The 67,006-nt window shown below is 54.3% G+C and overlaps 3 protein-coding genes across 8 annotated transcripts; 1 reads left to right on the top strand and 2 right to left on the bottom strand.

The window, feature by feature from the left end:
- Positions 1-1,193: 1,193 nt before the first annotated feature.
- SAT1 (spermidine/spermine N1-acetyltransferase 1) lies at positions 1,194-6,248 on the bottom strand. The gene is made up of 6 exons (XM_029080039.2): positions 5,982-6,248; positions 3,959-4,010; positions 3,778-3,861; positions 1,937-2,038; positions 1,800-1,840; positions 1,194-1,710 (listed from the first exon to the last, which is right to left on the bottom strand). The coding sequence occupies exons 1-6, from the start codon at positions 6,045-6,047 to the stop codon at positions 1,540-1,542; spliced, it is 516 nt and encodes a 171-aa protein (XP_028935872.1). The 5' UTR covers positions 6,048-6,248; the 3' UTR covers positions 1,194-1,539.
- Positions 6,249-25,260: 19,012 nt separating this feature from the next.
- ACOT9 (acyl-CoA thioesterase 9) lies at positions 25,261-40,093 on the top strand. 4 transcript variants are annotated; one of them, XM_029080041.2, is made up of 17 exons: positions 25,261-25,346; positions 27,977-28,068; positions 29,457-29,483; positions 30,431-30,476; positions 30,766-30,936; positions 31,042-31,079; positions 31,607-31,690; positions 32,288-32,391; positions 33,591-33,664; positions 34,612-34,679; positions 35,921-36,032; positions 37,094-37,184; positions 37,951-38,036; positions 38,573-38,660; positions 38,804-38,954; positions 39,579-39,688; positions 39,935-40,093. In XM_029080041.2, the coding sequence occupies exons 2-16, from the start codon at positions 27,984-27,986 to the stop codon at positions 39,668-39,670; spliced, it is 1,317 nt and encodes a 438-aa protein (XP_028935874.1). In that variant the 5' UTR covers positions 25,261-25,346; positions 27,977-27,983; the 3' UTR covers positions 39,671-39,688; positions 39,935-40,093. The 4 variants fall into 4 exon arrangements, with proteins under 4 accessions (XP_028935874.1, XP_039770160.1, XP_007661732.1 ...); XM_039914226.1 differs by lacking the exon at positions 29,457-29,483; XM_007663542.3 differs by lacking the exon at positions 25,261-25,346 and having other exon boundaries at positions 27,983-28,068; positions 29,457-29,490.
- A 2,815-nt stretch (positions 40,094-42,908) lies between these two features.
- Positions 42,909-59,088, bottom strand: PRDX4 (peroxiredoxin 4). Of its 3 annotated transcripts, XM_029079772.1 has the most exons (8): positions 58,737-59,088; positions 53,249-53,366; positions 51,414-51,530; positions 49,216-49,338; positions 47,951-48,081; positions 44,571-44,605; positions 43,366-43,412; positions 42,909-43,017 (listed from the first exon to the last, which is right to left on the bottom strand). In XM_029079772.1, exons 1-8 carry the CDS (start codon positions 58,948-58,950, stop codon positions 43,014-43,016), a joined length of 789 nt encoding a protein of 262 aa, XP_028935605.1. In that variant the 5' UTR covers positions 58,951-59,088; the 3' UTR covers positions 42,909-43,013. The 3 variants fall into 3 exon arrangements, with proteins under 3 accessions (XP_028935605.1, XP_028935604.1, XP_028935603.1); XM_029079771.1 differs by lacking the exon at positions 43,366-43,412; XM_029079770.2 differs by lacking the exons at positions 42,909-43,017; positions 43,366-43,412 and adding an exon at positions 43,431-44,058.
- Positions 59,089-67,006: the final 7,918 nt, after the last annotated feature.

The following is a 67,006-nucleotide window of genomic DNA, read 5'->3' on the forward strand; positions in this document are numbered from 1 at the left end:
ACCTCCCTAGCCCAGAGCGCTGTACTCGGCCTTTGGGAGAGCATTCAGTTGTCGTTCAGTGGAACGGTTTGGAGACTAGAAATCTCTCCTCTGGATCTCCATTCCCATTTTGCCAACATCAAGAGAATGATTTATCACTAAGAGAAAATTTTCAGCCCCCCCCAGGATTTCAGGTTGTTTGTTCCTTTGGGATGCAGGGTAGTCTTGTTTTTGTTTTACGTCTGGCACATTGAGGAGCACCGTTCAATGTAAATTTGATTTAAGTATATTTACCCGACGTGATTGCTGCCTGAATTCACCTCTCTGTAGTACAGAGACTTATTATAGTTATTTCTGGGGTCACATTTTCTGTTTACATGTTTCTAGTGTCACATTTTCTGGTAACAACTGGTTATCTTGTGTGCACGTTTAAAGATTCTCCGGGGCGGGAACTGGGCTTTTTACTATATAGTACTCTCCACTGAATTCAGTGTCGGTCACCCAGGAGCTGTTCAATAAAACAGCGTAATGTGAGTGAAAGTGTCAACGTTCTGCTAGCCCGTCTTCTCGTTCTCCTTTGTGATTTAGTTTAACCCTGGGAACAAAATGTTTTAGTCATTCTGCCTTCAGTCATTTTCACGTGAGCTATGTGCTTTCAGATTTCCCTTCTCCCTTATTTTGAAGAAAATCTAGTCCTCTGTTTTGGTGAGATTGCTGTGACCAAGGACCCAACACTGAATTGAGCTTTTTTGAAAAACAAACAAAAAAACCCAGCGAACCACACAATAAAAACGGCTTATGATTCTCCCAAAGGAGGTGTAGACCGGAGTGGACTCTGCCCTCTAGACTGTAAACTCACTGTGCACAGGGAGTGTTGTACTCTCCCAAGCGCTTAGTACGGTGCCTAGCACACAGTAAGCGCTCAGTAAATATGATGGGAGTAAAGAAAGCTTCAAAACCTGAGCGGTGGGCCAACTACCCGTCGCCTCAACTGTCTCAGCAGCTTTCTTCCCACATTCTCTTTACTCTTCTTTGCCCCAGATACCACGTTCTAAAACTAATCTCACCCCTCGACTTATCCTTTAGCTCATACTGGTGAAATTGGTGCAAAGATCCCCAGAAGTGTTGGAAATTTCAAAAAAAAAAACCACCCACAAATGTGCCCCAAAGAAGTCCTGCTGCGTGAAAGATGCACCCTCAAACCAATGCAGCTATTAAAGTGAAAGGCCAGTTTATTAAAACAAAAAAAATAATCAAACTCCATATACCAGTGTGTACACTGTACACATTTAAAATGACTCACGAGAATGAAGCTTTTATTTCCTCCGCACGTAAAGACGGCACACCTTCTTGGAAACGTTTAAGGAAAAACAAGTTAGCGAGACCGACCTTTCTTCCGACACCCGAACGCAGCCGCTATCAGGTTTCGATCCCACGGGCGACAGAGCTTCCGAACGAGAGCCCGCGCCAAGACTCCCTCAGACGACAGGATAGAAAGCAAGAGAAGAATATATTCGCCGCAGAGCGGGCCGGGACTCGGACGTCGCCCCGTGGCACGCCTCACTCCTCGGACGCCATCTTCAGCAGGTACTCCTTGTCGATCTTGAAGAGCCTCCACCCCTCCTCTCTGGACAGATCGGCGGCGCCCCGTCTCTTGTAGAACTCGATGGAGGGCTCGTTCCACTCGGCCACCAGGAAATGCATGCTGCTGCAGCGGCAGTCGACGGCGACCTGTGCCGAGAGACGACGGAAGATGTCACTCCGCTCCCCGTCGAGCCGCGCCCCGCCCGCCGCTGGAGAAATCGAGACCGGGGCCCTACCTGACTCAGGTTCTTCAGAATTTCGGACCCGATGCCAAAACCTAGGAGACGGAGAGGAGGAAGGAGCCGGTCATCCTCCCGGTCATCACGTCCCCACACCCGTCGCGCGTTCCTCTTTGGAGTTTTCGCCTCCCTACCTCTGAAATCCTTCATCACAAAGAAGTCTTCGAGATACAGCAACTTTCCGATCCACGGGTCGTACGTGAAGTAGTACATGGCAAACCCGACGATGCCGTATCCTGGAGAGGGAAAGACGGCCTGAGTTCTCACTTTTTACATCTTTATTATAATTTACGGTATTCGTTAAACCCCACGTACCTGGCGCTGCACCGAGCGCCGGGCCAGATACAAGCTGATACACGGTCACCGTCCCCCGTGAGGCTCGCGGCCTTAATCCCCGTTTGCCCGACGAGGGGACCGGGGCACGGAGAGGTGGAGCGACTTGCCCAGGGTCGCGGGGCTCGACAGAGGCGGAGCCGGGATCGGAACCCAGGTCCCTTCCCACTCCCGGGCCGGGGCTCCCACCACTAGGCCACTGAGGAAATTCCACCGGACTTGCCGTCGGAAAACCGAGGGTGGCCTGAGACTGAAAATTTACGTGTACGAACGCAGAGCCGGAGCAGTCGGTGATTCGCACCTCGACCCCTTCCGCATGCAGTTACAAAGGAGCTGTGCGGCTGACAGTGCTCACCCAGTGTCTTCAAAAGAGAAGTTTTGCAAAAAGCACCATCGGGCCCGCAGGAATGCTGTCATCGTGAATCACAACCCCGTGCAACGCCGACCCCGCGGCCGCCCCCCCGGATGGCTCCCGCGGCCTCGAAGGCCCCCCGGGGCCGAGGGCCACGGCCGTCGGCTCTACGCGCACGTCACTCGCAACCCGTCGACTCATCGGAACGTCCACTCGGAGATGCCAGTCAGGGTCACACGGCAGTTCAGAACAATAAGGGCAAAGGAGCGCAAGACTCTGCTCCCCTGAGATCCGAATAGGGTCCGGCTCCACGGACAATCTGCCTCCCCTTTCGGTTTTCCCATTTACGGAAATTTGGCCCCGTTTATCTTTTTTTAGACACGAGACCCGGGTGCTTAGAAAGCACCCGAGACCCACTCCCCCCTCCCCCCCCTCCCCAGCGAGGAAGAGTAACCGACGGCTGCGGGGGGCGGTGGGATCTTTTGCCGACGGTTCCGGACGGGAGCAACGGGGCCTCCCACGCAGCCCCCCTTCGGAGTTTCGGCCGCCGCCTCCCCGCCCCCGTCGGCCAAGGGGAACGACCAGAAACGGCTCCAACCGGCTGACATTCTTTGAACCCTTGCCCCCGCCCACCCCCTCCCCGCCCACCCGCCGCCTGGAACGCCAAGGCCGAATAACAGCTTTCGGGATATTTTCCTCTGTCTGGAAAACACAGGCAGGAAGAGAGTGCCAACGGGGAGTTTCTGATCTACCGTGTTCTTTTTGGGGGGGGGGTTTGTTTGGTCTGTTTTTTTTTTTTTTAAAGCGTACGGGGAAATCCCTCTTAGCCTTACCTCGGATCACATGATCATCTACTTTATTGTGTAACGGATCTTTTAGTTACCTCCCCGCCCATCCATGTACACGGAAGGGCCATGTACATGGCGAAGCTAGAGACTGTAACCTGAAGATTGGGACAAATTAAAGAAAAAATGTGATTCGACACGATTACAAAAGGTCACGTCAGGGTCAAACAAGAACCATTTTATGACACTCAATCACATCCAAATGACATCCTCCCCGGCCGTGATCTGAACACACGGCCTGCCCCCGCCTCATCGCTACAGACCGCCTCAGACTCCGTCTCCGAGTCGTAAATCCGGGTACGGACGGCACCCACGCCCCAGCCTTTCCTACGTGACAGCCGCTCGACGGCGGTAACTCCCCGCTCTTTCCGATCGGTCTTTTTCCGGGTTGTCGTTGCGGAAGAGAGAGGACCACGCGAGGGGGAAAAAACCCCCAAGAAGTTACCTTCCTCCGTCCAGTGCTCCTCCGGCACTTCCGCAACCAGGCAGTGGTATAAAGGGCGCTCGCCGAAGCCGTCTTCGAGCAGATCTGCAAGAGCGCACAGAGGAAGGGGGGAGAGGGGCCCCTGGATGAAGGGGAAGCGGGAAGAGGCTCCGCGGCGGGGCTCCGGACGGGCCCGGCTTACCTTTCTCCGTCAACATGACCTGCGCCTCCATGTCTTCGTATTTAGCCAGTTCCTGGAGGGGAGAGAAGGACGGGCTGTAGCAGACGGGCACCGGTCGGTCCGTCGGCGGGATCCGGGCGGTGCGTGCCCCGGGCGGAGCGCTCGGGAGACCACCGCAGTCGGCAGGCACGACGCGCTGACGGTCTAGGGGGAGGCGGGGGTCGCCTCCCCAGATGTCGCCCCCACCCCCCCGTTCGGAGCCGAGGAGTCGGGAACAGGGCTGGGAGGGGACGACGAGGAAGGGCGGACGCCGACGGCCCGGCGCCGGGGGCGAAATCGGACCCGAGTTCTAGTCCCTGCCGCTTATCGGGGCGTGACCCCGGGCCGGTCACCGCTCTGAGCCTCGGGCGCCTCGCCCGTAAAACGGGGATTGAGACCGTGAGCCCCCCCACCCGGGACAGGGACCGTGTCCGACCCGCTCGGCTTCTATCGAGGACGGCGCCCGACGGTCCTTAAGCGCCGGTTAATTGTTAAGCGCTTAGTACGTGCCAACACCCGTGCTGAATGCCGGGGCGGATCCCAGTTCATCGGTTCCGCCACGGGGCTTGCCAAGTGGGAGGGAGAAGACGGATGGGATTTTTCAGCAGCAGAAACCGAGGCGGAGAAGTCAAGTGACTCGCCCGAGGTGACGCAGCACACGAGTAACGGGGATGGCATTATCGATAATAGTAATGATATCTGTTAAGCGCTTACTACGTGCCAAGCACTGTTCCAAGCGCTGGGATAGATCCAAGGTCATCCGGGTGTCCCACTTGGGGCTCACAGTCCTCATCCCCATTTTCCAGGTGAGGTCACCGAGGCCCAGACAAGCGAGGTGACTTGCCCAAAGTCCCAGGGCGGATAAGCGAAGGAGCCGAGATTAGAACCCACGACCTCTGACTCCCCAGCCCGGCCTCTTTCCACCGAGCCGACCCCGGCCCTCTGGCGACCTGTTCTGTTCCCCGGGCACGGTCCCCAGCGCTTAGTCCAGTGCTCTGCACCCACTCAACAAAGATCACCGATTGCAGAACCCTCGGGGCCAGAGAAGGCGTCGCTGTCCTGTCGCTCGGTCCATCCCGTCGCCTAGTACAGCTCCCTCGTCCCTACAATGGGGGATTGAGGCCCGCAGGCGGCAGGGATCGGGTCCAACCCGAGGAGCGGGCTTGTCTCCACCCCAGCGCTTACTACAGCGCCTGGCACGTAGCTCGTCTCCACCCCGGCCTTTGGTACAGCGCCTGACACGTAGGAGCTCGTCTCCACCCTGACGCTCAGCACGGTGCCCGGCACCCAGGAGCTCATCTCCTCCCTCGCGCTTGGCACAGTGCCTGGCACCTAGTGGCTCGTCTCCACCTCGACGCTTAGCCCAGCGCCCGGCACTAGTAGCCGGTCTCCACCCCGGCGCTTGGCACCTAGTAGCTCGTCTCCACCTCGACGCTCAGCACAGTGCCTGGCACTAGTAGCTGGTCTCCACCTCGATGCTTAGCAGTGCCTGGCACTAGCAGCTCGTCTCCACTCCGGCGCTTGGCACCTAGTAGCTCGTCTCCACCTCGACGCTCAGCCCAGTGCCTGGCACTAGCAGCTGGTCTCCACCCCGGCGCTTGGCACCTAGTAGCTGGTCTCCACCTCGACGCTCAGCCCAGTGCCTGGCACTAGCAGCTCGTCTCCACCCCGGTGCTTGGCACCTAGTAGCTGGTCTCCACCTGGACGCTCAGCACAGTGCCTGGCACTAGCAGCTCGTCTCCACTTCGACGCTCAGCCCAGTGCCTGGCACTAGCAGCTCGTCTCCACCTCGACGCTCAGCACAGTGCCTGGCACTAGCAGCTCGTCTCCACCCCGGCGACTGGCACCTAGTAGCTGGTCTCCACCTCGACGCTCAGCCCAGTGCCTGGCACCTAGGAGACGGTCTCCACCCTGACGCTCAGCCCAGTGCGTGGCCCCTAGGAGCTGGCCTCCACCCCGGCGCTGAGCGCCGTGGCCGGGCGTTGTAGTGAGCGCCTCCGGGTACCTTGATGAGCCTGAGGATATGCGGGCAGTCTGCGGGCCCGGCGGGGCGGATGAGGAAGTTGGCCATTTTCGCCTTTTGCCCTTCTTCCCTTTGCGCACCAGGCCCCGGTACTTGAAGAGCCGGAGGAGGTGGTTCCTCATTCGTCTCCCGCGCGCGGCCTGCCCTCGCACCCGCTCAGGCCGCCGCCACCATCACCGGCCGGGCCCCGGGACCGGACTGGACTGGACGCCCGGCGGGACCGCGCTGGACGACTCCCCGGCCGCTCTGCCCGCCGCCCGCCGCCAGGGGCCGCTATATAGCGCCCTGACGCCCCGGCCCCGCCCCTCCCTGTGACGCAACGCGCCTCTCCGCCAATCAGCGCCACGGAGCCGGCGAGCGACCCCGGCGGGGGGGGGGCCGGCGGGGGGCGGGGGAGGGGGGCGCTGAGGGAAGGCGCGCCTGCGCCGTGGGGACCCCGGAGAAGGACGGGGGCGGGGCCAGCATTCATTCATTCATTCGTCCCTCCCTCCCTTCATTCATTCAGTCGTATTTATGGAATACGACTCAGAAGACAGAGAAGCAGCCTGGCTCAGTGGAAAGAGCGTGGGCTTTGGAGTCAGGGGTCATGAGTTCGAATCCCAGCCCTGCCACTTGTCAGCTGTGTGACTGTGGGCGAGTCACTTCACTTCTCGGGGGCCTCGGTTCCCTCGTCTGTAAAATGGGGATGAAGACTGGGAGCCCCACGTGGAACAACCTGATTCCCCTGTGTCTGCCCCAGTGCTTAGAACAGTGCTGTGCACATAGTAGCGTGGCTCAGTGGAAAGAGCCCGGGCTTTGGAGTCAGAGGTCCTGAGTTCAAATCCCAGCTCTGCCACTTGCCAGCTGTGTGACTGTGGGCAAGTCGCTTCACTTCTCTGTGCCTCAGTGACCTCATCTGTAAAATGGGGATGAAGTCTGTGAGCCCCACGTGGGACAACCTGATTCCCCTGTGTCTACCCCAGCGCTTAGAACAGTGCTCTGCACATAGTAAGCGCTTAACAAAAACCATCATTATTATTATTATTATAGTAAGCGCTTAACAAATACCAACATTATTATTATGGAAGCCTCATTCAGTCATTCAGTTGGGTTTATTGAAGGCTCCTTCATCTATCCATCCATCCATCCATCCATCCATCCATCCATCCATCCATCCATCCATCCATTCATTCATTCATTCATTCAGATTTATGGAAAGCTTATTCAGTCATTCAGTTGGGTTTATTGAAGGCTCCTTCATCCATCCATCCATCCATCCATCCATCCATCCATCCATCCATCCATCCATCCATCCATCCATTCATTCATATTTATGGAAAGCTTATTCAGTCATTCAGTCATTCAATCGTATTTATTGAAGGCTCCTTCCTTCCTTCCTTCATTCATTCATCTTTTCATCCATTCAATATTCATTCATTCATTCGTTCGTTTGTTCATTCGTTCATCCATCCATTCAAACGTATTTATGGAAATCTTATTCATTCATACACTCACTCACTCACTCACTCACTCACTCACTCACTCACTCACTCATATTTATTGAAGGCTCCTTCATTCATTCATTCATTCATCCATTCATTCATTCATATTTATGGAAAGCTGATTCATTCATTCAATTGTATTTATGGAAAGCTTATTCAGTCATTCAATCATATTTATTGAAGGCTCTTTCATTCGTTCATTCATTCATTCATTCATATTTATGGAAAGCTGATTCATTCATTCAATTGTATTTATGGAAAGCTTATTCAGTCATTCAATCATATTTATTGAAGGCTCTTTCATTCGTTCATTCATTCATCCATCCATCCATCCATCCATTCAGTCGTATTTATGGAAAGTTTATTCATTCACTCACTCACTCACTCACTCACTCACTCACTCACTCACTCACTCAATCAATCATATTTATTGAAGGCTCCTTCATTCATCCATCCATCCATCCATCCATCCATCCATCCATCCATCCATCCATCCATCCATCCATCCATCCATCCATCCATCCGTATTTATGGAAAGCTCATTCATTCATCCATTCAATCGTATTTATTGAAGGCTCCTTCATTCAATGGTATTTACTGAGCACTAATGATAATGATTGTATTTATTCCTTCAATTATTCAATCGTATTTATTGAAGGCTCATTCAGTCATTCAGTCATTCATTCATTCAACCGTATGTATTGGAAGCTTATTCATTCATTCAATCATATTTATTGAGCGCTACTAATAATAATAATGATTGTATTGTTCATTCATTCAATCATATTTATTGAAGACTCATTCATTCGTTCAATCGTAATTATTGAGTGCTTCCTACTAATAATAATAATGATGATGATTGTATTTGTTTTCCTTTCCATTCCTCTTTCTCTCAGCCCCACAGCGCTTACGTCCACATCCGTAATTTTATTCATTTGTAAGGATGTCCGCCTCCCCCATTCTAGACTGTTTGTGTGACTGTTTATTGCAGGATTGTACTTTCCCAAGTGCCTAGTACAGTCCTCTGCACACCGTAAGCGCTTTACAAATATGATCGAATGACGGGCACTGCATCCAACCCGACTAAACCACCCACTAATCTCTTCCTCCCGTCTCCTTCTCCTAGGGAAGCAGCATGGTGTAGCGGATAGAGCACAGGCCTGGGAGTCAGAAGGACCTGGGTTCTAATTTTGGCGCTGTCGCTAGTCTGCTGTGTGGCCTTGGGCTAGTCACCTCACTTCTCTGGACCTCAGTTCCCTCATCTGTATGTAAGTACCCCAATGCTTAATAATAATAACAATAATAATAATGGAATTTGCTTACTGCATGCCAATCACTGGTATAAGCACTGGGACGGATCAATCGACTATATTTATTGAGCGCTTACTATGTTCAGAGCACTGTACTAAGCGCTTGGGAGGCTAATATACAACACAATTAGCAGACACTTTCCCTGCCCATAACGTGGATACGAGCAAATCGGGCTGGACTCAGTCCCTGTCCCACACGGGGCTCACAATCTTAATCCCCATTTGACAGATGAGATAACGGATGCCGAGAGAAGTGAAGTGACTTGCCCAAGGGCACACAGCAGACAAGTGGCGCAGTCGGAATTAGAACCCGGCTCCAGCGGCAGCTGGGAAAGTGACTCTCAGCTTCTCGTGGCCACCTGCTAAAGTTTGCCCTTCCTCTTTTCTGGTATTTATTAAGCTCTATTCATTCAATAGTATTTATTGAGTGTTTACTATGTGCAGAGCACTGTACTAAGCGCTTGGATTGTACAATTCGGCAACAGATAGAGACAATCCCTGCCCATTGACGGGCTCACGGTCTAATCGATGTGCCAGGCACCGTATCAAGCGCCGGGTTTGGACCTCGTCCGCGTCCCCCATAGAGCTGACAGTCTCAATCCCCATTTTACAGACCAGGGAACTGAGGCCCAGAGAGGTTAAGTGATGTGCCCACGGTCACGCAGCAGGCAAGTGGCAGAATCGGAATTAGGACCCAGCCGGCCATCCCCTCCTCCCCTACCCCGCAACACCCCCGGACCCCTTCCCCGCAGGAAGCCTCTGTCCCCCGGAGGGTTTTGATCTTGTCATTGCCAGTTCTGCCCTTTCGGTTGCCACCTGGAACGACCCCTCCTGTGGGACTCCCGGCTACCACCCAGATTCTTCGGATGCTTCTGGTCAAACAGTTGGGGGGCAACTCCCCGAAAACCCAATGAGTCACCCACTTATTGTCCTAAGAAAGAAATCTGTTCCTTCCCCGGCCCCCTCCCCTGGCCACCATAACCGTACACTCCTCCTTTCCCCCTCAAACAGGGTGATTTTGACTGTCCACCCCGTCGAGACTTTAGTAAACTTGTTGTTGTGGTATTTAAGTGCTTAATAATAACCATCATCATAATTTTGGTATTTATGAAGCACTTACTATGTGCCAGACACCGTACTAAGCTCTGGGTTGGATACAGGCTCGTTCACCGTCCCTGTCCCACAAGAGGCTCCCGGTCTTAATCCCCCTTTTCCAGATGAGGTAACTGAGGTCCAGAGAAGCAACGTGACTCGTCCAAGGTCACACGGCAGAAAAGTGGCAGAGCTGGAATTAGAGGCCTGGTCCTTCTGATCCCCAGGATCTGCCACTCGGCCACGCTGCCTCTCTCATTGTGAGCAGGGAACGGGTCTGCTGATCCGTCCGCGTCGTACTTTCCCTATCGCTTCCGCCGTAAGCGCTCAATAAATGCCACTGATGGATTTAGTTGGACTCCCGGAATAAGGGTGAAGGGAGAGAACATAGCCGAGCGGGCTGGCGAGAAACCATTCTAGCTGTGGCCTCGTCTTTGCTTTCCAACCAAGATGAGCCCAACCCTTTGGGCAAAACTGCTAGGTTGCGAGATCCCTGAGGGATGGGATCATTATTATCATTATTAGCAGGAGAAACAATAATAATCGTAATAACTGTGGTCTAATTGCGGTGTTAGGGAAGCGCTTACTATGTGCCAAGCCCCGTTCTAAGCACTGGGGTGGATACAAGGCCATCGTGTTGGAGAGGGATAGAGAGTAATATAAATAAATAAATTAGCGGTATGTACGTATGCGCTGCGGGGGCAGAGGGAGGGTGCAAATCCAAGTTCAGGGCCGATACAGGAGGGAGTGGGGAGAGAGGAAACGAGGACTTAGTCAGGGAAGGCCTCTTGGAGGAGACGTGCTTTTAATAAGGTTTGGAGGGTGGGGAGAGGAATCGTGGAACCAAGCTATGACCAAGCTGAACTTGGACCTCACCGTGTCTTTGCCCTTGCGGAGCTGATTTGATTCTGTAGAGGTGGCCAGAACTGGAATCTTTCTCCCCCACTACCAAGTTAATATTAACTACAAAGTGGATAAGGATCTGAAACGGCCCTCTGTCCATTTCCAGTCAGATGAACTTTCCCCCTTGGAGAGGAGGAAATCTCCCTCCGGTGACTATTCCACAGTCCACTGACCCTTTCCCATCCAGGAAAAAGAAAGAGTCGGGATGTTTTCTTGTCCCGAAAAACATCCCGGCTCTGTTCTCGTCCCGCTGCCGGCCCTGTCAGAGGAGCAACCGCTCTGGAAATCGGGAGGCCGGGGGTTCTAGATGGGGTTCCGCCTGCTTAGGTGGGGAGGGGAGAGGGTTGTCCCATCGGGGTGAAGGTTTCTGACTGAAGATTAATGATAATAATGATGGCGTTCGTTCCGCGCTTACTATGTGCCAAGCGCTGGGAGGCCGATTAGGAATCCGGTAAAATAGCTGGCGGAGGTGGGCTGGGAAGACTCAGTCATCTTCCCCGCGCCTACCTCACCTCGTTGTTCTTCTACTCCAGCCCGGCCCGCACACTTCGCCCCCCTCATGCCAACCTTCTCACCGTGCCCTCCGTCTCGTCTATCTCGCCGCCCTCACCTCTCCTACGACCTCCCTCTGGCCCGGGACGCCCTCCCTCCTCGTATCTGACGGACGATGGCTGTCCCGCTTCAAAGCCTTATCGAAGGCCCACCTCCTCCAAGAGGCCCTCCCCGACTCAACCCCTCCTTTCCTCTTCTCCCGCTCCCTTCTGCGTCGCCCTGATTTGCTCCCTTTCAGCCCCACACCACTTGTGAACGTATCCGTCATGTATTTATTTATATTCGTGTCTGTCTCCCTCTCTAGTCTTTAAGCTCATTTTGGGCAGGGAATGTGTCTGTTCTATCGTAATAATAATAGTGTAATAATGTTGGTATTTGTTAAGCGCTTACTATGTGCAGAGCACTGTTCTAAGCACTGGGGTAGATACCGGGTAATCAGGTTGTGCCACGTGAGGCTCACGGTCTTAAACCCCATTTTACAGATGAGGTAACTGAGGCACAGAGAAGTGAAGTGACTTGCCCACAGTCACACAGCTGACGAGTGGCGGAGCCGGGATTCGAACCCAAGACCTCTGACTCCAAAGCCCGTGCTCTTTCCACTGAGCCACGTACTCTGCCAAGCGCTTAGTATAGTTTTCTGCACACGGTAAGCGCTCGATAAATACACCTGATTGATTGATTGGGAGAGAGTTGGTAGACTCTCCCCGCCCACATTGAGCTTAGAGTCTGGAGGGAAAGATAGATATTAAGGTAAATAAATGATTTATAGCTATGTATGTAAATAATTTAGAAGCAGAAAGGAGCAATGGACTATAAAGATTAATACCACAGTACTTCAGGGCTCAGTGGAAAGAGCCCGGGCTTGGGAGTCAGAGGTCATGAGTTCAAATTCCGGCTCAGCCCTTGTCAGCTGTGTGACTTTGGGCAAGGCACTTCTCTGTGACTCAGTTACCCCATCTGTAAAATGGAGATTAAGACTGTGAGCCCCACGTGAGACAACCTCATCACCTTGTATCCTCCCCAGCGCTTAGAACACCGCTTTGCACGTAGTAAGCGCTTAACAGATGCCATCATCATCATCATCAGGGTGAATGTGAGTAGCCAGAGGCTTAGGTGGCGTGGAAGAACTGAGGTGGCATTCGGGGGATTTGGGGTGAGAAGATGATAAATCAGTCAATCAGTCTTATTTATTGAGCACTTACTGTGTGTAGACGCTGTGCTGAACATTTGGGAGAGAACGACAGAGAAGCAGCGTGGTCTAGTGGAGAGAGCGCGGACGTGGGAATCAGGAGGAGCTGGGGGCTAATCCCAGCTCGGCCACTTGTCTGCTGTGAGACCTCGACCAAGTCACTTCACTTCTCTGGGACTCAGTTGCCTCCTCTGTAAATTGGGGATTAATAATGTTGGTATTTGTTAAGCGCTTACTATGTGCAGAGCACTGTTTTAAAACTGTGAGCCCCATGTGGGACACGGACTGGGTCCGACCTGATTAGCTCATATCTTCCCCAGTGCTTGGCACAGTGCCTGGCACGTTGAAAGTGCTTAACAAATACCGAATACAACAGAATAGGTTGACACGGTCCCTGCCCACACTCATGTACATATCTTGATTTTAAACATTATAAATCAGTTATTTAATCATATTAATGTCCATCTCCCCCTCAAGACTGAAAGCTCATTCTGGGCGGGGCACATGTCTGCTAATTCTGTTGTATTTTACTGTCCCAAGCACTTAATATAGTACTCTGAGCGTACTGAGTGCTCAATAAATGGATTGATTGACTAGAGGTATTAGAAATTAATTGGGAAAGGCCTCCTGCACCACGTGGGATTTTGAGGGCCTTGGAAGTAGGTGGGAGCAAAGGTCTAATATAATCATAATAATAAAAAGGGTATTTGTTGAACGCTTACTATGTGCCAAGCACCGAACTCAGCCCTGGGGTGGATACAAGCAAATCGGGTTGGACACAGTCCCTGTCCCACGTGGGGTTCGTTCCCCATTTTACAGACGAGGTAACCGGCACAGAAGTCACGAGGTCACGCAGCAGACGAGAGGAGGAGCTGGGATTAGAACCCAGTGCCCACTGGCAAGAAGGCAGGCATCACTCGGAGGGTTCAGAGCGGCATCCGGGAGAACGGCGGCCAGGGCAGGTGTCTGGCCGGGACGCCGTGGGTCTGCCCCACTGGTTGGTAGGAGGAGGGGATGGTGAGACAGACCCCAAATGTGGTCTCCCCCATTCCTCCTCACCCCCGCTCTAAGACCACCACCATGATAGAAGCGGTGTGGCCTAGTGGAAAGAGCCCTGCTCTGGGAGTCAGAGGACCTGGGTCCTAATCCCAGCTCCGTCACCTGTCTGCTCTGTGACGTCGGGCAAGTCACTCTCTGGTCCTCAGTTACCTCCTCTGTAAAATGGGGATGAAGACTGGGAGCCCCGTGTGGGACAGGGACTGTGTCCCACCTGATTAGCTTGGATCTAGCGCAGGTAGCTTAGTACAGTGCCTGGCACAGAGTAAGAGCTTAATAAGTACCATTAAAAAAAAGGGTGGAGGGAGTTCCAGGCAGAGGGACAGTGAGAGCATGAGAGAAGCAGCGTGGTTCAGTGGGAAGAGCACGGGCTTGGAAGTCAGAGGTCATGAGTTTGAATCCTGGCTCCGCCGCTTGGCAGCTGTGTGACTGTGGGCGAGTCACTTCACTTGTCTGTGCCTCAGTTACCTCATCTGTAAAATAGGGATTAAGACTGTGAGCCTCACGTGGGACAACCCGATGACCCCGTATCTACCCCAGCGCTTAGAAGGGTGCTCTGCATATAGTAAGCGCTTAATAAATACCAACATTATTAGTATTATTATTATTATGAGTTTGGAGACTGAAGAGCCAGGGACGGTAAACTTGAATAGGTTAGAGAGGAAACGAGAATCTGAACTATAACGTATAGTTTTTGAAGAAGAGTGTGGATAAAGAGTCCGGGAGAGAGAGCTGATTGTGTGTTATACTTTCCCAAGTGCTTAGTTCAGTATTCTGCACACAGTAAACGCTCAATAAATACGAATGAATGAGTGAATGAATGAATGACTTAAAGGGATGTTTAGGAATGTCAGATTTTTTTTTATAGCATTTCTCCAGTGCTTACTATGTGCCAGGCATCCAACTAATGGAGTAGATACAAGATAATCGGTTTGGACACAGCCCCTGTCCCACAAGCGGCTCACAGTCTTCATCCCCATTTTACCGATGAAGTAACTGAGGCCCAGAGAAGTTACAGTGACTGGCCCCAGGTCACACAGCAGGCCCGTGGCGGAGCGGGGATCAGAACCCAGGGCCTTCTGCCGCCCGGTCCGTGCTCTGCCCACTAGGCCACGCCGCTTCTCAGCGTCAGATGCAGAGAGGAACGGGCAGTCACCGGAGGTTTCTGAGGAGTGGGCAGACGTGTAAGGCGATGTTTGAGGAAAGCATCTCGGAGGGAGTATTAAAGCCTTTGAAGCCCCGATCCCCGCCCTTGAGGAATTGATCATCCAGAACAGTTTCTAACATTGTTCTTTCCTGGATTTATTACAACGATGTTCTTGTATTTCGAGGGGGCGGTGAGTTCCGTCACAGGATATTAAGCCGGAATTCGTCCGGAGGGCCGGATCGGGGGGTGGAGGTGTGGATCGGAGATTCCACGTCTCCGCACCCCAAGCACCGACTCCTTCCAGCTCTCACCTGCCGCTGGGGAAAGCGGGAGAAGAGGTGAGAGGCTAGAGGGATTTTTTTTTTTTCCCATACGGGGCCTGTGGAAAAAGCATGAATGAATGAACGATGGTGTTGGTTGAGCGCTTACTTTGTGCCAGGCACTGTTCTAAACCCTGGGGTAGATGCAAGTAATCAGGTTGGACGCAGTCTCTGTTCCACATGGGGCTCCCGGCCTTAATCCCCATTTTCCAGGCGAGGTAAGTGAGGGGCAGAGAAGTGAAGTGACTTGCCCGAGGTCACACAGCCCAGACGAGTGGCAGAGCCGGAAGTAGAACTCATGACCTTCTGACATGGAAGCAACGTGGCTTAGTGGAAAGAGCCCGGGCTTGGGACTCAGAGGTCGAGGGCTCCGCCATTCGTCTGGTGTGTGACCTCGGGCGAGTCACCGCACTCCTCTGTGCCTCGGTTACCTCGTCTGTAAAATGGGGATTAAGACCGTGAGCCCCACGTGGGACAACTCGATTACCTTGTATTCGTTCATTCATTCATTCATTCAATTGCTCATTTATTGAGCGCTTACCGTGTGCAGAGCACTCTACAGTTGGGCAGCAGAGAGAGACGATCCCCGCCCAACGACGGGTTGTATCTACCCCAGCACTTAGAACAGTGCTTGGCACATAGTAAGCGCTTAACAAACGCCATCATTATCATTCACCTCACCCTGAACCCCACACCACTTGTGTACATCTTTTTAAATGATATTTTTTCAGTGACGTTCATTCACCTTAATGTCTGTCTCCTCCTTTAGACTGTAAGCTCGTTATGGGCAGGGAACGCATCTGCTAATTCCGTTGTCCTCTCCCAAGCGCTTAGTCTAAATGCTCTGCACACGGTAAGCGTGGCTCAGTGGAAAGAGCCCAGGCTTGGGAGTAAGAGGTCACGGGTTTGACTCCCGGCTCTGCCACTTGTCAGCTGTGTGACTGTGGGCGAGTCACTTAACTTCTCTGGCCCTCAGATACCTCATTTGTAAAATGGGGATGAAGACTGCGAGCCTCACGTGGGACGACCTGATGACCCTGTATCTCCCCCAGCGCTTAGAACAGTGCTCTGCACATAGTAAGCGCTTAACAAATACCAACATTATTAATAAATACCGTCAATTGATCGATCTCATTTAAAATCCCATAGATCTGCCGAAAGAATCTAGAGAATCTGCGGCCAAACCTAGACTTGGCCGACTTTGAATGTTCCCCGAGTAGCCGTGAGCGGCTAGTGACGACAAAATATTTTGCCTTCGACTTGCTCGGATTGTTGAGGCGTAAATTGCCCTGACCTTTATTAAAACAGCATTCATTCTATTTTCATCAGAGTTCAAAGGCTTCCTTCCTATTTGGGAATTTTTGGAAAAAAACACTTTCAAAAACAAGCTTTCATGCTTCACCCGTAGTTCCGGTGACCGTGAGACAGGAAAGCCTTCCCTTGCAAGGGCATGAGAAACGCTGTGGGAACAAAAGGGTGTCTGTGTGGTGCGCGTGTTTGTGTACGCGTTCGACGAGAAATCACTGAATCGCCCCCTCCCCGTAACACCTGAGCACTTCCACACCAACTGTGAGCTCGTCGTGGGCAGGGAATAAGTCTCTCCGTTGGAATATGTACTCTCCCAAGCTCTTAATACAGTGCTTTGCACATAGTAAGCGCTCATTTAATACGAGTGAATGTGTGAACTCCACAATGTCGCAACCCCGCCTGACACCTCTGTGCGTATTTTACATCCCCGGCCTCCCTCTCTAGACTGTAAGCTCATTGTGGGCAAGAAACGTCTCCCAACTCTGTTGCGTCGTACTCTCTTTGGCGTTTAGTACAGTGCTCTGCGCACAGTGTGATCGGTACATATCGCTGCCAGTGATAATTATGGTATTTGTTGAGCGCTTACTCTGCGCAGGCACTGTACGAAGCACTGGGGTCGGACACAAGCGGATTGGGAATGGACACAGTCCCTTCCCGCAAGGGGCTCCCGGCCTCAGTCCCCATTTTACAGATTGAGGGAACTGAGGCCCAGAGAAGGGAAACGACGCGCCCGGGGTCCCGCAGCAGACGAGGGGCGGAGCCGGGATGAGAACCCAGGTCCTTCCCACTCCAAGGCCCGGGCCCTACCCACTGGGCCACGCTGCTTCTCTTATCGGGCAGCCGGAGAGTCCGAGATCTTGCCGCCCCTTAAATACTTGGAAATTTCAAAGGTGTAATCATCCGTCTCTGCGCCTCGTAACGTATCAGCTCCTCACATCTGGGGTGGATGCATAGTTTACTCAATTTGCCGGCAGGAGAAAATAGGTGCCTATTAATGCTTGAATGCAGAGACACCCCCTCCTTTCTCTATGCCCCCCGGACACATGTTGCTATTTTTCTTTCCCGTTCAAAACATTTCCCCACCATTCTTCCTTTTCCGAATGAGCAAGGATAGATTTCGGATGGATTATTCGATTTCATTCATTCGATTGGATTTATTGAGCCCTGACTGTGCTCGAAGCCCTAAGGACTAAACGCTTGGGGGAGTCCAGTATAACAATATAACAGACCCGTTCCCACGACGAGCTTGCGGTCTAGAGGGGGAGACAGACGTTAATACAAAAGAAATAAATGACGGGTAAGGGCTGTGGGGCTGAATAAAGGGAGCGAGTCAAAGCGAAGCATGGGGGGCTTAATCAGGGAAGACCTCTTGGAGGAGACGGGCCTCCGACAAGGCTTTGAACGGCGGGGAGAGTAAGCGTCCGTCGGGTTTGAGGAAGGAGGGCGTTCCAGGCCACAGGCGGGACGTGGGCGAGAGCTCGGTGGCGAGTTATTTATTTTGCCCGCTCGACGCGTAAATAGTTCTGTCTGTTGCCACCTTCAGACTGTGAGCTCCCTGTGGGTAGGAAGCGTGTCGCTCTTCTGTCACTTCCCTAACGCTTAGTACGGTGCGCCGCACCTAGTGGGTGCTCAGTATTGCTATCAACCGGTCAAGCCGTATTCACTGGGCGCTTACTGTGCGCGCAGCACTGGGCTAATCGCTTGGGAGAGGGCAGCTCATTATGGGCAGGGAATGTGTCTGCTCATTCTGGTGTACTGTGCCGTTCCAGACGCTTAGTAAGCGCTCAGTAATTATGATCGATTTAATATGAATACAGTATAGCAGAGTTGGTAGACACGTTCCTTGCCCACAACAAATTTATATTCTGGAGTAGTCTATTGCTTCTACCTCCTCCTCCTCATCATCGTCGAAGGTATTTATTGAGCGCTTACTATATGCAGAGCACTCTATTAAGCACTTGGGAGAGAACAGAGTTGGTAGGCACGTTCCCTGCCCACGGCGAGCAGGGGAGAGGACATCAAGGGGCGAGACGGACATTAATAGAAATACATGATTTGTAATATATAATCTGTAGATAGGTACATAAATGCTGTGGGATTGAGTGTGGGATGAATATCAAATGCCCCGCAGCGTGGCTCAGTGGAAAGAGCCCGGGTTTGGGAGTCAGAGGTCACGGGTTCGAATTCCGGCTCTGCCACTTGTCAGCTGTGTGACTGTGGGCAAGTCACTTAACTTCTCTGTGCCTCAGTTCCCTCATCTGTAAAATGGGGATGAAGACTGTGAGCTCCACGTGGGACAACCTGATTACCCTGTATCTACCCCAGTGCTTAGAAGAGTGCTCTGCACATAGTAAGCGCCTAACAGATACCAACATTATTATCCAAGTGTAAAGATGATGAAGAAGGGAGAGGGAGAATATCAGTCAATAACTGAATTTTGGGGGGGGGAGGGATCCGTTTAGTTCTTACTATGTGTCAAACATTTTTCTAAGTTCTGGGATAGATATAAGAGAATTTGTTGGACACAGTCCCTATCCCGCATGGGACTCACTGTCTTTTTTTTTTTTTTTAAATATAATTTGTTAAATACTCCTTATGTGCCAGGCACTGTATTAAGTGCTGGGGTAGATACAAGCTAGTCAGGTTGGATACAGTCTCCGTCCCACGTGTCTTAATCCCCATTTTACGGACGAGATGACCGAGGCCCAGAGAAGCGAAGGTCTCTATCGTTACCGAAGCGCCTCGTAGGCCGAGATCGTGCCGCCGACCTCTACTGATAATCACTGTGCTATCTGTTAAGCGCTGATTAGGTGCCGAGCACTGCGCTTAGCATTACGGTCCGTTCGAAATCATCAGGTCCCACAGGAGGCTCACAGTCTAAGCAGGCGGGAGAACAGGGCTTCAATCCCCATTTTGCAAATGAGGAGGCAACTGAGGCCCGGGAAGTGAAGCGACTTGCCCAAGGTCACCCAGCAGAGCGGTGGCGGAGGCGGGATTGGAAACCGGGCCCTCTGACTCCCGGGCCCTTTCTTTCCACGGGGCCTCGACGTAATGGAGGGGGGAATTGACGGGACTCGGGAATTTGAGGGGGAAGGGGGCGTGAGCAGGATGAATAAATCTGCTCCTGAGAAAAACAAAGTGCTTCCTTCCCCCTGGGCTGGAGATCATTTATATGACCCTAGATCTGGGAAGCGGAAGCCGTTAATGACAGTTCGGAGGTGAACGGGCCAAGAGAAAGAAGCCATATGCTTGTCCAAACAACCCCGAGCAGGGGTGCTGCCCCGTAAAACCTCAGAGATAAGTGGAAAAGAAGGATGGAAACTCTCTGAAGCGAGAAAGCGGTTAGTACAGTGCTCTGCACTCAGGAAGCGCTCAATAAATCCGATCGAGTGTGAAATAACAACGGTCAGGCATAGAGATAACAGTAATAACGCTGTGTGTCTGCTTACAGACTCAAAGGAGTTGGAATCTCTTCTTTACATAATTTCCACCAACTGGGAAGGCAGTGAATCTGCAAGGGGTTTCTTTTTGCCTTTTCACGCAACTCCAGTGCCCAGTAATTTGTTTTTGAGCAGTGAAGGGATTTTCCGGGCATCGTCTTCCCTCCGAGTGTGATTCACCCCCGGATCGGTGTTCTGCCGCTCCTTAAAGTATTTCCGAAAAGGGCTGTCAGAAATGGGATTCCGTGCTATCCATCCTCAGTGGTATTTATTGAGCGCTTATCGTCTGCAGAGCACTGTACTAAATACTTGGAAAAGGACAACAAAACAGAGTTGGTAGACACATTCCCTGCCCGCAGTGAGCTTATAGTCTAGAGGGGGAGGCGGACTTTAATGGAAATAAATAAATTCTGAATCTGGACATCAGTGCTTATGGAGGGGTGAGTAAAAGGAGAAAATCAGGGCGACGAAGAAGAGGGTGGGAGAAAAGGAATATGATGGAATAAATGCCGCTTCTTAGGCATCTTATTTTTCGCAAAATAGCGCATTTTCTTATCAGCTTCATCGTGGAAAAGTCGTTTTGGGGGCCTGCGGATGCTGGGGGAGGTTGTTAAAAAATACATATTCTCCCCCTCTGGACTGTAAGGTCGCTATGGGCAGGGAACGTTGCACCGTACTCTCCCAAGCGCTCAATACAGTGCTCTGCCCATAGTAAGCGCTCAATAAATACCACTGATCAATGGATCCGAAACTCTGGTTGAATTCATCTTGCCTGAAACTGCAGCTGTCAGCTGAAATTTGGAAAAACAAGTCTCGCGGTGTGTATTTCCCAAGACCGAGGAGAGAAGCCTAGAGTCATTTAAGGACTCTGAACGTCTGGATTTTCCACACCCCAAGAACAAGTTGGTGGGAGACTAGATTGTGGATCCCCGATTGGACTTTCAACTCATTTTTCAGTTATGTTGTCTGATGCCTGTCTGCTTTTATCGGAGCACTTGTGATCATGACACTTAGACACCGTCTTTTGCATGCAATCGCTACTATTTATTTTAATTACGCTTTTGATAGCATCTGGGTCACTGTGGTCCGGGTCCCGGGTAATAATGGGAGGTAGGGTGGCCTAGTGGGAAGAGCACGGGACTCAGGAGACCTAGATTCCGATCCCACCTCTGCCGCTGACCCGCTGCGTGACTTTGGGCAAGTCGCTTAGCCGCTCTGTGCCTCGTTTTCCTCACCTGTAAAATGGGAATGAGGAGCTCACTTTTGGAACCCGAGCCCTGTGTGGGACAGGGACTGTTTCTGTTCTGCTTGGCTTATTGCCGGGCAGAGAATAAGTGCCTAGCAAGTGAAACGAGAGTAGGATAATAACCCATCAGTCCACCGATGGTATTTATTGAGTGCTCGCTGCGTGCAGGGCACTGTACTGAGCTCTCGATAATCATAGCGATGATGACCGAAGGAGGGTCCTTTCGAAAATGGCAGATGGATCTTGGGCCCACCGAGACTTGAGGATGAGAAAACTGGGTGGAGGGAATTGATTCTACTGCTAGTGGTCTGGGCAGGGCCTGGGAGTCAGAAGGATCTGGGTTCTAATCCTGGCTCCGCCCCTTGTCTGCCGGGGGACCTTGGAAAAATCACTTGACTTCTCTGGGCCTCAGTTCCCTCTTCTGCAGAACGGGGATTCGGTGCCTGTTTCGCTCCTACTTACACTGTATCTGATTATCCTGTATCTACCACGGCGTTCAGTCCAAATACTTTGCACATAGTAAGCACTTAAATACCACAATGATTATTATCATGATTACTATTATTAGTTATAATAATGAAGTCGGAGTGATTCCCCAAATCTCACTTGGGCCACTGGGTCCACGTCTTTTCTAACGATATTTATTAAGCACCTACTACGTGTCAGATACCGTTCTAAGCGCCGGGGTAGATACAGATTAATTGGTTAGACCCAGTCCCCGTCCCGCGTGGGGCTCACGGGCTACATTTTGACTCTGCCTCGTAAATTAGCAGCAGCATTTGAGCAGTTGCACTCTCACAACGGCCTCCTTCCCGCGGGAAGGCTAACGGAATAGCGGAAGAGTCGGGGGACGGACTTCTCCAGCTGTCCTTCCTCGCAGCTCCCCGGCCCCTGCCCCCAGTTCTCCGCCCGGAGCTGCTCTCCTCCTTCCATTCTCAGCAAACTTCAACCCTTCAAGAGAAGCAGCGTGGCTCAGTGGAAAGAGCCCGGGCTTGGGAGTCGGAGGTCATGGGTTCCACTCCCGGCTCCGCCACTTGGCAGCTGTGTGACCGAGGGCGAGTCGCTTCACTTCTCTGTGCCTCAGTTCCCTCATCTGTAAAATGGGGATTAACTGTGAGCCTCACGTGGGACGACCTGATTACCTTGTATCTACCCCGGCGCTTAGAACAGTGCTCCGCACATAGTAAGCGCTTAACAAATACCAATATTATTATTATCCCTTCCCTCCTTCAAAGTCCTTCTAGAGAGCCATTCCCTCCAGGCCATCCTGACTAAACAGCTTCCTCCTTCCCATTTTGCTCTCCTCTCAGCCACCTCAGCACTCCTAAACACTTATCTGCTTAATTGTTGGAGGTTTATTCGTTTATCCACCCGCATTAATTATTTATCTCTACTCTCACACTCGGCTAATTACTGTTTTCATCTCTTTACGTCCCCTTTTCTTCCTTCCTTAGATAGTAAACGCCCTTGGGGCATGGATCGGGACCTTACTTTGGTTTTGTATGTTCCCTAAGCACGAAGTAATAATAATAATAATAATGATAATAATGATGTGGGCATTTGTTAAGCGCCTACTATGTGCCGATCGACACAGGGTCATCAGGTTGTCCCACGTGAGGCTCACAGTCTTCATCTCCACTGTACAGATGACGTACAGTATAGAAGTACATTGCTGAGTACCTGAAGATTTAATTGTTTATTTATTATGGTACTTAAGCGCTTACTATACGTCGGGCACTGTTCTAAACGTTGGGTTAGACACAGGTTGGACACAGTCCCCGTCCCAGGTGGGGCTCGCAATCTAAGTAGGAAGGAGGACAGGTATCGAATCCCCATTTTACAGTTGAGGCAACAGAGGCACAGAGCAGTGAAGTGACTCGCCCGCGGTCACACGGCAGGCAAAAGATGGAGACGGGATTAGAACCCAGGGCCTCTGACTCACAGGTCCAAAGGTGAGTAGTTGATGGAGAATACAATTGGCAACAGTAGTATTTATTGAACGCTCCCTGGGTTTAGTGGATGGTGCTAAGTGATTGGGAAAATACCACCGAGGCAAGAGCTGTTTTCTATCCAGAGGTTTAGTATTCACTCAGTCGTATTTAGTGAGCGCTTACTGTGTGCGGGGCACTGTACTAAGCGCTGAGCAGTGTGGCTTAGTGGAGCTTGGGAGTCAGAGGTCGTGGGTCCTAATCCCGGCTCCGCCACTTGTCCGCTGTGTGACTCTGGGCAAGTCACTCAGTTCCCTCATCTGTAAAATGGGGATCATAATAATAATGTTGGTATCTGTTAAGCGCTTACCATGGGCAGAGCACCGTTCTAAGCGCTGGGGGACATACAGGGTCATCAGGTTGTCCCTCGTGAGGCTCACAGTCTTCATCCCCATTGGACGGATGAGGTCACTGAGGCCCAGAGAGGCGAAGTGACTCGCCCACAGTCACACGGCTGAGAAGTGGCAGAGCCGGGATTCGAAACCGTGACCTCTGACTCCCAAGTCCGGCCTCTTTCCGCTCAGCCACGCTGTGAGCCCCACGTGGGGCAGCCTGATGACCCCCATCTACCCCGGCGCTTAGAACGGTGCTTGGCACCTAGTGAGCGCTCAACAGACACCGTCATTATCATTTTTACAATATAACAAGAAGCGGGCACGTTACCTGCTGAGAGCGAGCTTTAGGGGAATCGCCTCTCTGCGATGCAGAAATACATTCTGCCTCAGTGTACCTTTCTCCTTCTACCTGCAAGACTCTGAGTTTCGCAACGCTTGGCCAAATTAGCTAGTTAATGGACAGGAAGATATTTTTCTCATTAAACAATTTGCCTTTCAGCCGAAAAACAAAGAAGCTTCTTCAGGCAGGACGTCTGTGCTGGAATACCAAAGATTGTGGATGATTAAGTAGGTATTTACCAGGGGCTTTCCTGGAGAAGCACGTGGTCTCGTGGAGAGAGCACTGGCCTGCGAGTCAGAAGGACCTGGGTTCTAATTCTGGCTCTGCCACGTAACTGCTGTGCGACCTTGAGCAAGTCACTTGCCTTCTCTTAGTCACCGCATCTGTAAAACGAGGTTGAGATAGTGAACCTCACGTGCGACAGGGACTGTGGCCGACCTGCCTTCCTTGTATCTCCCCCAGTGCTTAGAACAGTGCTTGATACAGAGTAAGCGCTTAACAAATACCATTATCATTATTACTAAGCGCTGGGGTGGATCCAAGCAAATTGGGTTGGACACGGTCCCTGTCTCAAGTGGGGCTCACACTCCTAATCCCCATTTTACAGATGAGGGAACTGAGGCACAGAGGAAGTGAAGCGAGCCCAAGGTCACACAGCAGACAAGTGGACCTGTCATTAATAATAATAATAATAATAATGATATTTGATGGTACTGATTATAACCGAAGACCTTCTGACTGGCAGGCCTGGGCTCCTCCCCCAGCCGAAGCAGCGAATCCCTCCTCTGCCATTTGTCATCTGTGTGACTGTGGGCGAGTCACTTAACTTCTCTGTGCCTCAGTTACGTCATCTGTGAAATGGGGATTAAGACTGTGAGCCTCACGAGGGACAACCTCATTACCTTGTATCTCCCCCAGCGCTTAGAACAGTGCTCTGCACATAGTAAGCGCTTTACAAATACCAACATTATTATTATGGGGGAAGCAGCGTGGCTCAGTGGAAAGAGCCCGGGCTTGGGTGTCAGAGGTCGTGGGTTCTCATCCCGGCTCCGCTGCTGGCCAGCTGTGTGACTTTGGGCAAGTCACTTAACTTCTCTGTGCCTCAGTTACCTCTTCTGTAAAATGGGGATTAAAACTGTGAGCCCCACGTGGGACAACCTGATCACTTTGTATCCCCCAGTGCTTAGAACAGTGCTTTGCACATTGTAAGCGCTTAACAAATACCACCATTTATTTTTATTCTCTGGGCCTCAGTGACCTCCTCTGTAAAATGGGGATGAAGACCGTGCGCCCCACGTGGGACAACCTGATCACCTCGTCTTCCCCCCCAGGGCGTAGCACAGTGCTCGGCACATAGGAAGCGCTTCACCACTGCCATCATCATCATTGTTATTATTATCAGCCTCCCCCCGCCCTCCTGGCCCGGCCCAGCTCCTCCGACAAGCGGGCTGCCGCTGGGGGGCGCCGCCGGGGCAGCGCGCGTGGGCGCATGCGCGGGGCCCAGCTAGGCTGGGGGCGACTCGATGGCCCCGGGGGGCGGGGGGAGGAGGGGGCGGGGCCCCCCGCGAGACGCCTGGCGCGTGGAGGCCGCACGCGCCCCGCTGGCGCCGCGCAGGCGCAGTGCGGCTCGCGACGCCCTGGTAAGTGCCCCTCGCCCCCTCCCCCACCCCATCCCCCCCCCCCCCGCCCTCCCCTTATTATTATCATTATAACATGAAAATAAGAATAATATTGGTCTTTCTTAAGCGCTCACAGTGTGCCCCAGCACTGTTCTAAGCCCTGGGGAGATAGGTGGTCATCAGGTTGTCCCCGGGGGTGCTGACTGTCTCCATGCCCATTTCACAGATGAGGTCACCGAGGCGCCCCTCCCCTCCACACTCCCTCGCTCATCACTGTAACCGTTATTCGTGCAGTGGTGGTGAAGCGCTCACTAGGCGCCAGGCACTGTACTAAGCGCTGGGCAGAGCCAGACCAGTGGGGATGGAGGCAGGCCCTGTCCCACGTGGGACTCACTGGCTTAATCCCCATTTTACAGGTGAGGGAACTGAGGCCCGGAGAAAAATAGGCATAATGAGGGTATCTGTTAAGTGCTTGCGATGTGCCAGCCACTGTACTAAGCGCTGGGCAGAGACAGACCAGTGGGGATGGAGGCACGCCCTGTCCCACGTGGGACTCACTGGCTTAATCCCCATTTTACAGGTGAGGGAACTGAGGCCCGGAGAAAAATAGGCATAATGAGGGTATCTGTTAAGTGCTTGCGATGTGCCAGCCACTGTACTAAGCGCTGGGCAGAGACAGACCAGTGGGGATGGAGGCACGCCCTGTCCCACGTGGGACTCACAGGCTTAATCCCCATTTTACAGGTGAGGGAACTGAGGCCTGGAGAAAAATAGGCATAATGAGGGTATCTGTTAAGTGCTTGCCATGTGCCAGCCACTGTACTAAGCGCTGGGCAGAGACAGACCAGTGGGGATGGAGGCACGCCCTGTCCCACGTGGGACTCACAGGCTTAATTCCCATTTTACAGGTGAGGGAACTGAGGCCCGGAGAAAAATAGGCATAATGAGGGTATCTGTTAAGTGCTTGCGATGTGCCAGCCACTGTACTAAGCGCTGGGCAGAGACAGACCAGTGGGGATGGAGGCACGCCCTGTCCCACGTGGGACTCACAGGCTTAATCCCCATTTTACAGGTGAGGGAACTGAGGCCCGGAGAAAAATAGGCATAATGAGGGTATCTGTTAAGTGCTTGCCATGTGCCAGCCACTGTACTAAGCGCTGGGGCAGGTAAAAGCCAGTCGGGATGGACACAGGCCCTGTTGCATGTGCGCCTCACAGGCTTAATCCCCATTTCACAGGTGAGGGGACTGAGGCCCAGAGAAAAATAGGAATGATGAGGGTATTTGTGAAGCGCTTACGATGTGCCAGGCACTGTAGTAAGCGCTGAGGTCGATACAGGCCAGTCGGGATGGATGCAGGCCCTGTCCCATGTGGGCCTCGCAGGCTCAGGCTCCATTTGACATGAGGGAACTGAGCCCCAGAGAAAAATAGGAATAATGATGGTATGCGTGAAACGCTTACTATGTGCCGGGAACTGTACTAAGCGCTGGGGTGGATACTTCGGGCAGGTGACTTCACTGCTCCGAGCCCCAGTGACCTCATCTGTAAAATGGGGATTAAGACCGCGAGCCCCACGTGGGACAACCTGATGACCTCGTATCCCCCAGCGCTTAGAACAGTGCTTTGCACATAGTAAGCGCTTAACAAATGCCATCATTATTATTACAAGCCAGTGGGGATGGAGGCAGGCCCTGTCCCCATTGGACACATGAGGAAACCGAGGCCCGGGTCAGGCCAGAGGTTGGCATTAGAGGAGCGAAACGTGCGGGCCGGGTCGGAGTCGGAGAGCAGCGAGGTGAGATAGGAGGGGACGAGGCGATCGACTGCTTTTAAAGCCTAAGGCGAACGAGTTTCTGTTTGACGCAGAGGTGGGTGGTCGACCACTGGAGGTTCTCGAGGAGCGGGGAAACGTGGCCTGAATGATTTTGTAGAGAAATGATCCCGGCAACAGAGCGAAGTAGGGACCGGAGTGGGCGGAGACGGAAGGTCGGCAAGGAGGCCGATAGAGCGATCCGGCCGGGAGAGGATAAATGCGTGGATTTCCATGGTACAAGTGTGGAGGGACAGCAAAGGGCCGATTTTAGCCACGCGGCGAAGGTGGAACCGACAGGATCTAGCGACGGATCGGATATACGGTCTGGGTGAGAGAGGGGAGTCGAGGGAAACGCCGGGGTTTGGGGCTCGTGAGGAAGGAAGTGACGGCGGTGCCGTCTACGGTGATGGGAGAGTCGGGGGGAGGACAGGGAAGATCAGGAGTTGAAGTCATGTTAAGTTTGGGGTCACGGCGGGGCATCCAAGTAGAGGGGACTTAAAAGCGGGAGGAAACGCGAGAGTGATCGGGGCTGAAGATGGAGATTTGGGATGGGGTCGTGGGAAGGAAAGGGGTTTGGAGGAGGAAGTTTCAACGTCTGGAACAACGGGCGAGGGAGATGGGCGTGGGTGTCAATAAGGGTGACATCTTGCTCACGTCCCCTCTGTGCTCACTCTTGTTCTCCACCCCCTCCCCTCAAAAATGATATTTACTGAACGCTTACTAGGTATAGAGCGCTAAGAAGCCCCAGGGTCCTAGGGGAAGACGAGTATGCCTCAGAGTTGGGTTCACGGTTACAGTATCCCTGTGAACGTCCGTCTCCTCCTCCTCTTCTCTTGCAGGTTCGACATGTTCAAAGGCGGCTTTTCGGTCCTGGGCAGAGCCCTGACCCCGGGAGCGAACGGATCTCGGGCGCGGGCGACCATGGCCGACGGTAAGAGGGCCGCAAGGACGACAGTCTCGCTTCCCTCGCGGGTGGGCCCGATTTCAGCGGGTCGGGGGAAGTTGTCCGGGATGGGCTGCCTCTTCGCAGGATGGTGGTGGTGTCGCCTCTGCGGCAGAAAGAGGGAGCGCTCAACTCGTGCATCTCTTGGTCCTGGGCCAACATGGAGCACCCTTACCATGTCTGGGTGGCTGGGAGAAGATGGGCATGACTGTTTCCTTTTTTTTTTTGTGGGATTTAAGCACTGACTACGCATCAGACACTGAACTAGAAGCTGGGGTAGATACTAGTTAATTAGGTTGGAACAGTCCGTCCCACGTTGGGCTCCCAGGCATAATCCCCATTTTCCAGGTGAGGGAACTGAGGCCCGGAGAAGTGAAGCGACTCGCCCAAAGTCACACAACAGACAGGGGGTGGAGCCGGGATGGGAAACCAGGTCCTTCTGACGGCCAGACCCGGGCCCTAGCCACTGGGCCACGCCGGTGTGGGGCGGCTCCCTGGCGAGTTTGGGCAAGTCTTTAGACTTCTCTGTGCCCATTCATCATCACTGGTATTTCGTGAGCGCTTACTGTGTGCAGAGCACTGTTCTAAGCACTTGGATCCCGTGGGACTCTGAGGGAGGAGTTAAAAACCTGCAGACTCTGAGGGAGGAGTTAAAACCTGCAGGTTGCATCCGAAGGCCTGGTCGTCCCTGCCCCTTGGGTGGCCAGAAACGTCAGGGGCCTGGCTTTGGGCTACTGATTTTGGGAACTGAAACCGATTTTTTGAATCTAGTTCCTTTCAAGCAAGCCTCTGCTAATCTGCCTTGCAGTTCTCAAGTCACTCATTTGCCCTAAAGAAATTAACATCGACAATTTCTCTGACAGATTTTAAAAGATCTGGACTAGACACTGCTACTGTGTCAGTCGGTGGTTTTTACTGCGCGCTTACTGCGTGCAGAGCACTGTACTAAGCGCTTGGGAAACACAGCCGAGTTGGTAGATAAGATCCCCGCACAGGGAGCTTCGCTGCCGAGTAATCGCGTTGTTTGATCGCATAGATTTTAAGGAGCGGTGTCTCCGTATTTTCTTGTACTCTCCCAAGCAGCGAGCACGGTGCTTAACTCCCAGTGCTCGGCACACGGTAGGCCCCCGGTCAGTACGGTTGATCGACTCGTTGGACAGCGTGGCTCCCGAGCCGACATTTGAGTTCTGTTTGAACATGGCCCTTGATCCAGCCCCCCTTTGCCACTGGCTAAATTAAACACTGTATAACAGGAGAGCAGAGTCGATCTTATCGGGGTAGTTAGTACAAGATAGAAGTCAAATCAATCCGTGATTTCACATTGTTTTTGTGGGACGATACTGATCATCTAATTTGTTTTCCCTCCAACCATTCAGCGTGCACGCCTATACATGTCAATCAGGGTGTGTGGTAATGTGCATATTTTTTTTTGGCCGTTTCTGCCTTTGAGCTCTACCACTTTTCTCTCGCTTTGTCTTCGCGAGGGTTTCCTGAAACGAGGAATTTTTTTTCTCTCTGCTCCTCTGACGGTCCTCGAGTTTTGGCTTGAAAGCTCTGGCGGTGAATAAAGCTTTGGCAAAAATAACCGTATATCAAAGGCCTAGGAGAACTGATATTCATTCAATAGTATTTATCGAGCGCTTACTAGGTGCAGAGCACTGTACTGAGCGCTTGGAATGTACAATTGGGCAACAGGTAGAGACAGTCCCTGCCCACTGACGGGCTTCCAGTCTAATCGGGGGGGACGGACAAAAACAATAGCAATAAATAGAATCAAGGCGATGTGCAGAACATGATATGAAGCGAGGCTTTTCGTTTCGCGTCAGAACGTAGAAGCCCCGCGTGATGGCGTCGGTATTCGTTAAGCGCTTACTATGTGTCAAGCACTGTTCGAAGCGCTGGGATGATAATCGTAACTGCGGCGTGTGTTGAGCGCTTACTGTGTGCCAGGCACTGTACTAAGCGCTGGGGTGGATGCAAGCAAATCGGGTTGGACACGGTCCCCGTCCCACCTGGGGCTCACAGCCTTCACCCGCATTTTACAGATGAGGCTCAGGGAGGTGAAGGGACTGGCCCAAGGTCACACAAGCAACAGGTGGCGGAGTCAGGATTAGAACCCAGTTCCTTCCGACTCCCCGGCCCGTGCTCTGTCCACCAGGCCACAGTGCTTCGCCGCATGCTCACGCCACGGTTGCCGTCCTTCGTCTCAGCCAGGCCCCCTCCCTTTCGAACCACTAACCGCATGACTCCGCTTACGGAGAAGTCGCTCGGGGCCCTAACCCCCCGTCGTCGGTCTTCCGGGTCGCCGCACGTTTCCGCCGGTGATCCTCCCTCTTTGGTTCGGTTACAGTTCGGGATAGATTGCGGGATATAGTCGGAGCTTCCACCAACTGGAGGTAGGGTGAAAATCCAGTGCGGCGCGGGCAAATGACGGTTCTCTTTCCGGGTCAGCCTGCTGGGTTACCGGCCCTCTGCGGGGGTCTTGAGGTCGGGGGCGGGGAAGGAGGGGGCCGAGTTCAAGACTGTAAACTCACCGTGGGCAGGGAATGTGTCGTTTTATTGTCCTGTCGTCCTCTCCCAAGCGCTTAGTACAGTGCCCCGCACACCGGAAGCGCTGAATAAATACGATCGAAGGAATAAATGAATGAGTTCCTGTCACGGGAGCCCATCCTCTGTCCTCCCCAGAGACCACGTGCAAGCCATGGAGGAGCGCAAGTTACTCCACTCCCTCCTGGCCAAGGACCAGAAGGACCTGCCTCCGCGGAGGATGAAGGACAGCTTCATCGAAGTTCTCCTGCCCCTCGGGAGCCAGCCCGAACTGCGGGAGAAATACCTGAATTTTCACAACACCGTTCGGTAAATAGGCGGGCCGGTAAATCATCTGCCGTGCCGGTCGGCCCGCCGTCCGTCTTGGGGGCCGGTCGGGTGGTCGGAGGGTGACGTCGTGGCTTTCTCTTTCAGGTTCGGCCGGATCCTGGAAGACCTGGACAGCTTAGGAGGTGAGAGACAGAGACAGATTGACAGAGAGAGAGAAAGAGAGACAGAGAGAGCCTCGGTTTCCTCAACTGTAAAAATGTAGATTAACCACTTGGTAGCCCTTCCCCCTTAGTCAGCGAGCCCCTTGTGGAATGGGGACTCTGGTTTTTTGGTTTTTTTAGTCATTTAAGTGCTTACTATGCGCCAGGCTCTGTACTAAGCACTAGGATAGATCCAGGATATTTGTCTTGGACCTAGTCCATGTCTCCGCCTCTGCCCCAGGTCTGCTGTGTGATTCTGGGCAAGTCATTTCACTTCTCTGCTTACTGCGTGTCAAGCACTCTTCTCAGAGTGGGGCTCACAATCTAATAGGAGGGAGGAGGATTTCATCTCCATTTTACAGATGAGGTAAGGGAGGCACAGGAAAGCGACTTGCCCAAAGTCCCGGAACAGACGAGTAGCGAACGCAGGTCCTCTGGCTCCCGGGCCCCGGCTCTTTCCACCGGGCCATGCCGCTCCTCCGGTCGATTCGGGTTCTTTTTGTCTGCAGTCCTCGTCTGCTACACCCACACCAAAGTCCGGTCGGCCCAGATGTCGCCTCTGTCCATCGTCACGGCCCTGGTGGATAAAATCGGTAAGCGACACCCCGCTCGCCCTAAAAACCTTCGCGGTCCGATGTCGTTCGTGGCCCCCGGAGTGCGTTGAAGGAAACCGTGTGGTTCTTTCTGGCGTGTTCGGTTCGTCCGTGTGGAACGCTCCACGCGTGGGGTTTGTCGTTGCTTCGGATCGCACCACCTCTTTCCTTGTGGTACTGGTTAAGCGCTTACCAGGTGCCAGGCACTCGACGAAGCGGTGGGGTGGGCACGAGCTAATCAGGTTGGACACAATCCCCGTCCCACACGGGGCTCCCTTCCCTCGTCCCCATTTTACAGACGAGGGGACTGAGGCACGGAGGAGTCAAGTGATTCGCCCAGGGTCACACTGCAGACAAGTGGCGGAGTCGGGATCGGAACCCAGGTCCTTCTGACTCCCAGGCCCGGGCTGTAGCCACTCGGGAACCTTCCAGTTTTCCAGATGCTGGAACCCCAGTTTCCCCCAAATTACTCAGCCTGGTAGTTTCCTGGTGCTGGGATTCTTCGTACAGCGCTCAGCGCAAGTAGGCGCTCAATAAATACGATCGAGATGAGCGACTGATTGAAAAGACGACATCGCCTGCCCTCTTCTTCCGTAGATTTGTGCAAGAAGACCATCAGCCCCGATGACGATATTAAATTCACCGGATTCATCAGTTGGGTGGGGAAGACATCCATGGAAGTCAAGATGAACATGCTTCAGGTCAGTGTTGTCCTTACCCTCGGTTTCTCTCCTCGGCTGAAATTTGGCCGCTCTGACCTTTCCCCGTGATCCCTTGAGCCAAGACGGCAGGGCCCGACTGAGGTGGAACCAACCGGGCCCGTGAGTCGCAAGCGGTCGAGAATGTCGGAGCCCTTACTCCGTGGCCGGGAACGACCTCGTCGATTTTGGGCCCCTCTGCCTTAGCCTCCCTTAGGGTCACTGGCTTTCGGGGCTCTGGGCAAGTGGGAAACCGTGAGGGAAGCTGGGATTTTGGGAGGGAGGGGAAAGATTGAGTAGAAAGCTTAAAAAGGATGGGGGGGTGGAGTGAGGAGCAGCGTGGCCTAGTGGAAAGAGCCCGGACTTGGAAGTCAGAGGTCGTGGATTCGAATCCCGGCTCTGCCGCTTGTCAGCTGTGTGACTGTGGGCGAGTCACTTCGCTTCTCTGGGCCTCAGTGACCTCATCTGTAAAATGGGGATTAACTGTGGGACAACCTGATTAGCCCGTATTTACCCCAGCGCATAGAACAGTGCTCGACACATAGTAAGCGCTTAACAGATACCAACATTAGTATTATTATTATTATTACTTTACTCCTCTGGGCCTCAGTCCCCTCATCTGGAAAATGGGGATTAAGACTAAAAGCCCATGTGGGACAGGGACCGTGTCCAACTTGGTTATCTTATATCTCCCCCAGCGCTTCACTTGGCCCATAGTAGGTGCTTGACAAGTAGCATTTTTTTTTTTTTAAATAAAGAGGACGAGGGGCGTCAGGCAAGTGGGGTTCTCCGATGTCTGGGGGAATCAGGGCAGGGGGAGGTCGAAGTCCATTTTACTTCCAGTGAAGTAAAAGTTGACCTCTCTCTCTCTCTGAACTTAAATACCCCAGAGGAGCTGTAGTTCGCAATCGATAACGGGTCGACTGAGCAATGCTGGGTGATTTGGGTCAAAATCGGGCAGCCAACCTAGGGTCAGGATCCCACGTGTAACGGTGTTTGTGGAGGAAAGTTGGCTTTCGCTCCCCTTCCCATAAGGACGAAGGAAGGTAATGAGGAAAGTTGGCTCTCACTTAAGATGCAGCCTTTAAGGAACGAGCCGCTCCCTGAATCGGACTCCCTCCGTCGATTTTCTGAGCCATCAGGCAGCCGCGTCCCTCCGCCACCTGTCTCGCACCTGAATCTTTCTCCCCTCCGCATTTCAGATGCACGGTGACGTTTACAGCCCCGTCTTGGACGCGACGTTTGTCATGGTGGCTCGGGATTCTGAAAACAAAGGGTAATTTATTCCCGTTGGCGGCCGCGACGAACCGGATCTCGAGTCGTCGGTGGAGAATGTGGATCGGACTCTCCCCGGCGCTCAGTGCAGTGGTCTGCACACAGAAAGCGCTCAGTGAACAGCACTCACGATGATAAGCCAGTATGTACCCATCGGGACAGGGGTCCCGAAGGTACACCGGCTTTCTTGGGGATGAAATTCTCTCCCAAGGACTTAGAATCGTGCTCCGCACACAGCGAGCGCTCGGTAAATACGATCGATCGATCCATCCATCGATGACGTAGACTGTAGCCGGCAAGCTAGACCGCAGCTTCTCTAGGCTGTAAGCTCCCTGTGGACAGGGCACGTATCTATCGACTCTGGTACGCTGTCCTCTCCCAAGCGCTCAGTGCCGTGCTCTGCACACGGTAAACGCTCAATAAATACCGCCGATCCATTGTTCGGAGTAGCCAGGAGGAGGTCTCCAAACGTCGGTCCCTTTTAAGAGTCCATCCCACTTAAGTCACCCTGGAATCAGCTTACACAGTAAGGGGGAGGAGGACAAAGAGCATTTATCGATCACGTAATAATAACATCGGTGATAATATTAATAGCGATAGTAATAATCGGCATTCCTTAAGCGCTTACTACGCGCCAGGCACTGTACTCGGCGCTGGGGTGACGACAAGCAAATGGGGTTGGATACGGTCCCTTCCCCACATGGGGCTCCCCGTCTTCATCCCCACTTTCTAGACGTAACTGAGGCACAGGCAAGTGAAGCGAGTCGCCCAAGGTCACCCACTAGCCGAGCGGCAGAGGCGGGATTAGAACCCGGTCCTCCGGACCCCCGGGGCCAGGTTCTAGCCACTCGCTCCTCTGCTGGGCGCGGGGCACTGGGGAGGGATACGCAGGTAGGAATCAGGCACCGTCCCCGTCCGTCAGTAACCCGTTCCGTCCGTCCTCTCCAGGCCGGCCTTCGTCAATCCGCTGATTCCCGAAAGCCCGGAGGAGGAAGACTTCTTGAAGCAAGGAGAATGTACGTCGGTGGGCCTCGAAAGCGGGAGCTCCTGCCGGCTTAAGTCGGGAGAAGGATGGTGCTAGTCCTTGGCCACCCGGGGCAGGTGGCCTCGGCGGTCGGTCCCGTGGACCCTCGGTCACGGTAGTATCGGCGCGATTGAGGGAGCGCTCAGCTGAACCTCCTCCGACAATCGCTTGCGTGTATCGAGTGCTTCCTGTGTGCGGAGCGCCGTCCTAAGCGCTGGGGAGAGTACGGCATAAAGGAGTCGGAAGACGCGTTCCCCGACCGCGGCGAGCTCACCGGCCGGAGCGGTTAGGCCTGTCAGGTTCCCGTGAGGTGTCTTTATCGCGATGGGTTTGGCGTCCCTTAAACAACTAAAGGGGCGTCTCACCCGCCTCGGTCAGTTTAGCCTTCTTCAGCCTCCCTCTCCGTCAATCAGTAGTATCGATCGGGCCCCCGCTGTACTAAGCGCTAAGGAGAATACGATATATCAGAGTTGCCAGACGTGTTCCCTGCCCTCCTTAATAATAATGAGGGTGTTTTTTAAGCGCCTCCTACGTGCCAGGCGCTATAGTAAGCACATGGGGTTGGACACGGTCCCTGTCCCACAGTGGGGCTCACGGTCTCAATCCCCATTTTCCAGATGAGGGAAGTGAGGCCCAGAGAAGCGAATGACTTGCCCGAGGTCACACGGCAGGCGGGTGACAGGGCCGGGATCGGAACCCCGCTCCTGCCGACTCCCGGGCCCGGCCTCTGGCCACTTGGCCACGCCGCTTCCCCGAGAAGGTGGCGGACGTGGGATCGGAACCCAGGTCCTCTGGCTCCCGGGGCTGGGCTCTCGTCGACCAGGCCACGCTACTAGCCGGGGTGAAACCAACGTGTCCGTCCCGTACGGCGGAGGAGGCCCGGAATACCATCCGGCGCCTGTCTTCGCAACCGCCCGAAACTCCCATGTCCAGCTTCTCCCTGTCCGGAAAAACGCAGTTATCCAGGTCGGGGAGCCCAGCTAGCCAACAAGGCGAGCTTTGTTAAAACCCGGCCGCGGGACCCCGGGAACTCACCCCCCTCAACCCTCCGGCAGCCCCCAGCCCCCTGTCGGCCGGGTGGCCTCGGGCAAACCGCTTGACGGCTCTGGGCCTCAGTCCCCTCGTCTGTGCCCGGGAGCCCCACGCGGGACGGGGACCGCGTCCGTCCCGTTGACTCCGTCTCCACTCCAGCGCTTAGAACGGGGCCTGACTGTGGTGTGTGTCCTCCTCCAGGGAACAAGAAGAGGCGGATTGCCTTTAGCACCGCCTCGCTGTTGAAAATGGCCCCCACTGCGGAAGAGAGGCACCTGATCCATGACATGTTCCTTAACACGCTGGACACGAGGCGAGTCGGGGCCGGGTTCGCTGGGGTAGGTGGCCGAGGGAGAATAATAAGAACCATGGGATCTGTTAAGCGCTTCCTATGTAAAAGGCACCGTTCCGAGCGCCGGGGTAGATTCACGGTGAGCAGGCTGGAGACGGTCCATGGCCCACGTGGGGCTCGCGGCCTTAATCCCCATTTTACAGGTGAGGGAACCGAGGCCCAGAGATGCGGAGCGACCTAATAATAATAATAATAATAATAATGTTGGTATTTGTTAAGCGCTTACTATGTGCCGAGCACTGTTCTAAGCGCTGGGGTAGACACAGGGGAATCAGGTCGTCCCACGTGGGGCTCACGGACTTAATCCCCATTTTACAGATGAGGGAACTGAGGCACCGAGAAGTGAAGTGACTTGCCCAAAGTCACACAGCTGGCAAGTGGCAGAGCTGGGGTTCGAACCCATGACCTCTGACTCCAAAGTCCGTGCTCTTTCCAGTGAGCCACGCTGCTTCTCTAACCCGAGGTTCCGCGGCGGACAGGGGGCCGAGTCGGTATCAGAACCCGGGTCCTTCTCGCTCCCAGGCCCGTGTGAGGGAAACACGGAGGCGAGTGTAGGAAAGAGAAATAATAATAATAGTATTTGACAGGTGCTCACTATGTGCCAGGCACTGTATTAAGCGCTGGGGGGGCGTACAAGCAAATCACATTGGCCCCAGTCCCCGTCCCACATGGGGCTCAATCTCAGTCTCAATCCCCATTTTCCAGATGAGGGAACCGAGGCCCAGAGAAGTGAAATGGCTGCCCCAAGTCACCCAGCAGACAAGTGGGGGAGCCGGGATTAGAACCCAGGACCCTGTGGCTCCGAGGCCCGGGCTCTACCCACTACGCCACGCCGCTTCTCCGAGAGAGAGAACCCGGGGCCGATTTTGACTGTGGTTCGCGCCCTTGGGACCCCAAATCAGCCATACGAAACAGGCGGCGGCCTCCAGGCAGACACCGTACGGGAAGTTTTAGGAGATCCTTGGATGTCTCTTTCCGCGCCGCGCGGCCGACGGAATTGACCCGACCTTCCTCTCCCCCAGGACCGTAAGTTTCCGCAGTCGGATTTTGCCACCTAATTCCGTGTGGATGGAGAACGCCAAACTCAAAGGCCTGGAAATCTGTCACCCCCAGGTACGGTGAGTCGGAAGGGGAGACGGTGGTACGGGCCGGAGAGCCCGGGCCGGGGAGTCGGGGGACCCGGGTTCTAATTCGGCCAGCGGCCCGCTGGGTGACCGCTGGCGATCGCTGGTATTTATTGAGCTCTCTGTGCTTCACTTCTCTGGGCCTCAGTTACCTCAGTCTGTAAAACGGGGATGAAGACTGTGAGCCCCGTGTGGGACAGCGGACTGCGTCCGACCCGACTACCTCGCATCCTCCCCCAACGCTTAGAACGGTGTGTGGCACCTAGTACGTGCTTAACGAACACCACAGTGATTATCATCATTCATTCAGTCCTATTTAATGACCGTTTACTGGGTGCAGAGCGCCGTACTGAGCGCCTGGAAAGTACAACTGCCCGACAACGGATTAGTAGGCACTTAACAAGTGCTTGTTATTATTATCATTAATAACGCCACCCCAGGGCTCAGCACAGTACTCGGTCTGTAGGAAGCGCTCGTTACGGGCAGGGAATGCGTCTGTGGATTGCTGTCTTGTCCTCTCCCGAGCGCTTAGTACAGTGCTCCGCACACAGGAAGGGCTCGGTAAATACGATCGAACGATCGACCGAATACCGTAATTCAGTTGGATTCAAGAGGAAGCGGCGTGGGCCACCCGCCGCGTCCGGCCAGTGAACCCTGGGGCGGTTTGCGGAAGGCGGTCCCCAGCGTGGGGGTCCGCGGGACGGGGCCCCGGGGGACGGCGGGGGTCACTCGACCGCCTTCTCCCGCCGCCGCAGGAGCGGAACATTTTTAACAGGATCTTCGGCGGATTCCTCATGAGGAAAGCCTTCGAACTGGCCTGGGCCACGGCCTGCAGCTTCGGGTGAGTGGAGAGGGCGGCCCCGGGCCGGGCGCCCCGCCGGCCGCGGCACGGTGAGCGCCCAACAGATGGGGAGAGAAAAGTCTCACCTTGCTTCCGTTTTGACTCTCCTTTGGGTTTAGCCTTTTCCCCTTGCAGCTTGCCACGTTCCTTCTCGTAGGCGTCGAGAAGCGGCGTGGCTCAGTGGAAAGAGCCCGGGCTTGGGAGTCAGAGGCCGTGGGTTCTAATCCCGGCTCCTCCGCTTGTCAGCCCTGTGACTTGGGGCGAGTCGCTTCACTTCTCTGAGCCTCAGTTCCCTCATCTGTCAAATGGGGATGAAGAGCTTGAGCCCCACGTGGGATACCCCGATCACATTTCCCCCCCAGCGCTCAGAACGGTGCTCTGCACATAGTAAGCGCTTAGCAAATGGCAAAATTTAGTTTTTTCATTTCATCCCTCACCCCCGTGGGGTTTCGAGTCGGCCGGGCAGGGGAGGCGGTACTGGTTACGGAAGGGAGGAGGCCAGCCGGGGCTTCGGGCCAGACCCTCTCCTCCCGCAGAGGATCCCGGCCCTTCGTGGTGGCCGTCGACGACATCATGTTTCAGAGACCCGTCGAGATCGGATCTCTGCTCTTCCTCTCGGCCCAGGTAGGCGTCCGACGGCCGACGGCTCCCCCCCGGAGGGGCCGATCGGTGGGATCGTTCGGATGGCGAACCCCCCCCGCCCCCCGGCCCTCCAGTTCCTAGGGGTGGAGCTGCCATTTTTGGGTCGTCTTCGGGTGACTCCGTAGGTTTGCTACACCGAAGGACAGTACATTCAGGTCAGAGTGCACAGCGAGGTGTCCAAATCGGACAGTCGGGGCCACGAGACCACCAACGTCTTCCATTTCACCTTCCTGGCCGAGAACGAGGTGCCGAAGGTTGTCCCGAAGACGTACGGAGGTGAGCGGCCTCCCCCGCCCCCCGGACCTTTCTCGGAAGTCGGGGGGGTCTGCCCGTGGGGGGATTTCGGAATGAAAGTGCAGGCCTACCCGCCCGACCCGGGTCCGGCGAGCTCGTTGTAACGTAAACCTTTCGAGTGGTTCCGCTGCCTGTCTCTCCGGTGTTCTAGCCCTTCCGGTCAAAAAGCAGCAGAGCCCAGAGAAAAGACCCACGGGCCTGAGGACCCGTATTCTGATCCCGGATCCTTCACCTTCCTGCCGAGTGACCCCGGGCCAGCCATCTCGCTTCTCCGCACCGCAGTTCCCTCATCAGTAAAATAGGGATTCGACACCCGCTGTCCTTCCCACTTAGACTGTGAACCCCGGGGGGGACAGGGACTGTGTCTGACCTGATTATCTTCTTAGAACAGAGCCCGACGCCTAATGAGCGCCCAAAAGATAGCACCACTTAATAGCGACGCACCGTCGGGGAAAGCGCGTCGGAAGCGCGAGACCCATTCCCCGTCGACAGGGAGTTTCCACTCCGAAGGGGAGACCTGAACGGATACCCGTTCATCCCAAGGGAGGCGTCCGTGGGGCAATCTTTTAGAAATTCTGGATTTCTAAGGCATCTCCTGCGTTTCAGAGTCCATGCTGTTTCTAGACGGGCAGCGCCACTTTAATGCCGCGATGACGGGGTCGAAGGAGACGTCGACCGACTACGGCGTGTCGCCGTAGGAAAACACGTGGGCAGAGGTTGGTGAATTCCTTCGCCCGTGTTTCTGGACTGGTAGAGAATGGGCAGTGGTTAGTCGCTGATTCGGTCCCGAAGTGGTGTCTGTAGAACGGGGAGCACCGAGGCTTTGGGAAATCACCCCTCTTGTTCTCAATCCATGGGTGGTATTTTTCGAGCGCCCGGGAAGCAAAGAGAACGCCGTCCCCCCCCCCCCCCCCCGCCCGGAAGAAGTTAGGTTTTAACGATCGTCTCCGTCGTGTTTTCAGACGCCCCGGGTGCTGGGGCCGAGACCCGTTGGGCGACGTGGTTTCGCCGGAGAATCGGGGAGAGGGACTGCCCGAAAACAGTGGTCGCGACCGCCTGCCGACGCGCGCGAATCGCCTCCCGCATTAAAGGCCCCCGGCCGACGTCTTGCCGTCCCGCCAGGCTTTGCCGCCTTCTTCCTTCCCCGGCGATCCAACGCCCTTCTTGGTCTCGACGCTGCCTCTCCCCGTGGGTCCCCGGGGGGCGGAGGAGGGATTGGGGGGGGGGGGGGGTCAGGAAGAGGCCCGGTGCCCCGGGAATGATGGGGAGCTGTTATTCGGGGTCTAGAGTTCGGATCTCCCTACCGAAACTCCCTACCGTAGACTTTAAAGCCCTCCCCGATGTCCTGCTCCGGTCCAGCCCGCACGCTCCGCTCCTCTAGGGCCAGCTAACTCACCGGGCCCCCATCTCGTCCATCTCGCCGCCGACCCCTTTCCCACGTCCTCCCTCCGGCCGGGAACTCCCTCCCCCTCCCTCCTACGCCGGCCCACCACCCTCTCCACCTTCAAAGCATTACTAAGGTCGCATCTCAGTCAGTCAGTCGGCCAAACGTACTCATTAAGCACGTAATCAAGAGGCCCTCCCCGATTAATCCCTCTTTATCCCCCGTCCGCTCTCCCTTCGGCGGCGTCTGCGCACTTCCATCTGTGACCTTTGGACGTGTGCTATTCGCCCCGAGCCCCGCAGCGCCGAGGAACGTGTCTTTCAGTGTAAAGGACTTTCGTCCATCTCCCCCTTGAGATTACAGGCTCGTTAGGGGCAGGGAACGTGTCTAATTGTGTGGAGTTGTCCTCTCCCAAGTGCTCAGTCCAGAGTTTTGCACCTACTAAGGGCTCCATAAATACCACTGACCGATTGAAGAGTGCGTGGTTTAACTGGCCCAGGGCTGGGCACGGCCTGGAAACGGGGCAGGAGCGATGCCCTCTGGTAGGAAGCGTTGGGAGCCTGTGCTGGATCTGGAGGGGGTAAAATCCCGGGCGAGAACTTGCCCGTGCCTTTGGGGTTCGGGAGAGCCCAACCAATCAGTCGGTGGTATTCACTGAGCGCTTACCGTGTGCGGAGCACTGTACTGAGCAGTTGGGAGGGGATGGTACAACAGAGTTGGCTGACATCTTCCCTCCCAAGAGGAGCTTACGGTCTAGCGGGGGAGACGGACTTTATATAAATTACGCACGTGGATGTGAGTCCTGTGGGGCTGAGGGAGGGCAACGGGGCCTATTGGATAGAGACTGGGCCTGGAGTCAGAAGGACCTGAGTTCTAATCTTGCTTCCACCCCGTCTACTGTGTGATCTTCGCTTCTCTGTGCCTCAGTTCCCTCATCTGGAAAATGGGGATGGAGCCGGGGAGCCCCACGGGAGACAGCGACCGCGTCCAACCTGACGTGCTCGGATCTCCCCCAGAGCTTAAAACAGTTCTCGGCACATAGTGAGCGCTTCGCAACTAACACTAGCCGTATTATCGTTATTTTTCATCTCGAGGGTTTAAAGGGAACAGATCCGAGCCCAGAGGCGACAGGGAAGGGCGAGGGACAGCGCTCCACCCAGAATGAGCGCTCAGTAGATACGACTGCACGAGTAGGGGAGTCGAGGGCTTAGTCGGGGAAGGCCTCTTGGAGGAGGCGGGACCTCGGTGAGGCCGGAAGGCGGGGAGAGTGGCGGCCGGGCGTGAACGGAGGGGGATGGGGCTCCGGGCCAGGGGAAGACGTGGGCGACGGGTCCCCTCGGCCCAGCCCGACTCCAAGGCCGTTCAGCGTGGGACTCCGCTGGGAATTCAGCTTCTTAAAATCCCACGGCCTGGTTGAGCGCCGGCTCTTCTCCAGAGCAAGCGAAATATATCAATCCGTCATCAACGTCCTCTCCCAAGCGGTCCGTACACGGTAGCGCTCAAATACGACCGATCGGTCGAATCAGTGGAATTTTACTGACTGCCCTTTGGGCGTGATGTCTGTCTCCCCCTCCTTCTGCCAAGGGAACGTGCCTTCCGTACTCTCCCAGGCGCTCAGTGCGGGGCTCGGCCCCTAATGGGCGCTCAATAAATAGGATCGACCGAAGGTATCTGCATGTCTTGAGCCTCTGGTGAGGGTCCGGAGGTGGCGTGACGGCAGCTCACAGCACTATCTTCCGGCTCCCCTGCAGATGGTTGCATCCACTAGATACTAATGATAAGCGCTTACTATGTGCCAAGCACTGTTCTGAGCGCTGGGGTAGACACAGGGTCATCCGGTTGTCCCACGTGGGGCTCACCGTCTTCACCCCCATTTTACAGATGAGGGAACTGAGGCCCGGAGAAGGGAAGCGGCTGGCCCAACGTCGCACAGGATAGGTTGGATCCAGCCCCTGCCCACGTGGGGCTCAAGGTCTTAATGCCCATTTTGCGGCTGAGGGAACGGACACAGATCAGCCAAGTGGCTCGCCCGAGGTCGCACAGCGGACAAGCGGCGGAGCGGGGATTAGAACCCAGATCCTCTTGACTCCCAGGCCCGTGCTCTAACCAGCGGGCCACGCTGCCTCTCAGGAAACGGGCTCTTCCGCATAGACCTCTGCGGGTCGGTCGGTGGGGCTTTGCTTGGCCTAGCGGATAAGGAGTCAGAAGGACCTGGGTTCTGATCCCGGCCCTGCCACTTGTCCGCTGTGTGAACTTGGGCAAGTCACTTCACCTCTCTATGCCTCAGTCAGCTCATCTGTCCAACGGGGATTAAGACCGTGAGCCTACACGCGGGCCAGGGACTCCGTCCAAAAACCGTCTAGCCCAGCGCGGCACGCAGCACTCGACACGTAGTAAGCGCTTAACAAAAACCATCATCGTTAGAAGGTCTGAAACAGAACCTTCCGAGGGAGCCTCAGTGGGTCTCAGGCCCCTGGCATCGCCCTCCCCTCCGAAAGTCCCGCCCGTCGGCGTGTCCCTACCCACCGTCGCACCAGGCAGCCACACCAGACTAGCAAAATTCTGGGCATTTTATTTGCGGCCCTCAAACCGGTCCCGACCGAGCCAACTTCAGTTCAGTTTGTCGAAATACTTCAGTTTTCCGGCCGGATCTGGGATTATCTGGCATGAGGGGGAGAGAGAAGAAAAAGTCAGGCTTCCCCCTGAGACGTCCAACCCGTCAGTCGTATCTGTTGAGCGTTCACTCCGTGCAGAGCGCCGTACCAGGCGCTCGGGCGAGTCCGATTCGAACGTAGACACGTTCCCTGCTCGCCACGAGCTCACGGTCTCAGGCCACCTAACGGCACCGCTGCCTCGGTCACGAGCCCCCGTTTCCGTGTCCAGGCCCGCGGTCCACGATTCCCATCGGGGCCGGGGCGACCGAATTCGGCGCGGGCCGGCCCGAGGGCCCGTGGGGCAGATCTCAAATTGGCTTTACCGAATTAACGTCTGTAATCGGGTTTTACTCACAGCTCTTCTCTCGGCCACCACGCTCTCATCGCCTCTTCGGGTCTGATCTGATTTAAATCGAACACACCGAGAGGCACGGCTCTGGGCTTCGATGGATCTTTAATTTAGCCGGCTCCGTCTCCCCCTTCCCCGTTAACGGTTCTAGCGTCCGAGCGGCTTGTGCGGGGAACGTTTATCCGTTGGGGGGCTCAGGTGCGGCCTTTAACGGCCCACGCGGTCGTCGAAGCGTGGGCGTGCACGGGATGTGCTGAGAGTTTCCCGAGGGGCTGGAGTGGACCCCGAAATCAACCCCGCTCTCGCACCCTCCTCCGCCTCGCCATCTCCTACCCGGCCCCTATTTTCCCAAAGCCGCCAGACTTATTTTGAGAGAAGGGATAATCCAAGGACTTCTCCTATCCCGCCTTCCTTACGGTTGTCGCTACGTCGTCCTCTCCCAAGCGCTCGGTACAGCGCCCTGCACACGTTAAGCGCTCGAATACGATGGAATGAATGAGTGAATGCTTCCGGATCTTACGTTGCCCAGTCGGCGGAGGGAAACGTCCACGAAGCCTGGACTGGCTCAGTTTCGTTTCCCCGTGGCCCAGGGACCTCATCTTCTCTGGCGATCCGTCCCCGGCTTCTACCGCGAACCGCTGCCCTGGCTCCGCAACACTGCGAGCTCCCCGAGGGCAGGGATCGTATCTGCGGGGACGCCTAGCACGGTGTACCGCACACCGTAAGCGCCCGCTCAAAGCCAGGGATGGTCCGATCCCCCCCCCCCCCGGTGCTTCGCCTTCTGCGGCTTCAACGATCCCACTCAGGCTAGGTCTGGCGTACTGGACAGAACCCGGGCCCGGGGGTCGTAAGGCCGTGGGTTTGAGTGCCGCCTCCGCCACTTGTCTGCTGTGTGACTTTGGCTAAGTCCCTTCGCTTCTCTGGGCCTCAGTCACCTCATGTGTAACATGGGGATTGAGGCCGTGAGCCCCACCTGGGACAGGGACCGTGTCTAACCCGATTTACCTCTATCCACCCCGGCGCTCAGCACGGTGCCGGGCACGTAGTAAGCGCTTCGCAAAGACTTATTATTAGTTTTGGCTCCGTCCACCTCAAAGACATTTATCCCCGTCTCGGAATCCAGCCCTACAACCCCCTGAGGTGCCCGGGGGAACCGGGAGGTGGCCATTTTGGGCCAAAAGGCGGACGGCCCCCTTCCGACGCTCACTTACCGTTTCGCTCCCGGGTTTCCAGCCGGCGGGGCAGACTGGAAGGACAACAAAAAAAAAAAGTCCGAGTTAGTGGAAATCCATCGTCCTCGGCTGGGCTCAGGGGGAAACTTCCCCGCCCCCCACCGCGACGCTTTTCCTGAGTTTTCTAGAAGGACCACGGTGGGAGAACATTTAGCCGTCTGAAAAGGAAAATCACCGCCGGGATACGGTCCTGTTGTCCGAGCACCTACTGAACGCAAGATTCACTCCTTCGTTCATTCAGTCGCATCTGCTGAGCGTTTACTGTGTGCCAAGCACTGTACTGAGCGCTTGGGAGAGGACAGTATAACATCAGACACATTCCCCGCCACAAGGAACTCACAGTCTAGAGGTCTGAACCAGAGGCAGGGCGGCGTAGTGGATAGAGCCCGGGCCTGCGAGCAGGAAGGTCATGGGTTCTAATTCCGGCTCCACCACCTGTCTGCTGAGTGGCCCCGAGCAAGTCACCTCCCTTCTCTGGGCCTCAGTTAGCTCATCTGTAAAACGGGGGTTGAGACTGAACCCCACGTGGGACAGGGACCGGGTCCAACCCGATTTACTTGTATCCACCCCCGTCCTTAGTACAGTGCCTGGCACATAGTAAGCGCTTAACGGATACCGTCGTTATTACTATTACTACCAAGCGCTTGAGAGATCTTGCCTGCAACCCGTATTTTCATTAACGATGTGTATATATCTATAGTTCTATTTATTTATAATGACGCTACTGACGCCCGTTTACTTGTTTTGATGTCTCTCTACCCCATTCTACTCTGTTAGCCCGCTGTAGGCAGGGATTGTCTCTACTTGTTGCTGAATTGGACTTCCCAAGCGCTTAATGTAGTGCTCTGTGCACAGTCAGCGCTCAGTAAATACGATGGAAGGAATGAATGAGTGAACTCTGAAGAGGGAAGACGGACACGTGTTGCTCCCTGTATTCACCCCCCCTTCCCAGCCCCACAGCATTTATGTCCTTAATTCTGATTTTACCCGTTTCTGTCAATGTCCCCCTCTAAACTGTAATCCCGATGTGGGCAGGGAGTGTGTCTGTTATCATTCTGTTGTCCTCTCCCAGGTCAGTGCTCTGCACACAGCGTTCAATAAATACAACCGACTGACTAATGCGGTCCAAGGTTGTTGTTTTGTTCCCCACAGTATCCTTATAGCGCTTAGTAGGTGCCAGGCACTGTCCTGACCGCTGAAGTAGATACAAACTAATCAGGTGGGACACAATCCCTGTCCCACGTGGGCCTCAGCGTCTTAATCCCCATTTTACCGACGATGAGGATGACGACGGGGGTGTCCGAATGGCAAGACCGCCCAGCACAGAACTGACCCCTGAGGTAGAGCAGCAGACCCTGGACTTGTGCAGACAGTCAATCGATCGATGGTATTTATTTAGCGCCTACTTTGTGCGGAGCACCGTACTGAGCGCTTGGGAGAGTAGAGTGCGACAGAATGAGAGGACATGTTTGCAGTCTAGCGGGGGAAACAGTCCTCTTCCAAGCATTCCATTGCATGCTGTAGGTGTTCAATATTATTATTATTATTAGTTGTTAAGTGCTTATTACGTGCCAGCCACTGTCCTAAGCGCTACGGTGGATACGAGTTGATGAGGTTGGACACAATCCCCAGTCCCTGTCCCACATGGGGCTCACAGTCTTAATCCCTATTTTACAGATGAGGGAACTGAGGCCCAGAGAAGTGACGTGACCTGCCCAAGGTCACACAGCAGACAGGTGACGGCGGGGATCACCCGACCCAGAAACCGGCGGCTAAGGTCCTCGAGGGAATTCATTACGTTTTGTCATTTTCACTTTGCCGGGGCGAGAGTCTGGATTTTTGGGGAAGTGAAAGGAACGGAGTTGAGCAAGAGTCGGTCCTGTGTTTTCTGGGATCCTGCAATACGGCACGTCCCCTTTAGCAAAGTCCGCACTTTGAACCTGCCCGATGGGACGGGTCCCGTCCAAGGGGACTTTAAAACTATTTGGAAAACAAACCCGAACAGGTCTCCGGCCTTCGGCGAAATGCCCGCCGACCAAAGTATCCACAGGGGAACAAACAGTCTGTCCCAAGATCTGTCGGGCGGGACGTCTTCTCCTCTCGTCTGGCCTGCGATGGGGAAATGGGCCGGGCTCGGAGGTGCAAAATGGTAGGCGTTTCCCAAGTCACAGACCCGCAGGAAGGTCTGCTGCAATTTCTAACACAGCCGATGAACAGCTGATCAAGGCAACAGCGATCCGAACGAGCTCTCCGCTTATAAAACGGGACTTGCCTCGAAATGGTTTGGTTCTCATGACCGGGGACGAGTTGATGAAAATAGCGACAGCGTGGTAATATGTCCTTAAACCGGAGGGTTATTATTATTAATAGTAGTAATAATAATCATGTCTAGCTCTCCTGTTATAAGACGGGATTAGTCTTGAAATGGTTTCGTTCTGATGACCGGGGACAAGTTGATGAAAATAGTGAGATTGTGGTAATAGGTCCATAAACTGTAGGGTTATTATTAATAGTAATAATAATCATCATAATGATGGTGTCTGTTGAGCTCTTACTCTGGGTCAAGCACTGTTCTAAGCGCTGGCGGAGATACAAGAGAGGCAGGTCGGACACACACGGACCCTGTCCCACCCGGGGCTCACAGTCTTAGTCGCCGTTTTACAGATGAGGTAACTGAGGCCCAGAGAAGTCAAGTGGCTTGCTCGGGGTCACCCAGCAGGCAAGTGGCGGGGCAGGAATTCGAACCCCGGTCCTTCGGACTCGAGGGCAGGGAGCGCGGGTCCGGCTTCTCGGGGTGCGGGTTCCCAAGTGTCCGGTCCAGTGTTCAGCAAGTATCCCTGACTGATGGATCTGTTGTGACACTTGCTTGGAGAGGAGGTACCTCTGTGGATCATTTAGGGAGCCTCACTGTCCCGAAGTGAACACCTCAGTGAGGATCTGTCGTAAAAACAGCTCTTTAAAGGTCATTCTGGTAGAGATCCTCCGGTCGTATTTATTGAGCGCTTCCTGTGTGCCGAGTACTGTAGTGAGCGCTTGGGAGAGTACGACGGAGTTGGCAGACCTGTTGCCTGCCCACGACGCACTTGGGGTCCGTTGTCCATTCACTCAGTCGGTGGAATTTACTGTGCGCTCACTGTGTGCCGAGCACTTCCCTAAGTGGAAGTCTAGACGAGACGGAGTCTCTCCCCGCCTTCCGACACGGCCCGTCGGCAGAGCTCGGTGGACGGCTCCACAACCAACCAGTCGATCGGTAGTATTTACTGAGCGCTCACCGTGTGCCGAGCGCTGGACTCGGCACCCGGGGGACCTTCCGCCTCCCAGGCCCGGGCTCCATCCAAGCCCCCGGGGCCCGGACCCACCTTCTCCGTGTTTGTCCGTGTACTGGAATGCCTGCACCAGGCGTAACGTCTCGTCCACCGATCTGCCCACCGGGAGGTCGTTCATCGTGATCTGCCGGAGGACTCCTTTGTCGTCGATGATGAAGAGGCCCCTGGGGAACAGAGAGCAGACGTGACCTCCCCTAATTAAGACCTCCGCTGGTCTTCCCCTCCCGACCCCGGGACCCAAGGAGAAGGGCTTCCCGTTCATCCGGTCGTACTTATTGAGTGCTTCCTGTGTGCGGAGCGCTGTGTGAAGCGTTCGGGAGAGGACGACAGCGCAATAGACAGAACGATATAAGAGCAGACCCTGCGGCTTCTGGCATGCCTTAACCCTATATAGCCTAGCGGAAAGAGCCCGGGCCTGGAGGCAGAGGTTCTGATCCCGACTCCGCCACCGGTCTGCTGTGTGACCTTGGCCGAGTCACTTCTCTTCTCTGGGCCTCACTTCTCTTCCCTGCAAAATGGAAACTCAGGATCCGTGCTCCCTCCGACGTGGTCTGTGACCCCCGTGTGAGATCCGACTGTCCTGTATCTACTGCTTGGTACACAGAAAGCGCCTAAAAGATGACACTGTTATTGTTTTTAATAATACCGCTGTTTTCATGGAATTACGGTGTAGAAACGTTTGTTGACTGGGTAGGGAGTAGGCTCCTGGTGACGAAGGGTTTTAGGAAACTGCTCTTAGCGAGCTCGGGGGCTATAACTTCAGTGAAGCTAATGCTGGCAATATCTTTTCCCGTCTCACCCCCATTCCAACGCCTCCTATTTGTTGAGATGCTTCTCGTGGACATTTTGACCCTCAGACTTCCAAGCAGAAATCAATCCTACCGAACTGGTCAAGAGCCACGCTGGCGGATATAGGTTCAATCGAGAAACGTTTTCTACCAAACCACCCCCTCCCCGACCGCCTTTTTATTTTTAAATCCTTTTCAGTGGTATTTGTTCAGCGCTTACTGTGTGCCAGATTCTGTACTAAGCGCTGGGGTAGGTTCAGTGTTGGACCCGGTCCCCGTCCGCCACGGGCTCCCGGTCTTAACCGCCATCTGACAGATGAGGGAACCGAGTCCCAGAGGGGCGACACGGCTTGGCCGAGGTCACGCTGCAGACGGGCGGCGGCGCGGGGATTAGAACCCAGGCCTTCCGACCCCCAGGCCCCGGCTCTTTCCGCTAGGCCGCGCTGCTTCTGCTCATCTTTGGTCACGGGGAGGGGACCCAACTGGGCCGTAAAAGCCACCTGGCCTCACCTCAGAGTGTGTCCCAAGTCCTCCAGGTAAACCCCGTAGTCCTTCGATATCTGCCGAGTCAAATCCGAGAGAAGAGGAATCTTCATGGGCCCGAGCCCTCCTTGTTTCCGAGGCGTGTTGATCCTGCAACCCACCGAGAGGAGCACGCTCAGGGCGGCGTTCTTTCCCTTAACGATCACCTCGGGATTCTCGGGAGCTCCCACCAACCTCGCGATTTACCACCCGCACGCCGCTTCTCAAACAGGTCACCGCGGCCTCCGTTTTCGGGGCAAGAAAACGGAGGCAAAACCCGATCGGGATTCACACCCTCTCAGTGGCGGGGGTGGCCGCGAGTGGTTAAGAAAGTGGAGAAGCAGAGTGGCTGGAGAAGCAGAGTGGCTCAGTGGAAAGAGCACGGGCTTTGGAGTCAGGGCTCATGAGTTCGAATCCCAGCTCTGCCACTTGTCGGCTGTGGGACTGTGGGCGAGTCACTTAACTTCTCTGTGCCTCAGTTCCCTCATCTGTAAAATGGGGATTAAGACTGTGAGCCCCACGTGGGACAACCCGATTCCCCTATGTCCACCCCAGCGCTTAGAACAGTGCTCGGCACCTAGTAAGCGCTTAACAAATACCAACATTATTATTATTATTATTATTAAGAAAGGGTATTTATTTACTGCTCTCTCATCTCACGGAAACGTCACGCAGGTAAAAAGGAGATAACTGATGGGAAAATGGGGGAGAAAAAAGGTTATATAAAAAACTACATCTGTACTATTCATTGTCCTCCTTCGGGATAAAGTGTTCCTTTCAAGTTGAAACTTCTCGAGTCGGACGTCTGGCCCAGAGTCCGCCGGAAATGTGAAAAGCCAGGATAAAACCTGGAGCGCCGAGCCCCTTTTACATTCAGCCGTATTTATTGAGCGCTTACTGTGTGCAGAGCACTGTACTGGGCGCTTCGAAGAGGACGATACAAGAATAAACAGACACATTCCCATTAGCCATTCCAGTTACTTTTCCTGGGGGAGACCAATGGAGCAAGAAGAGTTCTCCCTATTTTAAAGGCGGGGAAACTGGGCCACGGCGATTAAGGCATCCCCTCTAGAGTCACGCCAGGGAGATGAGCCGTACCTTGGGAGTCCCTGCCTGGGGTCTGGGTCCACCAACTATCGAAATAACCGCGGCCTGAAGATGCTCTTTGGCCTGAACTGGGCCAGACCGTTTGAAACAACTGGATAACTGTACACGTGGAGATGAACCCTTGGTGGCCCCGGTTAAAGGAATCAGATTCCCTTCTGGGCGTTTTCGCACTGACTCTTCGGTTTACTTTTCAGACACACCGGCCAGGTCTGGCGGGGTCGAAGTGTATTTTTGAAAGAGATTTCTCTGCAGAAAGGATCCTGTTCCGGAGCCCAAACAGCCCAGAGCATACGGCAACGCGACGCCGAAACCTACTGCGCAAAAAACCGGCTTTATGCACTCGGGAATAACGGCTCTATGACCGCTCTTACCGATAAATGATAATAACAGGACAGAGGGCTTACCCTTACTTTGTGCCGAGCACTGGGGGTAGGTACGGGACCAAAATCAGACATTCCGTGTCCCACACCGAGTTCAGCAGGGCAGACCTTTGCCTTGGAGACTGCGTTCTTTTCTTGGCACGACCACCCGGTCAAGGGAGGGCAGGTTGGGATTTCTCTGCTTACCACCTCCCTCCCCACAACCCCGAGGCGGTCCCCAAAGCTCGTCTACCCCCGCGGGGTCCCCCATCGGGCCCCAGCGATCGATCCAGCCCCACCGTCGAGGGACGTGCGTGCAAGATGTTATGTGGAAAACAAAACACCGGTTTTCCTCCACGCGCCACGGTTTCCTGCTGGATTTAGGTACGAGAAAAGAAGCAGCAGCGTAATCGTGGCCAAAGCCAGAGCGGGCGGTGTCTTTTTTCTGTTTCATCGCTCCTATCTGTTGGGTCGCTTCGGCGGACATCTCGAGCGTTAGGTCGCCTGCGTCTTTAAACCGGAAACGTATCCGCCCGACCTAATGAGGCGTTTCCAGAGCAACCCCTACCCCGGAGCCCGGCGGGTAGAGGATCCAAGCACACCCTCCAGGAGAAACCAGACGTGAGTCCGGAGAAGCAGCTGGAAGGAAATCCCCCATGAGGCGACCTCCCAGGTGCTGTTTTTTCCCACCGCCCTCAAGGTCTCGGCTACGTCACGTACCAGGCCAGATGGGTGAACTGTGAGTCGACAGAGCAGGCCACCACTTCGGTATTTATAGCTCTGAATTCTGCAATTCTGTCTCCAAAGGCGATGATCTCGGTTGGACATACAAAAGTGCTGAAAGGTTAAAAGAGAAAATGATTTCCTTTTTTTTTTTTTTTTTTTTTTGCCCTCCAACCCAGTGAGTGAAGTTCATGGGTTTCTGTTTTTAAGCCACCGCCCCTCTAGAGTCTCCTCAGTAAAAGACCACAAGCTGTGGCAGGCACGACTCTCTCAATCAATCAATCGGTGCTCGGCACTGAGCACTCAGGAGGAACACTGCGCTAGACGCTTGGGAGACCGCACCTTTAACCAGCATGTTCACTGCAGAAGGGGCCTTTTGGGTCCAAAGCGGCTTTTTAAAAAGTGTGAAATGATACAGGTTTGGCAGTCCAGGGTTCCCAAAAGCAACCCTTCTACTCTAAATTCCTCAAGAGTGGGATTTTAAATCTAACCCGTCAAAAATAAGGACTTGTTGGAATCAGTCGTATTTATTAAGTGCCTACTCTGTGCAGAGCACTGTTCTGTGTGCTCGGGAGAATAGGATATAACAGTACAACAGATATAGTCTCTGCCCACCACGATTTTACCATCTAGATGATACAAGGAACTCTCTCCTCTTTTATATATTTGAGAATTATTATAGGAAGCGGCGTGGCTCAGTGCAAAGAGTCCGGGCTTGGGAGTCAGAGGTCGTGGGTTCTATTCCTGGCTCCGCCACTTAGCTGTGTGACTTGGGGCAAGTCCCTTTACTTCTCTGTGCCTCAGTTACCTCATCTGTAATATGGGTATTAAAACTGTGAGCCCCATGTGGGACAACCTTATTACCTTGTATCTACCCCAGCGCTTAGAACGGTGCTTGGCACATAATAAGCGCTTAAATACCATCATCATCATCATCATCATTATTATTAAAAGGTATTGACTCTCCCTTTTACACTTGAAGTTGCGGCACAGACAAGTGAAGCGACTTGCCCAAGGTCACACAGCCAGTAAGTGAAGGAACAGGAATTAGAACCCAGGTCCTCCGCCTCCCAGGCCTGTGGTCTTTCCACTAGGCCAACGCTGCTTTTTATTCCAACTGAAGGAAGAGCTCCCAAGACACTATGCTGAGTACAGTGCACTGCACACAGTAAGCGCTCGATAAATACGACTCAACGATTACCCCCTGATGTCTTTTGACTTTGACAACATGTGATAACTGTCTGATTCCCAGTTCTCTTGGAATAAAAGCTTAACAACCGTCCCGCTGAGCACCCGGAGAACTTAACCCCCGCTGTTTTACTCGAACCTACTGGACCTTCTTAAATATCCTCCAAAGAAGGCTATTTTTGTACGGGAAGCAACGTGGCCTAGTGAGAAGCGGCGTGGCTCGGTGGGTAGAGCGCAGGCCGGCGAGTCGGAGGACCCGGGGCCTGATCCCGGCTCCACCACCACATGTCCGCCGTGGGACTCTGGGCAAGTCACTTCACCTCTCGGGCCTCGGTTCCCTCTATCGTCACATGGGGATGAAGACTGAGAGCCCCAAACGGGACACGGACTGTGTCCAACCTGGTTAGCTTCTAACTACCCCAAGCGCTTAGGTGCCTGGTGCCTAGCAAGCCTTTAGCAACTACCGTAAAAAAGAGAAAAAAGAAAGCAAATTGATTATAACACTGATTGCGATTAGATAAACCCCTAGTATTTACTGAGCACTTTCTCTGGGCATTTATTCCCTTGACAGATCACGATCCTCAATGTCCTTTCCTAAGACCCTTGAGATGACATGAAAACAGAGGCTCTGAAATCTAACTTACAAGTCAAGTGGGTAGAAGAAGAAAACGAGGTATTTCCCTCGGTAATCTGTTAGCTTCAGCTCTTTGAATTCTCCGTTGATCACCGCCGTGCCTTCCCAGTAAGGTGCCGACTGGGAGACTAGAAGAGAGCAAGTAGAGACCGCCCGAGCGGTTACGTTGGAAAAATCGATGCGTCGACCAACGGTCCGAGCCGCGCTTCGACTCAGCGACCCTTAGCCCCACCGGGAGGGAGGAGAGACCGGAAAGGGCTCTACAGGAGGAGACGGGCTTTAATACGAATACTAATTTTTAATATATAATTTAAAACGATGTCCATAACGGCTGCTGGGTTGTGGGTCAATCTCAAATGTCCAAAGGTCACAGATCCAAGTGCGGAGATGAGGCAGAGGGGAGAGCGAGTCGGGGGAGGAGGGGTTAATCGGGGAAGGCCTTTTGTTCGGCGCTTACTATCATCCCCATTGGACGGGGAAGAAGCAGCAGCACGGCCTAGTGGCTAGAACCCGGGCCTGGGAGTAAGAAGGACCTGGGTTCTACTCCTGACTCCGTCGCTTGTCTGCTCTGTGGCCTTGGGCAAGTCACTTCACTGCTCTAGGCCCCCGTTTCCCCGCCTGTAAAATGGGGATCAAGCCTGTGAGCCCCGTGTGGGACGGGGACCGTGTCCAACCCGCTTTGCTTGTACCCACCCCGGCACTTAGAATGGTGCCTGGCACATAGTAAGCGCTGAGCAGATGCCACGATTCTTCTTCTTCCTCTTATTACATACCATACTTATGATTATCATTACTATCAGAACATCTACAGGCTGTATTTTAGGACACATTTCCTGGATTCTACTGTAAAACCACCATAGGCTTTGAAGAATTCTCCAGGTTTTTACGGAAACAAATTTCAGGAGAATCTCTTCGAGGAAACTCAAAATTAACAACTCGGTGCCCCTCAGTGACTTCCCCTGGGCCTGTGAGAAGATGAGATCCCACGCTCTCATTCGCCTCTTGCCGCCACGCTGTCTGTCTACAGTTGTGGCGACGCTAAAATCAGAGGCAGGGCCTAACTTAACCGCTCGATTAGGTCCCTCTAAACTTTAACTCATCCAGTTCATCTTTCTAAATTTCACCAGAGCTTGTAGAGGGCAGGGATTCTCTGACTTTGTGATGGTGTCTCTTCCTCAGCCAGTCAGTCAGTGGTATTTATTGAGCGCCTGCTGTGTGCAGAGCACTGGGCTAAGCGCTTGGGAGAGGTCGACAGAACAATAAAGAGACACAGTCCCTGCCCATAGCGAGCTCAAGGGCCAATCTGTGGTCTGGGAAGGCACGGCCATCACCTGCCTCTGGCATTTATTCCTCTCATTCCTGATACCATTCGGGATCGATCGATAGATGATCGGGTCTTTATTTCTGGCAGAATTCCCTCCCCGTCTAGAGATAATAATAATGTTGGTATTTGTTAAGCGCTTAATATGCGCAGAGCACTGTTCTAAGCGCTGGGGGAGATACAGGGTCATCAGGTGGTCCCACGTGCGGCTCACAGTTAATCCCCATTTTCCAGATGAGGGAATTGAGGCCCAGAGAAGTGAAGTGACTTGCCCAGAGTCACACAGCCGACAAGGGGCAGAGTCGGGATGCCAGACGACCACCACTCCACCGCTCCCCCCCCCACCCTCAAAGCCTTATTGAAGTCACATCTCCTCCGAGAGGCCCTCCCCAAATAAACCCTCTTTTGCCCCGTTATCTCTCCCTTCTGCGTCATCTACGTACTGGGATCTGTGACCTCTGGCATTTGATATCCGCCCCTCCCTCAACCCCACAGCGCTTAGGTACACATCTTGAAATAACATATAATAACTTATTTATATTAATGTCTGTTTCCCCCACTAGACCGCGGGCTCGTGGCAGGCAGGAAACGAGTCTGCCCACTCTCTTGTCTCGCTGGCACGTAGTGAGCGCTTAACAAATACCATCATCATCAATCTCCCGAGCGTTTAGTTCAGCACCCGGCACGCAGTAAGTGCTCAGTAAATACCACTGATGACGGATGATCATGACGGGGAAGGATAAAAAAAAATATTTATTAGGAACTTACTCTAGGTCGGGCACTGTACTAAGAGGTGGGGTTATGATAGTCAGATGAGACACCCCTCTCCCGCACCTCCGTCCCCACCGTGGCCTACGTACGGTTCCCCGTCTGAGGGAGAACAGGTCTGCTGGGTGACCTTGGGTAAGTCACTTTGCTTCTCTGAGCCTCGGTTACCTCACCTGTAAAATGGGGATGAAGACTGCGAGCCCCAAGTGAGACAGGGACTATGTACCCGCCGATGATCTTATATTTACCCCGGCGCCTAGTGCCGTGGCTGACGCAGAGTTCGTGCTTAACAAATACCCAAACAAAGCAAACAAAAACCCTCCAGGTATTTTATTTAACAGATGAGGAAACTGAGGCCCAGAGAAGTTAAATAACCGGCCCGGGATTAGATCCCAGGTCTTCTGATTCCCGGGGCCACGCTCTTTCCAAAGGGCCACGTTGAGGACGGAGGATGTAATGGGTGGAGGCAAACGTTAAGTAGGAGGAATCAGGGGCAACGACTGTTTAACTTTGTGTTTTAAAGAGTACCAGCACATGAGAAGCAGCTTCGTCTAGTAGATAGAGCCCGGGGCTGGGAGTCTGAAGGACCTAGGTTCATTCAATCGTATTTACTGAGCGCTTACTGTGTGCATAGCACCGTACTAAGCGTTTGGAATGTACAATTCGGCAACAGATAGAGACGATCCCTGCCCAACAACGGGCTCCCGGTCTAAAAGGGGGTGGGAGACAGTAAAACAAAACAAGTAGGCATCAATACCATGAAAATAGATAAACAGAATCATAGATATATTCACACCATTAATAAAATAGAGTAATAAATAATGTATACAAATATACACATATAAATAGGTTCAAATCCCAGCTCTGTCAATTGCTTGCTGCGTGACCTTGCGCAAGTCACTTCCCTTCTCTGGGGCTTCCGTTTCCTCTGTGAGCCCCCTGTGGGACAGGGACCGGGTCCAACCTGATTAGCTCGAATCTACCTCAGCGCTCTGTTTGGCGCCTAGAACAGTGCTTGGCACATAGTAAGTGCTTAACAGATGTCATCATCATCATCATCATCATCATTATTATTATTACAGTTCCTGGCACATAGTAAATGTTTAACACATGCTGCCATTATTATTATTATTATGATCTCTTATCTACTCCAGAGCTCAACACAGTGCCTGGCACATCTGGCATCCACCCCAGCTCTTAGTACAGTGCCTGGTACGTAGTAAGCGCTTAACAAATACCACCGTCAAATTACGATCTTGTATCTACCCCAGTGTTTAGTACAGTGACTGGCGATTAGTACGCTCTTAAATACCACCATGATATTAGGGTTATGATCTTGTATCTATCCCAGTGCTCAATACAGTGCCTGGCACATTCATTCATTCAATCGTATTTATGGAGCGCCTACTGTGTGCACAGCACTGTACTAAGCGCTGGGAAAGTCCAATTCAGGCACATAGTAAGTCCTTAACACCATTATATCAGGGTTATGATCTCATATCTACCCCAGCGCTTAATACAGTGCTGGGCACAAAGTAGTAAGTCCTTAACAAATACCACCATTACATTAGGGTACATTCATTCATTCATTCATGCAGTTGTATTTATTGAACGCTTAATGTGTGCAGAGCACTGTATTAAGTGCTTGGAAAGTCCAATTCAGACACACAGTAAGTCCTTAATACCATAATATCAGGGTTATGATCTCGTATCTACCCCAGCGCTTAATACAGTGCCGGGCACGTAGTAAGCCCTTAACAAATACCACCATTATATTAGGCTACATTCATTCATTCATTCATTCATTCATGCAGGTGTATTTATTGAACGCTTAATATGTGCAGAGCACTGTATTAAGTGCTTGGAAGGTCCAATTCAGGCACACAGTAAGTCCTTAATACCATAATATCAGGGTTACGATCTCGTATCTACCCCAGCGCTTAATACAGTGCCGGGCACGTAGTAAGCCCTTAACAAATACCAGCCTTATATTAGGGTACATTCATTCATTCAGTTGTATTTATTGAACGCTTAATAGTGCTGGGCACATAGTAAGTCCTTAACAAATACCACCATTATATTAGGGTACATTCATTCACGCCATCATGCAGTTGTATTTATTGAACGCTTAATGTGTGCAGAGCACTGTATTAAGCGCTTGGAAAGTCCAATTCAGGCACCCAGTCAAGTCCTTAATACCATAATATCAGGGTTATGATCTCGTATCTACCCCAGCGCTTAACACAGTGCCGGGCACGTAGTAAGCCCTTACCAAATACCCCCATTATATGGGTATGATCTTGTCCCTACCCCAGGGCTCACCACAGTGTGCGGCGCCCGCCACGCCCTTAAGGAATACCACCTTTCGATTACGACGACGACCTCGCACCGATGACCTGGTACCCACCCCGGCGCGGGGTCCACTACACAGCCACGCCGAATGAAAACTACCCCTCACGTCACTGCTCTGCGCCTCACTGACCTCGTCTGGAAAATGGGGGTGAAGACGGTGCGCCCCAGGGGGGACAGCCCGACGACCTTCTGTTCGCCCCAGCGCTTGGCACAGAGTAAGAGCTTAACCAACACCACTATTATCGTTAGGAATAGCATCATTATTGCGGTTGCAAGAGGGAAAGCCGGGCACTCAGGGTCGTGACCGCAGCTGGTGTGCGGCCGGGGAATTGTGAGTGACGTGGCCTTCCGTGGGGGGACCTGGGGGAGGGAGGGGGTGCAAAGGGGGGGAGGGAGAGGAGACGGGGGGGTCCCGGGCCTTGTGCAGGAGCCGGGCCTGGGATTCCGGGAACACCCGGGTTCGGTGGGCCCAGCCGGGGTGGTCCTGGGCCGGACCCCCTTCCCCGGGGGGTGGAGGGCCAGCCTGGGGGGGGGGGGGGGACGGGGACAAAATTATTATGATCATCACAGTCTCCTATCCACCCCAGCGCTTAACACAGTGCCTGCCACACAGTAGCCCCTTAACGGACACCACCATTACAGGATGATGATCTTGCGTCCACCCCTCTTGCTGGCTACGTAGTAGGCGCTTTAACAATGCTATGACGATAACGCTGTCGTATCCCTCCCTCCCCGCCCCCCCGCCAGCGCTCACTACGGTGCCCGCCCCGTACTGAGCGCTTTAACCACACGATCTGTCGATGGCGAGCGCGACTCTTCCCCGGCCCGGACTAAGCGCTCAACCGCTACCTCCATTATAGGATGACGATGATCCACCGGCCGGCCCGGCGCTCACTACGGTGCCCGCCACGTACTGAGCGCTTCGCCGCCGCCACCAGTACAGGACGACGACGGTCTGCCTTCCACCCCGGCGCTCGGCCCGGCGGCCGCCACGTAGTAAGCGCTTAGGCCCGGGCGGCCACGAGCGGCCTCCCCCTCCCCGACCCCCGGCACGTACTCTGGGCCTTGGCTGGGTCTGGGGATCGGTGCAGGTGGTGGTCGTCGTGGTGAGGGCGGGGGTGGGGGGCCTGGCCCGGGTACACGTGCCCCCCGCCGAACGAGTGGCAGCCGGGGTCCGTCGCCAGGCCCAGCCCCAGCCCCAGCGCCCCCAGGACCAGCCGCAGCCCCAGCCCCAGCCCCGGGCCCCGCGGGCCCCGCAGGTCCCGCCCCATCGGCCCCGTGAAGCCCACCGAGCTCAAGGTTGGGGGGCTGGGACGGCCCGAGGGGTCGGGGGGCGTCCACGCGGTCCCGGGCACACGCCTCTGCGGACGATCGGCCCAGCCCTCCGAGGCCGCCACCTCCCCGGCCCCCCCCCCCGGCCACGCCCCCCCGGCCACCCCCCTTCCCGCCTTGGCCCGCCCCCCAACCTTCCGGCCACCCCCTCTTCACCGCCAACCTTCGGGCCACCCCCCTCCCACCCCGCTCCCCCTCTTTTTCCTCCCCCCAACCCTCTGGCCACCTCTCTATCCACCCCCCCCCGTCCACCCCGTCCCCCTCTTGTCCCTCCCCGCAACCCTCTGGCCACCCCTCTTCACCTCCAACCTTCTGGCCACTCCCCGTCCGCCCCTCTGGACCCCCCCCCCCCCGGCCCCCCCCCTTTGTCCCACCCCCAACCCTCTGGCCCGGGCCCCCGTCCACCCCTCTCCCCCCCGGCCCTCCCCACAACCGTCTGGCCACCCCCTCTTCACCTCCAACCTTATGTCCACCCCGCCGTCCACTCCTCTCCCCGTCTTGTCCCTCCCCCAACCCTCTTGGCCACCCCCCCGTCCACCCCCGGTCCATCCCCCTCCCCCTCTAGTCAAACCCCCAGCCCTCTGGCCCAGCCCCCCGTCCACCCCTCTTCACCTCCAACACCGTTCACCCCCCTGACCACCCCTCTCCCCCTCTTAACCCTCCCCCCAACCCTCTGGCCACCCCCCGTCCACCCCCCGTCCATCCCTCTCGTCCCACCCCCTAACCCTCTGGCCACCCCTCTTCACCTCCAACCCTCTGTCCACCCCCGACCACCTCTCTCACCCTCTTATCACCCCCCCCAACTCTCTGTCCGCCCCTCTCCCCCTCTTGTCCCACCACCCAACCCTCTGTCCACCCCACTGTCCGCCCTTCTCGCCCCCCCAACCCTCTGCCCCTTCACCTCTCTGAGCCTCAGTTTCCCCCATCTGGAAAATGGCGATGAAGAGTGTGAGCCCCATGGGGGACAGGGACCGAGTCCAGCTTGATTCACCGGGATCTACCCCAGCACTTTTAGAACAGTGCTTCTCAATCATTCATAGGTAAGCGCTTAACGAGTACCATGATTAGTGATTATTATTACCGTTCAGGCAGGAAAAGGCTGCCTTATGCACTGGCCCGTCTGCAGCTCTGGACACTCTGAGATTCCTGTGGGATTATTGCCATTTATTGCCAGGCCAAATGGCTCCGTCACTCGGGACTGTTGTTGGTCGGCTGGTTTTCCTCCGCCCGGCGAAAGAAATGTTCGTTGTAAAATTAATCCTCCCCGGACTCGGACTTTATTTTCCCAAAGCTCTTTCTAATCGCTTGACTCATTTGGACCCCCACGACCTCCCCGTGAGGTCCCGAGGGGGAGGTGTTATTCCTCCCATTTCCCAGATCATTATTATTATTATTATTACTGTTATTTTTATGGTATGTAAGTGCTTAACTATGTGCCAAGCACTCTACTAAGTGCGGGGGTGGATATAAGCCTATTGGGTTGGACCCAGTCCCTGTCCCAGGTGGGGGTCACAGTCTCAATCCCCATTTTACAGACGAGGGAACTGAGGCCCAGAGAAGCGATTCGCCTAAGGTCACACAGAGACAGGTGACAGATGGGGATTAGAACCCATGACCTTCCCTCTCCCGGGTCCGTGCTCTATCCACTCCGCCAGGCCGCTTCTCTAGACCCAGACGACTAGACGGGCTCAGAGAGGATAAGGGACTTGTCTGAGGTCACGCAGCAGGTCGGTGGCAGGGTTGGGACTGGAATTCGGGTCTCTGGACTCCTCGGCCCCCAGCCGTTTACCACCGGCCACTTTGGGATGCCATCCAGAGAAGTTTCCCGGCCAGCGGAGAGAGCCCGGGCCTGGGAGTCAGACACCCGGGCCCTGATCTTGACTCCGCCACTTGCCCTCTGCGTAGCCTTGAGTCAGTCAGTCAATCTCTCGGTCCTATTTATTGAGCGCCTTCTGTTTGTAAAATGGATTGAGCGACTTCTCCGTTACAACTGGAATATTTACTTGACCACTGACACTGTTAAACACATAAGAAATCCGTGTCAAACACAATCCCAATCACCCGGGAACCCGATACGCAAAATAACATGGAAAACAGTATTCGGATATCCATTCTGCCGATCGTTAAACTGACGGAAACACTACTTAAATAACTCAGCAAATATCTGACGGCAGGCAGAGAACAAATCCGGCCCCCAAACCCGGTCTCCCTGCCATTCCGCCTGCCTCCTTTTCTCAACGTCATTTTCCATCTGACGACTCCACTAAGCCGCAGTCGCTGGAATACGATGGGTCGGGACCGATTAAAAATAAAAAACACACCCTCCGATTTAACTAGCGATCCAGCGGAGGATACGCACGCTAACCCGACACACTGCCATAAAGACAAAGGAGACCGAACTGCAGAGCGGAATGGCTCTGGCAAGTCGCTTCGCTCCTCTGGGCCTCGGTTTCCTCATCGGGAAAATGGGGATGAAGAGTGTGAGCCCCACGTGGGACCACCTCGTTACCTTGTACCCACCCCAGCGCTTAGAACGGTGCTTGGCACAGAGGAAGCGCTTAGCAAATCCCGTCATTATTCTGCTAATATTAGGGAATCACCCGCTAATTTTGGCCCAACTGAACAGGCCCAAAATGGCCTGGCTGTGGTGTGCAGAAAAAGCACAAGATGGCAGCATCTTATTAACTTTGCATTCATTCATTCAGTTATTCATTCATTCGTTCATCCATCCATCCATCCATCTTCATTCATTCATTCATCCAATTATTGAGCGTTTACTGTGTGCAGAGCACTGTACTCAGCGCTTGGAATGCACAATTTGGCAACCGACGGTCCCTGCCCCTGAGCGCTTACCGTGTGCAGAGCACTGCGCTAAACGGTTGGAAAGCATAATCCTGCCAATTTGGCGGCTGGCAAAGCGTCCAAAGAACACGCCTTCATTCGGTCGTATTTAGCGAGTGCTTACCGTGTGCGGAGCGCTGTACTGAGCGCTCGGAAAGTCCGCCGCCGCCAATAATTCTGCAGCTGGAAAAGCGTCGAAAGAAAATGCAGTCGTTTGATCGTATTTATTAAGTGCTGACCGTGTGCGGAGCACTGTGGTGAGCGCTCGGGAGGGACAACGGAACGATAAGGAGACATTCCCTGCCCGACAGCGAGCCGGCAGCCTAAAGGGGCTTGCGGTCAAGAGGGGCTTAAAGTTCGGGATCTGATCACTCGATCGAGTGAAAGCAAAGTGATTTGTGGTTTCCGTTGCTTGACTTCTGTGGAGAAGTGAATGGTCGGCTCTGATTTGGTTCATTCGGGCCTCCTGGGCGGATGGAGCCCGTACGCGTACGTAGAAGCAGCGTGGCCTAGTGGCTAGAGCCCGGGCCTGGGAGTCGGAAAGGCCCGGCTTCTCATCCCGGCTCTGCTGCGGGACCTTGGGCAGGTCGCTTCATCTCTCTGGGCCTCAGTTCCCTCATCCGGACGGTGCGAATTGAGACTGTGAGCCCCACGAGGGACGGGGAGGGAGTCCAACCCGATCGGCTGGATTCCACCCCAGCGTTTAGTACAGTGCCCGGCACGTAGTAAGCACTTCACAGATGCCACTGTTTTTATTATCATCATCAGAGAGACGCATTATCAGTGCGTAGAAACCACCGTGGGAAGCAGCGAAGCCTAGTGGAAAGAAAACAGACTTGAGAGTCAAAGGATCTGGGTTCCAGAGCTGACTCGTCCACGTACCTGCTGTGTGACCTTGGGCAAGTCGCTTTGCTTCTCTGGGCCTCAGTTCCCACAGCTGTAAGATAGGGGGGAAGATTGGGAGTCCCACGTGGGACACGGACCGGACCCAACCCGATTAGCTTCTTCCTACCCCAGTTCTTAGTACGGTGCCGTTCTCAGTACGGGGCCTGGGGGAACAGTAAGCATTTAACCAAGACTATTATAAAACAGCAACAGAAAAACCCTCCTTTGTTTCAAATTTCCCGGAAGGAAGGGCCAATGTAGACAACGGAGGGTGTTTGGGGAATGCTGGTTGAATGTCATGCTGTGCGATTCCGAAAAAGAATGAATAACACGGTATGAAATCGCTCCCCCTTTCCAAAAGGAGTTGATTCTGCTGCGGGGACTCGGTTTTCTACGGAACGGGTAATGAAGACATTGTCTCTCGAAGCTACACTTATTTATCTTCTCCTGTTCTCGTCTCCAAGATCGCAGATGATTGTCGGAACACAGGTGTTCTATCCCGTATTAAGAGGAACGTGAAAGAAAGCAATCTGGACCTCCCAGAGGTAGGTGATAAACGTACATTTCTTTTCTGGCCTTGGAGAGACGATTCTTTTTTTTTGGTTTGTTTTAATAGCTCATTTCTTGGAAACGATCTTTTTTTGGACATCGGGTGTTGCTCAAGTGAATAGTCCCCAAATGAGGGTAATCTAACAGAAAAACAACCTCGATAGGGCACGCGAACTGTGCAGAATAAGCCCAGAGACGTTGGGAAAATATCAATCCCTCCGTACGTTGGTCCGCGTTGGTCCGCTGCCTTCTCTTCCTCCCCACCGAATCTCTTCTTGACCGGAGGCTTTCTGGTTTCGGTCCCTTCCTTCTTTTGAGAACACGCCCACCAAGCTGAAGTTCTCACCTTTTCCACGCCCTCCTACCCTTCCTTGATCTCTCGGCTATCTCCGACGTGGTGATCGCCCTCTCCTTCTAGAAACGAGGAGAAGCCGCGCGGCCTGAAGGTTTCGGCCCCGGCCTGGGCGTCCGAAGGCCCGGGTTCTGATCTCGGCCCCGCCACCCGTCGGCTGGGTGACCCCGGGCGAGTCGCTTCACTTCTCTGGGCCTCAGCTACCTCATCTGGAAAATGGGGATTGACTGTGAGCACCCTGTGGGACGCGGACTTCGGCCGACCTGATCAGTCCGCACCTACCCCAGCGCTCGGTACGGTGCCTGGCACGTGGAAGGCGCTTGGCGAAACAAAACCAAAGAAAAAGAAGGGGTGACCGAGGCACAGAGAAGTGAAGTGACTTGCCCGAGATATAACACAGCAGACAAATGACGGAGCTGGGATTAGAACCCAGGCCCGTGGAAGGAAATGAATCTATAAGAAACAACTCTTTCCTTCTTCCCTCCGGTCCTTGCCAGCGTATTCCTTGCCAAGCGGTGATGAGGGGAAAGAGGGGCTCCGGATGAGGGAAAAACAAGGAGGTTCATCCATTCAATAGTATCTACTGAGCGCTTACTATGTGCAGAGCACTGTACTAAGCGCCTGGAATGGACGAATCGGTAACAGAGACAGTCCCTGCCCTCTGACGGGCTTACGGTCTAATCGGGGGAGACGGACAGACGAGAACAATAATCCCACCTCCTCCGCTTGTCTGCCGGGTGACCTTGGGCGGCCCACTTCACTTCTCTGGGCCTCGGTTACCTCGTCTGTGAAATGCGGATCCAGACCGCGAGCCCCGTGTGGGACCAGCCCGTTACCTCGCGTGGCCCCCAGAGTTAAAGAACAGTGCTCGGCGCGTAGTGAGCGTTTAACCGATATCATCATCATTAGCGGTAGCGGTAGGATCATGGTACGGCACGAGGCTTCACTGGGGAGGCTGTTTTTCTCTCCTGTCCCACGGCGGGACCGGGCGTTGCTCTGTAAAGCCGCACCTCTCCATCTCTCTCACCGCCCCCGGGTGATACTGATACTTAGAGAAGCAGCGTGGCTCAGTGGAAAGAGCGCGGGCTTTGGAGTCAGGGATCGTGGGTTCGAATCGCGGCTCTGCCGCTTGTCAGCCGCGTGACCTTGGGCGAGGCGCTTCGCTTCTCCGGGCCTCAGTTCCCTCATCTGTCAAATGGGGATTAAGACCGCGAGCCCCGCGTGGGACGACCCGATTCCCTTGGGTCTCCCCCAGCGCTTAGAACGGCGCTCGGCACACGGTAAGCGCTGAACAGCTACCGACATTATTATATACTCATGGGGTTTGTTTTTTTCCACGGCGGTTCTGAAGAACTCACCGTGTGCTGCACGCCGAGACAGAGAGAAGCTCACCGGGTCGGACACGCTCGACGTCCCGCGTGGGGCTCCCGAGGCCCAGCCCCCGTTTTAGAGATGAGGTGCCCGAGGCCGAGGCAAGCGAAGCGGCGTGGCTCAGTGGAAAGAGCACGGGCTTTGGAGTCAGAGGTCATGGGTTCAAACCCCGGCTCTGCCGCTCGTCGGCTGTGTGACTGTGGGCGAGTCACTTTAACTTCTCTGGGCCTCAGTTCCCTCACCTGTAAAATGGGGGTTAAGACTGTGAGCCCCACGTGGGACAGCCCGACTCCCCTGTGCCCACCCCAGCGCTTAGAACAGTGCTCCGCACATAGTAAGCGCTTAACAAATACCAACGTTACTATTATTAAGCGAAGTGACTCGTCCAAGGTCACCCGGCCGAGAAGCGGAGCGGTCCGGGTCTGGCCGCCAGGCGGCGCTGCTTCTCGCCCCGACGGGGGATTCCGGGCGGCCGCGCCTCTCGATCGCCACCCGGTGGCCGTCTGCTCTTACTGCGCCGGCCTCCTCCCCGGGCCTGCAGCTCCTCCGGCCCGGGTCATTCATTCATTCCATGGTATTGATTGAGCGCTTACTACGTGCAGAGCACTGTACCAAGCGCTCGGACTGAACAAGTCGGCAACAGAGAGAGACAGTCCCCGCCGTTTGGCGGGCTCACGGTCTAACCGGGGGAGACGGACGGACGAGAACGATGGCGATAAATAGAGTCGAGGGGAAGAACGTCGCGTAAAAACAGTGGCGGCTAAATAGAATCGAGGCGATGTACATTTCATTAACAGGATAAATAGGGTGATGACAAAATAGATAGGGTGATGACAAAATAAATAGGATAATGACAAAATAGGGTAATAACAATGTTGGGATTTGTTAAGCGCTTACTATGTGCCGAGCACTGTTCTAAGCGCTGGGGTAGACATAGGCGAATCGGGTCGTCCCACGTGGGGCTCACAGTCTTAATCCCCATTTTACAGATGAGGGAACTGAGGCACAGAGAAGTTAAGTGACTTGCCCACAGTCACCCGGCTGACAAGTGGCAGAGCCGGAATTCGAACCCGTGACCAGTAAAAGCCGTGGTTCCGGCCCTCGAGATTCCTTCGTTGGTTCAGCCGTATTTATTGAGCGCTCACCGTGTGCAGAGCACCGTAGTAAGCGCTTGGAAAGTACCATCGGGCCACGGGAAGAGGCGATCCCTCCCCAACGGCGGGCTGCCGGCCTAGAGATTCTTCCGGACGGCATGGCCTGGAGGAAAGAGAAGGGGCCTGGGAGTCAGAGGACCTGTGCCGGGATCCCAGCCTGCTGGGTGACCTTGGGCAAGTCACTTCACTTCTCCGGGCCTCGGTCCCCTCATCCGTAGAACGGGGATTGATTCTCACTCCTTGCTACTTAGACTGCGAGCCCCTCGTGGGACAGGGATGCTGTCCGGCCTGTAAAAGCGATAATAATGACGTTGGTATTCGTTAAGCGCTCGCTATGTGCAGAGCACCGTACTAAGCGCCGGGGGAGATACGGGGTCATCGGGTCGTCCCACGTGAGGCTCACGGTTTTAATCCCCATTTTCCAGGTGAGGGAACCGAGGCCCGGAGAAGTGAAGTGACTCGCCCACGGTCACCCAGCTGACGAGTGGCAGAGCCGGGATTCGAACCCGTGACCTCTGACCCCGAAGCCCGGGCCCTTTCCACCGCGCTGTCGTCACGGACGCCCCGTACGGGGCTCAGCCCTTAAAAAGACCATAATGATAGTTATAACAACATGAAATGCGTCCAGCTGGGCTTTAGCCGGATCGCGTCTTCCCCGAACGCGTGGGAGATGTGCTCTTATTCATTTTTTTCCCCTCCTCGTCTTGAACAGACGGGAACCGTCAGGGCTCGGCACCTTACGGCCCGGCTGCCTTCTCGGGTTTACGCGGACCGAATCCCGGCAGAGGACGGGTTATTGCTTTCAAGAGTAAGTTATTGGCTAAGTAAGTAACGAGCTGGACG

Source organism: Ornithorhynchus anatinus, chromosome 15, assembly GCF_004115215.2.
Source record: "Ornithorhynchus anatinus isolate Pmale09 chromosome 15, mOrnAna1.pri.v4, whole genome shotgun sequence".
Classification (NCBI taxonomy): Eukaryota; Metazoa; Chordata; class Mammalia; order Monotremata; family Ornithorhynchidae; genus Ornithorhynchus; species Ornithorhynchus anatinus.

What these genes read in the sequence shown, in the direction of transcription:
- SAT1 (XM_029080039.2), bottom strand. Translation starts at nt 6,047, where the DNA reads ATGGCCAACTTCCTCATCCGCCCCGCCGGGCCCGCAGACTGCCCGCAT. An exon ending in ATATCCTCAGGCTCATCAAG is followed by an intron (nt 4,011 to 5,981) that starts GTACCCGGAGGC and finishes TCTCCCCTCCAG; the next exon opens with GAACTGGCTAAATACGAAGA. An exon ending in TTCTGAAGAACCTGAGTCAG is followed by an intron (nt 1,711 to 1,799) that starts GTAGGGCCCCGG and finishes CTCTCGGCACAG; the next exon opens with GTCGCCGTCGACTGCCGCTG.
- ACOT9 (XM_029080041.2), top strand. Translation starts at nt 27,984, where the DNA reads ATGTTCAAAGGCGGCTTTTCGGTCCTGGGCAGAGCCCTGACCCCGGGA. An exon ending in GCCTATACATGTCAATCAGG is followed by an intron (nt 29,484 to 30,430) that starts GTGTGTGGTAAT and finishes GTTCGGTTACAG; the next exon opens with TTCGGGATAGATTGCGGGAT. An exon ending in AGACCTGGACAGCTTAGGAG is followed by an intron (nt 31,080 to 31,606) that starts GTGAGAGACAGA and finishes TTTTGTCTGCAG; the next exon opens with TCCTCGTCTGCTACACCCAC.
- PRDX4 (XM_029079770.2), bottom strand. Translation starts at nt 58,950, where the DNA reads ATGGGGCGGGACCTGCGGGGCCCGCGGGGCCCGGGGCTGGGGCTGGGG. An exon ending in TTCTTCTACCCACTTGACTT is followed by an intron (nt 51,531 to 53,248) that starts GTAAGTTAGATT and finishes TTAACCTTTCAG; the next exon opens with CACTTTTGTATGTCCAACCG. An exon ending in GACTTGGGACACACTCTGAG is followed by an intron (nt 48,082 to 49,215) that starts GTGAGGCCAGGT and finishes TCTGTTCCCCAG; the next exon opens with GGGCCTCTTCATCATCGACG.